The sequence below is a fragment of the Oreochromis aureus genome, linkage group 6, assembly GCF_013358895.1.
Source record: "Oreochromis aureus strain Israel breed Guangdong linkage group 6, ZZ_aureus, whole genome shotgun sequence".
In the NCBI taxonomy this organism is placed as follows: Eukaryota; Metazoa; Chordata; class Actinopteri; order Cichliformes; family Cichlidae; genus Oreochromis; species Oreochromis aureus.
The window spans coordinates 36,965,448-37,037,536 of record NC_052947.1 but is presented as its reverse complement, the minus strand read 5'-3'; the positions used below and the strand labels follow the sequence as shown (position 1 = coordinate 37,037,536).

Sequence of the window (72,089 nt, the reverse complement as noted above, 5' to 3'; positions counted from 1 at the left end):
ACAAAAGTTGCTTGCTATAACAAGTTGAGAGAGAAAAGCTTTTTGATCCATTTTACAGCCATGAGGCCAGTTTTTATTGTCATTAACTTCATTCATATAAAACATATGGAAAGGTTAAGAGTTATGCATGCATTATGCATAAGGTAAGCCCATTAAAAACAGCAGTACAGCACATGTATTAAACTTTATGGAAATGGTAGTATTTGATGCTTGATGCTATTCATTTAAATAAATCAAATCATGCCATCTATTACAAACAGATATGCATGATTAGACAGCATCTTCTGTGCAGATAAAAAGTTAGCACACTCTTACTCATATCATGTGTGCACTCAGGAAAAAGTGAAAAGTCACTGACGCCAATATGAAGTTAAAAAACACCGCTCGCTGTTAACAGAATGAGATGAAAATGAGGATTTGTGTAAAAGAGAGGGAGACGGAAAGCTAGCAGCAGAAGAGGTGTGACGTTTGAGTCATGTACTTGGATCTCTTTTCAGCGAGAACATTTGGAAGGCTTAAGTGTGCAAGCACACACACACGTGCGAATGCACCCCCGTTGGCAGCATTTGGCGTTGCTAGTACGCCTTAAGAGAGACCCACTGGGAGACAGACGTTTCTCATCGCATCACACAAGCGGGATCCACGCACATACATGCCCACACACACACATGCATACTACACACTGACACCTACATGCAGACTCACCCTGTTTTCTCAACCAGGTGGCCCCAAAATAATCTTTCCATGGCATAAACATTTGCATTTCTGTGTGTATTTTGGTGTTTCTGAGGTGACAAGTACGTCAGGAACTCTGCTGCCATCTTGATCCTCCTGAAAATGTTGAATTTAAACAAAAATCTGCCTGTTCACAAAAATGTTTATGTATACATTGAAAAAGAGTCCATGCAGAGTGCTGAGTATATACCAAATAAGCAAAGAAGAAGAAGCTAAAACACACAGGAAACAGATGGACGAAATCACATACAGATGTCCCAGATGATTCTAACATCATCTGTCTGTTCGTCACTTAAAGTGAGATGAAAGAGCGAGACGAGGAGGTGGGAAAGAAAGGGAGAGAAAAAACAATGGACTGAAAATAGAATATGACAGGAGAAACAAGTGCACGGAGAGATGAGGGGGATAAAGGTGAAACAGAAAGAAGATATATGTTTACTATATCATGTCCTCTGACATGTTTATCTAACCTTTCCTACTTGTTTTACTTTGCCACTGTAAAGTTCTCCCTGTCATTATCACCCAATGCTGAACCCGGTGAACTCGGCGACTGTGATAAATTCTGACTCAATCAAATTATGCCATCTGTTACAAACAGACATGCACGATTACGTCAGAGAATATAGACCCAGGAATCTATTTCGTGTCCTAGGATGCCAAACTCACCCAGACCCAGAAAACGTAACGTCTGAGTTACAACAGTTACTTTAAAGGTTGCTGTAAGTGCTTATTCTGTCTTTAGCAGTATTTTCCTGAGGCCTAGATGCAGTTTTATGAATGTTTTTTCTTCCAAATATGGTAAATGACATTATTTATCGTGTAATTCACATTATTTGTAAAAAGAACAAACTTTGAAATATTGCATAAAGATCCTGGTTTGGCTTCTTTCTTGACAATTTCTTTAAAAATCCTATTTTATAGCAAAATATTAATAAAATATAGGCAAACTACAGTAGTACTACTGCTGATGTGTTAACGGTAAATGCATCCTACATGTAACATGTCACTCCATACAATATAATATTAAAATCAACTGTAAAGATGACATTTTTTAATATCTAACAGCAGAAACTACAACAAAAGCTAATAGTTGATATCATAATTTTTAAATCTGTGATTAAAAAGAAGATTAGGATGATTAACCAATAAGGGAAATTTTTATAGGTTCCATGGAAGGAATATGAGCCTTAATACCATTGGTCACATTATTACCTATACTACACCTTAGACTCTATTGTACCTCAGGGTCATAGCCGAGGTCAGCTGTCAATCCTCAGCTGCTCCAGTCTGGATGTTGAAGTTTCACTGGGCTCAATGTTGAGCCCTAAAACTAACCCTGATGTGTTAATAGAGAATGTAGCTTGCATTGTAGTGTGCTTTGAGTGGTTGAAAAGACAGGAAAGAGACTTATTAATGCAGTCCATTTACCACTCACTCAGCTGTTGATAAAACTTGACTGAAGCATGCATGCTAAATGGCTGTGCCCCATTTTAAACCACAGAGGAGAGCACAGATTTAAATACTACAAAAGTCTCTAATGTGAGATTTAATTTTTGCAAAATGTAGGAAGGTACTGGGGGAAGGATGAGCAGGCTGCTTGCTTATAAAATGAGATAAGAGACAACTCCTCTTTAGAAATGGTTAATTGATTCAACATTTCCTCCCAAAGTGGGTTTGCAACTGTACTCCACATATGCAACTATTTCATAGCCGTGGTTTGCCCCAGAGGAAAATCTTTTGGCCAGTGTTAATAAACAGGCTCAAAAAGGCTCAGAGAATATTTCCGGAAAGTAGGGGGTGGCCATGTCTGATCTCTCTATCGCACAGAATCATGATACAGCACCAATAAATTAGTCCTCCTACCCACAGTTTCCACTTCTCCGTGTCCTAATTCTCCACTGTGCTTCACCAATTATAACTGTCGCAGAATAACAACATCACATGTTTTAACCAACCCTTGCTTCGTGTTTTTCCTCTAGTCCACGTTTTCTGGACTCACATGGAGCTTCACGTTTGCATCCTGGAGCACCAAATAAAACTTTGTGTTCATTTCAACATCTTCCCACCTCGTTGCCTTTCTCTTGCCAACTCCTCCCTCCTCTTTTCTTCTCCTCTGTCATCCACCAGTACGTTCTGTTCTGTTCTACCGCCGATGACTTGCTGTGTCACTGAGGTGTTGCCTCAGTCAGCAGTCATTTGTAGTCATCTTTCTTGCACTGTAATTGTGTTTAAAGACACTTCAAACTTGAAAGTGGGTTGTAAACATATTTTTCAGCCTGAATATTGACAACGTGAAGTCATCCAGTTATTTCCAGCACACAGAATTCTATTATGCAAATTTGTTCATGCTTTACAAAACCTGTGTAGTAAACACTGAAAACATCCAGGGTATCCACAATTTGTGAAAAGTTAGAAAGTACTGGTTAGTTTAATATAATATGTATAAACAAATCTTTACATACAATTCTGGAAGGGCAGCTTCCAGGTGCCATGGCAGTAACATGTTGTAAATAAGTTTGTATTATTTTATTCTTTAGTCTGTGCTTATGTATCACTAATTTGAGGTTACTGGTAGGACTGGTGGATTTAGAGGACATGTAGTGGACTACTGACCAGTAATTCATCTTCAAATAACTCTGGCTTCTTACACTCTCAATCAGGCATTTCTTAGTGATCACTTTGTTTCTTTATTTCACCATCCTTCCATCAGTTTCTCAGTTTCTATCACTTAGGGGCATCCCCACAGCATGATGCTGCCGCCATCATGCTTTACTATTGGGACTGTATTAGTAGGCGATGAGCAATGCTTGGATTTGCCAACCATTTGCAGTCTTTGGAGTTCTGCCCAAAGAGAAAATTTTTGTCTCAATACACCAGATAATCATTTCTTAGGCCTTTAGATGCAATTTGGAAACCACCAAGTGGGCTGTCATAAGCATTGTTCTCAGAGTGGTTTCAGTCTACTACTCTGCCACAAAGGCCTGATTCACGAGTGCAGCTCAGATGGTCATCCATCTGGCAGGTTACTTCATCTCTGCAGAGGACTTGTGAAGCTCTTTTAAACAAACTGTCTTTTTCACATCTTTGACCAGGAACGTCTCACTCATTTACATAGATTTGCTCATATTTTTGCTTTATTGATCTTAAATAGCACTTTTCTATTCTACTTTAACACTCAAAGTCCTTGTACAGCACACTCCATTCACACACATTTATACAAACAGGCCTAAGTGCTTTTATCGAACATTCACACACATTCACATCCTGAGGGATGCATAGAAGAGCAACTTTGGGTTCAGTATCTTGCCCAAGCATACCTTGGCATACAGACTGGAGCAGCCAGGAATGGAACCACCAACCGTCTGATTCATAGATGACCTGCTCTATCAGCTTTCTAAACTACCAAACCTTTAAAAAAAAAAAAAAAAACGTCTCCCAACCGGTCACAGCAGATGGCCGCCCCGCCCAGCAGATGGCTCTGCTGGAGTTTTTCCCTCCCACTATCGCCAAAGTGTCTGGTAATGTGGTGTTGTATGGTTGTTGGGGTTTCTCTGTATTATTGAAGGGTCTTTACCGTACAATATAAAGTGCCTTGAGGCGACTGTTGTTGTGATTTTGTGCTAAACAAATAAAATGAATTTAACTGAATTTAAATTGTAGTCAATCTTTAGTATTACTGTTTCTTCATGACACAACACAACACCTTGATCTGAACTTAAGTATATTTAGGAAAGTTTTTTTTTGAATTGAGGTTTAACTACAATATAATATAATGCTAAAAACACACAGGAGACGGTGCCGGGTTGTGGAAGGTGACATGTTGTCCGGGTATCTTGAATACATTGGCTGAGATGGACATTGTATTCTGCCTAATTATGTTTTATGTATCTAACTAGAGACTGGACACAAACATAAAACACCTTATTAGTTACTTTTAATTTAAAAATCATAAATTTCTCTTTGAAACGATATATGACCATTTAAAATTTGTCCATGTATATTTTCATCATCCCTTTCTCATTACGCCTTTCTTCTCCTCCTCTTAATTTGCCTTCTCACTCCTCCTTCATTTCCAACTCATCCTCTTCCTCCTCACTTCAAGCCTCATCTCCTGAACTGAAGTTCACAAAAACATGCGCAAACATGTTTCAGCAGAGTAGATATGTGACCATACTGTCTTTGGACAGCTGACAGTTTGCTGGCTAGACAACAACTGATTATAAGCTAACATTATGCCAGCTAATGTTAGGCTCGAGTGCCCTTAAAAAAAAAAGAAAAGAAAGAAAGACAAAAAACAGGTTCATTACATTTTGACATCAAATGTGACTTTTGTCCGAGTCCAACAATGTTAGAGTGACTTCAAAGAAAGTTGCAATAATGCCAACCAACAGTGCCCAAAACAACCACGCTTACTGACAGAAAAGTTCTTCAACAGCTCAAATCAGCTGACCCCCATTAGACTCCTTTCACCAGGGTTTACAGCCTCCTCCAGAAAATAGACAGGGACAAGTAGCATACTGGCGACTGAGTTGCCAGCATGTAGTGTGTGTTTGTGGATTGACAAACACACAGATAAACAACTACCAGAGTTTTTGAGGTGACTTAGGAGCAAAATACTACAAAATATTAAATTGTTTTGTTAATTGTTTAATCCTTTTTTATTCTTGATTTATTGCTAAGTGTAAGTATAAAAGTATAGTGTGTACAAAAATGTTTTTCTAAGTGAACATGGTCTGATTTACATTTTACGTTTTTGATCTCTTGGCTGACTTAAACCTATTTGTTGTACAGTAGCCAACGTAGCTAGGCACTTGAATTGGGAGAGGTAAGAAAATAGAATTCAGCTGGAATTAATTGACATCTAGCAGTGAGATTTTTCACATTGTATCTTAAAATATTGTCCTTGTAGATGTTTTCTGATTTTTAAATTGTTACATAATGAGGAAGGGTGAAATATTATAAACAGACAAGAAGACATAAGCTTATAATTTGTTATTTTATTCATTATTTTTTTTTTAAAAACCACTTTGCTGTGATACAGTGAATACTTAACATAACAGTTCACTTTGACCTTAAGGATTTTGAAGAAAAAAATCTGCATTGTTATGTCATTTAAAATCAAGTATATAAATTATTGATATAATAGTTTGCAGAAAAAAAAGGATCTTAGCACTTTGTAAAGACACCACCTGCTCTTTGCGTAAGAGAGCTAGTATGCTTCTTAAGTAGTTCTTGTTGTATCATCAGTTGACTTTGAAAACCTCCTGATTGCACTTTGTTATTTGTGGATTTAAACAATGTGGCATCTCCCCTGACTTTATGATGGCTCTCTTTTCAAGATACCCTTTTAGTGGGGAGACAGTTCAGAAAAAATGATCAGATGATGAAACTAAAGTACATCTCATCCAAATTCAAGTCACCCTACATGAGCTGCATTCGGTTTTGAATGCAAATAGCCCCCCGAAACCTAAGATTCAAATCTGTCAGCCATTACTGGGCCACAGCACAGCAACACTCTGTTTGTGGATCCAAACAGCACAACGTTAAAGAAGCTCCTGGAACAGAAGACACTGTACTATTTTACTGTAATTCAGCATGCTGAATTTAAAAGAATGAAATCATTTCACTTAATCTCTTTTTTCTCACTGCTCTGTAGACTGATCGAGGGTGACTAATGCTCTCCAGGAATCAGGAGAAGCAGCAGCAAACACAAATTGACTGCAGGCATGGTGGGGGAACGAGAAAATGACGGACCAGGACAGAGGCCTCCAAGATTTAGCCCACACAGCACAAACTGAACAGCTTGATTTAACTCAGGGCATCACCCACTAACAAACATAACAAGGACATTTGTTTCCCTGCAGTTCAAGTGAGAAAACTGCTGCCCTTCTCAAGAAGCGGTGTTCCCGGCCCTTGAGTTTATACACTTTTTGACACTTTCCTCACTATGCTCTTTCTCAGGTGTGGGCTTGCTTAGTCAGATTTTGCCCATTTAAATTAGGGAAGTATTTACATCCTCTGTGGGATGGTTTTAAGGCAATACTCATTTGGCGAGGTCCAACATTTTTCAGCATAAACAAAATGTGTGTCCTATAATGGCTTTAGCAGTGGGTGTCTTTTGATTTGACTGAGTCACAAGCTAAATTATCCTAAAAATGAGCTATCACATATGTCACCACAACACCAGGATAAACAAACAAGAAAAAAAAAAAAAAAAAAATATGTCTCAGGGGATCACCAGATATGGTTGATCAAAGTGTGGCAAATCAATCATAGGCTTATATGACATTATAGCTGACAGGAAACTCTCTCAGCTCTGAGAAATCTTCAGTCAGTCTGGCCCAGAAATCAATACACACAGATGATCAAAAGCAGCAAATATTCTTCTGGCACGCACCAAAAGATGATGCATGAATAACTGACAGGAAACTCTGAGTATAGCATAGCACTTATGTCAGTTAAAGTTTACTTTGAAATATTATGGTTGCATCTTGGACCAGCGCATCAGGAGAAAGGCTCCAATGACCTCATCTATTAAATGGACTAGTACTAATATAGCACCTTTCTGCTCAATTTTGAGCACTCAGAGCACTTTCTACTACAAATCTCATTCACCTAATTATGCACATACATACAGTGCTTTTATCTATACATAAGCACTTTTCTCCACCATTCACACGCACTTTAGTGAATGCATCTAGGGCAACTTGTGGTTCAGTACCCTGCCCAAGGATGACACTATAGACTGAAGCAGCCACCATAAATGCACTGAACCTGCCTGAACCTTAGCCACCACCGTTTATAGGATTTATAGGATATGCTCCTGTATCCAACTATAAAAGCACTGAATGTGGAAAAGTGGAGTAATCATACAGTCTGTGTTACCATTTAGTTTGATCTGATTAGCAACAATGGTGGAATTTTGGACATTGACGAGTTTATGCCCTCCTTAAATTTTTATTCAGGCTGCAACCAGTTTTTCTTTTTCTGCTCAGACCTTTTAACACCATCAGTGGTGGAGCAATAAGATTAATGGTAAATTTGTTTTAAGCACCATAGGAATGTATCTAGAAGAATCCATCTAGCAAGCAATACATAAACAGGCAACAATGCATTGCCTTAGTCAGACGCGTACATGCCGTAATGATGACCCTGAGATTGATGGATGTCAATACCATCATTAACTTACTAACTTTTTTCCAGCTTTCATTCTTATCTTTAAATGCACTGTAGCTCCTTTTTAGATTTACTGACCACTGAGAAGGCTTTTTACTATAAGCCACACTGATGTATTCAGACAAACACGCACATACACACTCATGGGACTCTTATGCTATACAAAATATCATAATTTGCTTTTTATTTGTAAAAGTTGCTTGGTAAATTTATCCATGTTTGTTTGGCTACAGTTTGTTTTGGGCAGCACGGTGGTTAGCACTGTTGCCTCACAGCAAGAAGGCCCACCATCAGGCCGGGGGTCTTTTTCTGAATGTTTTGTGTATGTTCTCCCCGTGTTTGTGTGTTTCCGGGGTACTCCGGCTGTCACGGCTGAGCAGCCAGTGTGTTTGAGGAACGGACCCAAAAGCAGACACGGGAGAAACGAACTATGGTTTAACAAAAAGCGAGCTGTTTATTTAGGCTGATGAAAAAAAACAGAAAAGCAAGGCGAGTTGAAACTAAAATGAAACCTATAACTATGGCTACCTATGGAAACAATGAAAAGAGACTAGAACATAAAACTGAACAGGAACATGCGATAATGAAACTATGAAATAAAAACCTAACATGAACCTGAAGAGTAGGAGCAAAAACTCTGTGACGTGACGTGAGGCGGAAACAAACAAACGACCCAACACTGAACAGTAAGAGACAGAGGAGGGAGGGTAATGAGGGAAGTGGAAACACCTGGAGACACAGCTGACACAAATGAACATAATGGTGCCACAGGGGAAAAGTAAAACTAAGCACATTGTACCCTGCCTCTCTCCCTAAGACAGCTGGGATAGGCTCCACCCCCCGACCCTGAAAAGGATAAGTGGAACAGAATGGATAGTTGTTTTGGTCACATGTTTATAGACACATCTTCATTTTTGTAACAACATCTCCTAGTTTGGGAAACCCTGGGCTGACCTATGAAATTAATATCTACATTTGTGTCATTGACTATTCTGATATTAGGGTAAGTGAAGCCAGAAACAGAAACAAACCCACCAGACACTTTATTAGTTACACCTACTATACTTCACCTTTAATATAATATATATCCTATATTACGCAAATACCTAATCAGCCAGTCACATGCCAAGTTTAGACTGAAATAATAGGGCTGCATCTTGAAACAACACATTAGGAGAAAGGCTGCAATGACCTCATCTATTAAATGGACTAGTACTAATATAGCACCTTTCTGCTCAATTTTGAGCACTCAGAGCACTTTCTACTACAAATCTCATTCACCCAACCACGTACATACGTACAATGCTTTTATCTATACCTAAGCACTTTTCTCCAACATTCACGTGCACATTAGTGAATGCATCTGGGGCAATTTGTGGTTCAGTACCCTGCCGAAGGATATTCTGACACATAGACTGATAATTGGAGTAATCATACAGTCAATGTTACCATTTGCCTTTCACTGATTTGGACATTGATGAGTTTATCCCCTCCTTAAAGTTTTGTGCAGGCTGCAGGTGATTTTTCTTTCCCTGACAGAGCCTTTAACATCATCAGTGGTGGAGCAAAAAGATGAAGGTTAAATGTGTGTTAAACACCATAAAGATACATCTGGAAGAATCCATCCAATCCCACACTAGCAATTCAGTCCATTTAGACAAACAGATATGGTTGACCTATTCAAGTTCAAATGGAGCTTCACAATCAGGACGAATGGTTTAAGTGACTATAGAGGTGATGTGACTGGTCAGGGTGTGTCAGAAAGTAATATACTGTGATTTTCCTTTACAAAGATCTCCAAAAAGTAGGAGTTTTTTGAGTGAAGATGTTGAAGTCAGAAAAGAATGGTTTTAAGCTGATAAGGCACCAGGAACTTAAGTAGCCACTCATTACAAAAGCACAAAACATTGAATCTTTAAGCAGATGAGCTACAGCAGCTAAGACCACACTGGTTGCCTGTCAGCAAAGACAATCTCCATCCAGCAAGTCTTCATTTCTGCTGCCAGAATTTGGAATAACACGGATCCATCCTGCTTTCTATTAGTGGTTTAGGCTGGTGGTGGGGCTGTAAAGGTTTGAGGGACATTTTCTTGGCACAATTTGGGCCCCTTAGTACTAAATGAGCATCATTTAATGCCATGGTCTAACTACGTGTTGCTGCAGACCATGTCAGTCCAACACAGTGTGCCAATTCTCTAATAGCTGCTTCTACCAGGATAATATGACATGTCACAAACCTCAAATCACCTCAGACTGCTTTCTTAAACATGGTAATGAGTTCACTGTACTCAAATGGCTTCCATAATCACCAGATCTCAATCCAACAGAGCAGCTTTGGGATATGGTGGAACAAGAGATTCACATCATGGATGCACAGCAGACAAATCAGCAGCAATTGCATCAAACAGCTACATGATTATATACTGAAACCTCTGAGGAGTATTTCCAGCACCTTATTAAATATATGCCATAAAGAATTAAGGTGGTTCTACAGGCAAAAAGTGGTCAGAACTGACAGTACCAAGGTGTACCTAATTGAGGATATTTTGCAAGTTAGTACTAACCAAAATACATTAAGTTCAACAGCTTGCAGACACTGAGTGTTCTTCATGATAGGTGAGGTTCATTTGTGGAGAAGAGGGATGCTGAAATATGTCTGCCTGCTCGAGGATGATGGCTTGTGGCTTTGACTTGTCATACAGTACACAATGATGACACCTAGGCAGCTTGCTTTGGTGGCTCATTTGAATGCACAAGGTAACCTGTCAGGACTGAATCAACATCTGAAACAGTTCTCATTGTAACTGTGGTAACTGCTGCAGACGGGAAAGGTTTGTTTTCCAGCATATGGTGATAGGGTGTTTTTTTTTTGTTGTTGTTGTTTTTTTACTGAAAACATGATCTTTTTCTAAAGATATTCAAGTTGTTCTGGGGCCTAAAACAGGCCAAAATGCCTGGAGGTCTGATTCCTCATCAAATTTGTATGTGGGGAACAACTGAATGAATATTTTAACAGTTTTTATTTATTTATTTTTAAAGCATATTACCTCTGAATTTGAACACAGAGCTCCACAGTCAGAAGTTTGAAGTCCATGTTTTACAATGTTAAACAATCTGAACAACATGCCATGATTGATAAAAGTAACTGAAAAATCAAGTGAAGAATTTGACTGGAGATTTCATCTCTTCTCTGTTGTAGTCCTTTAAAAATGACTTGACTTAGTGTTTTCCAGGACAGGTGGTTCTCTACATGGACTAAGTAACAAGTAAATTTTATCCGTAATATTTCTAAATGTGTAGGATGTAATATTTAGCTATTAACATGATGGAGCATGTCATCATATTATATTGTCCAAAACTACAGCAACTGGGGGAAAGTAGGGTTTATCTGTAGCTTAGTTTGTAGATTTGTCATCGTATCAGCCTGGATTTTGTAGCTGGCTTGAGGTCCTAAAACTCAAAGTACAACAAAATACTGAGGTTAGGGTTTTTCATCAGAAAATGTATTTTATTCTACATAAACTTTTGGAGGAAAGATCGAAGGGACTGATGCAATGGATCTACAAACAGCAGCTGAGATAATTCTTTAGTATTTTCATGAAATAGGACATAGCAGTTGGTGGCTTCCAGCTGCAATGTCCTGTTATGTACCTGTTGACTTATTGTAGAGCTCAACATTCCCCATGTCTGTGCTCGTGGCTCACTTCAGGTAACCATGGATGACACATCTACTGTAGAAGTGCACACCACAGGAGTTGTAATACCCATCAACATTCGGTGATGACACGAGATATAACTGCCAGAGGAAAGATTTACTGTGATACTTAAATGTTAAGCAATCATAAAGTTCTTCAGCGTGACAAGGAAACACTCAAAATAAAGTTTTAGGATGTGGTGGAAGATGAGATTCATGTCATGAACAGGCAGCTGATAAATCTGCGGAAGTTGTGTGATGCCATCATATCAGTGTTTCCAGCATTTTGTTGAATCTATGCCATGAAGAATTAGGGCAATGCTGAAGGCAAAAAATGTTTCCAACCCAGCAATAGTAAGGTGTACTGAGTATGTTGAACTTACTTCTCAGTACATCTCAAAACCACTGCAAAAACAACCCACTGTGATTTCATGCTTTCAAACAGAGCCACACCTGCTGCAAACCAACAACTCTTCCAACTCCTTCCACTTCAATGATCCAGCATCAAATGAAGGGAAACCTCCAGCTTAAATAGCAGCCTGATCAGTCACAGATTACCAACACGTGAGTTCATCAGTTCAGGTGTGTCAACAGCTGAGGTGGGAACAGAGGGAAAGCACGGTCCTGCAACAGAAAGTGTGGTTATTGCATACACACACAGAAGAAGAGACGGATAGAAATATGTGAGATGCACAGGAGACTGGGGAACCATGACAGTTTTTAAACTAGGCTTAAGCTAAGTTAACAGCCTATTTACTCCACAACACTATACTTAGAAAAGAGAATTCTTTCAATTCTCTCATTTTCCTCTGCAATGAATGAAAATTTCAGCTATCGAACACAGCTAATATACAAGTTATATTTTGTTAAAATGAAAAGAGAAGCATTTTTACTGTAGTAAGCACAATAACAACAGAGTTTTAATGTGTTGCATTTATGCAATAGTGCTGCAGAATAAAGAGTTAAGAGGGTTAAATAGAGCTAGACAAAGAGGATAGTATTGATTTCAGAAGAAAGTGAGTACTTGAGAGTGGGAGGCAACGTGCTCATAGTATATATACTGAAAAACCAAAGAGGATAAAAATGTAGCTTAGTAACATAGAATTACAAATACAAATACACCCCCACACACACTGTGTTCTTACTGAATTGAAATTTGACATTACTGAGCTGTTTGTTCAGTGTATCTCCTTCCTAGACTGAAGCAGTCATGATATTACTGCTTCACCTGTGTATGAACGATGCGGTGAGGCATTTTTTTCCAAGCAGACAGCATTGCTGCTCATTTGCATCTAAAAAAGACAGAATAGTGTCTGCAAACTTTTCTGCGATGAGCTTATCTGAAGGATAGTTTCGCGCTGTGATCCAAGCACAGTTCTTCCATTTGCTTGCCTCCTGCCCTTGTTGTGGTTTTCCATTCAAGCCTTGAATGGATCAGTATCATTTTGTATGCATCACAACTGAAAAACGTCATCACTGTTAAATATAGCATCCAACTGATCCGACCCTCATGTCACATTTGGCATGTTTAGTCCTTTCGGATGTACGATGATTCTTTTTAATCTCAACAGATCTTTCTAGAATTTTCGGACTAGTGAGTCACTCCGCACCAGCTTCCCTGCTTCCTCTCAGCCTCTTGCCTTCTGCTGCCACCGTCGTATTCTATTTTAATACAGCGGAACATTTCTTAAAGTGATTACACTACATTAGTGACATCCTTTGTAGTGCTCATGAATAAGCAGGGTATTTTGTGGCTCATGTTTAAGCCTTAAGCCAACATAGAAACAGTTGGGGATTGTGTATATTCTTTATTGTGCTCAAATAATTTTAATCCTGTTGCAATCATTTGCTTTGTAATTTTGAGCAATTTGCTTTTCAGGTTTGAGATTTTATGCACAGTGAATAAGTGAGTTGTTGGAACTGTGCACAAAAGGTAATTCATTTCTTGCCAGATAACTTAGAATTTAAATGACATAGTTTCGTTTAAAACCATGTTGGTTTTCCATTTCCTGGCCATTCTACCTGTCACAGCTCCAGTCTTTTACTTACCACAGACACATGCATTGCTCCCCTATTTTACAGTGAGCGCACCTGTTTCTACTCCCCTCCATATATAATAGCTATCCAGGTTCAGTGGGTGCAGTATTTTTCTTACTGCTGGGGTACACGGTGTTACAAAGTGATGACCAAGTCATTTAAAGGCACCTATTTAAAGTGAGACTTCAGCAATCAAACAAACATTTTCACGACATTGTCATGCACAGGTGCAGTGGCAGGCAGGAAGATGACCCAAACACAAAGGGTTAAACTGAAGGAGGTAGCTTTATTGCACTGTAGCAAGATTACTAAATACAAAAGTAAGAAACCAGGAGCGCACGAAACACAACAATGTGGGACGACGCGACAATGGCAGAGGAAAACACAGGGCTTAAATACACAAAACATAACAAGGGAATTAGACACAGGAGGGAAACACAGGTGGGACTAATCTGACAAAATGAGACAGGGAGGAAGCAAAAGTGAATACACTAAACACAGGACGCGGGACTGTCAAAGGAAAACAGGAAACACATGGAGACAAGGAGAAGGACATGCAAGCCTAATGCTTGAAACAGACATGGGGACATAACTGACTTACTTAATCACACAAGCCAAGATGTGAAAACGGGTGTAGGTCACAATCAGCCAAGGTTTCGGGTGAGCTCATTGTGAAACCTAGCCCCACCCTATCATGTGATTTCTTGAGGTCAAATGGCCCAGGATGTGATTTAAGGTGTCTAGGAAGAGATCTCAAAACTGGATTATAGATGGCAGACAGTTGGTGTCGTAAACCACCACCTCTGTTCAAAAATGGTCGCCCACAGTGGACATAGATGGCTTCTTTCACTACTCTTTCAAACCATCTGTCTTCTCTGTCCAAAATGTGAACATCGGCATTCTCAAAAGAGTGACCTTTGTCCTTTAGATGCAGGTGGCTTTTCTATGTTGTGCCATGCGTTTATGAAGTGGCTGTTTGGTCTCTCCAATGTAGAGGTCTGAGCATTCCTCGCTGCACTGTACAGCATACACTACATTGTTAAGTTTGTGTTTAGGAGTTTTGTCTTTGGGATGAACCAGCTTTTGTCTGAGTGTGTTGCTGGGTCTGAAGTAAACTGGGATGTCGTGGTTGGAGACAACTCTCCTGAGTTTTTCCGATACACCAGCTACATAGGGGATGACAATGTCGTTGCTTTTGTCTTTCTGATCCTCCCTAGTTGGTGTTTCATCTTTTTTTCTGTGGGTCTTTGTTGACTTGATGAAAGCCCAATTAGGATAACCGCATGTTTTAAGAGCTTCCTTTGCTTGTGTGTGTTCCCTCTTTTCCCCTTCAGGCTTAGAGTTAATAGGAACTACAAGAAAAACAGTTCTTTACAAGAACCAGTTCTTGATTTTAATCTCTAATTACCATATTTATTTAGTGGGGGAGGAGGAGTTCTCGGAAATAGGTGTGACAGAATTCAATTCAATTCAATTTTTCAATTCAATTCAATTTTATTTATATAGCGCCAAATCACAACAAAAGTCGCCTCAAGGCGCTTTATATTGTACAGTAGATAGCACAATAATAAATACAGAGAAAAACCCAACAATCATATGACCCCCTATGAGCAAGCACTTTGGCGACAGTGGGAAGGAAAAACTCCCTTTAACAGGAAGAAACCTCCGGCAGAACCAGGCTCAGGGAGGGCGGGGCCATCTGCTGCGACCGGTTGGGGTGAAAGAAGGAAAACAGGATGAAAGACATGCTGTGGAAGAGAGACAGAGATTAATAACAGATATGATTCGATGCAGAGAGGTCTATTAGCACATAGTGAGTGAGAAAGGTGACTGGAAGGAAAAACTCAATGCATCATGGGAATCCCCAGCAGCCTACGTCTATTGCAGCATAACTAAGGGAGGATTCAGGGTCACCTGGTCCAGCCCTAACTATATGCTTTAGCAAAAAGAAAGTTTTAAGCCTAATCTTGAAAGTAGAGATAGTGTCTGTCTCCCGAATCCAAACTGGAAGTTGGTTCCACAGAAGAGGGGCCTGAAAACTGAAGGCTCTGCCTCCCATTCTACTTTTAAATACTCTAGGAACAACAAGTAGGCCTGCAGTGCAAGAGCGAAGTGCTCTAATAGGGTGATATGGCACTACAAGGTCATTAAGATAAGATGGGGCCTGATTATTTAAGACCTTGTATGTGAGGAGCAGGATTTTGAATTCAATTCTGGATTTAACAGGAAGCCAATGAAGGAAGCCAAAACAGGAGAAATATGCTCTCTTTTCTAGTCCCTGTCAGGACTCTTGCTGCAGCATTTTGGATTAGCTGAAGGCTTTTCAGCGAGTTTTAGGACATCCTGATAATAGTGAATTACAGTAGTCCAGCCTGGAAGTAATAAATGCATGAACTAGTTTTTCAGCATCACTCTGAGACAGGATATTTCTAATTTTAGAGATGTTGCGCAAATGGAAGAAAGCAGTCTTACATATTTGTTTAATATGTGCGTTGAAGGACATGTCCTGGTCAAAGATGACTCAAGGTTTCTCACAGTGTTACTGGAGGCCAAGGTAATGCCATCCAGAGTAAGAATCTGCTTAGATACCATATTTCTAAGATTTTCAGGGCCGAGTACAATAACCTCAGTTTTATCTGAATTAAGAAGCAGAAAGTTAGCGGCCATCCAGGTCTTTATGTCTTTAAGGCATTCCTGCAGTTTAACTAATTGGTGTGTGTTACCTGGCTTCATGGATAGATAGAGCTGCGTGTCATCTGCATAGCAGTGAAAATTTATGCTATGTCTTCTAATGATGTTGCCTAGGGAAGCATGTATAATGTAAATAGAATTTGGTCCTAGCACTGAACCCTGTGGAACACCATAATTGACCTTAGTGTCTGAAGAGGACTCTCCATTTACATGTACAAATTGGAGTCTATTAGATAGATATGATACAAACCACTGCAGTGCAGTACCTGTAATACCTACAGCATGTTCTAATCGCTCTAATAGGATATTATGGTCAACAGTATCGAACGCAGCACTGAGGTCTAGCAGGACAAGCACAGAGATGAGTCCACTGTCAGAGGCCATAAGAAGATCATTTGTAACCTTCACTAAAGCTGTTTCTGTGCTGTGATGAGCTCTGAAACCTGACTGAAACGCTTCAAATAAGCCATTCCTCTGCAGATGATCTGTTAGCTGTTTGACAACTACTCTTTCAAGGATTTTTGATATGAAAGGAAGGTTGGAGATTGGCCTATAATTAGCTAAGACAGCTGGGTCTAGAGATGGCTTTTTAAGTAAAGGTTTAACTACAGCCACCTTGAAGGCCTGTGGTACATAGCCGATTATTAGAGATAGGTTGATCATATTTAAGATTGAGACAGAAGACCCAAGTTGACTAACTCTACCTGTTACACAGAAAAACACCACATGAGGAAACACTGTTGCTGAAAGAAGGTCTTCCTGTTGGCCCTCAGCTTCTTATTTTACACACTCAGATTCTCTGCTGGCGTCATCAAGTGTGATATGGAGAAAAAAGCACTAAAAAAGTACGACAAAAAACAAAGCAATGGACTGAAAGAGCAAAATGAATACATTCCATTAGTACGCAAATTTGAACCAGATGACAATCTGGTAGTGCAGCAAATTTTTTATGAAGGGCTGATGGAGATGGTGCCAGACACTGCCTTCAGAGGATTAAGACATCACCCTGAAAGTCTCTGGCTTTATGCTGCTATGACAGGTAAGATCACCTATCTAATGTCTGAAACAAACATTCTTTTAAGGTAAATTGTTCTCTATATTTCTGTTTATGTAATTTGAAAATTTTGTAAGATTCTAACTCCAGATACACCAAGAAGCTCCGTGCCTGCACAAAGACCAACCACCTGTTCTGTAAAAGCTACTTGTCTGCTACTAAAACCTTTTGTTCTTTTAGTTCTGCTTGAATCAGTTTTAATGTCCGAATGTCTGAATGAATTGAAATTTGTGCTTTTTGTGTTGTTCTTTATGAACTTTATAATTTATTTACATTTAAGCATCACGGTATATCTTTCCTCTGGCAGTTATATCTCTTGTCATCACCAAATGTTGGTGGGTGATAGGAGTCCTCCCAGCAAGTGTGATGTGTTTGCGCTACTTCTACAGCAGACGTGTCATCCATGGTTACCTCAGGCGAGCCATGAACACAGACATGGGGAACATTGAGAAGTTCTACATGAAGCCACCAGGTACATAACATTTACGTGGAAACCACAAACTGCCACGTTCTGTTTTGCCATAATACAAAAGACTCAGTTTCTGTTTGTAATGCATGGTCCCTTGCTTGAAGTGGTTTGAAACACACATTTAGAAATATTACAGATACAATTTTGGTGTTACTTACGTCCACATAGATGACCTCCTGTCCCGGAAAACACAAAATTAAAGCTGTTGCTCATCAGTTCCTTTTATCAGTGGTGCCATGTTTTTTTTCTTTTTCTGACTGTTCTCATGACTGCAGAGTCATCAGCTTAGAACTTTTTCAGATTCATTGTGAAGCGTCACAATGTGGTAACAGGGAACTATTATCATATTTATTTCCTGGAGAGTTTCTTGGAAAGAGGTGTAAGAGGGGTAAATTGACTCTACCAGTTTGTGTTTAGACCTTATATAGACACAAACACACCACACAAGGAAACACTGTTGCTGAAATCTTAGAGATGGCTGTGCGATCAGGTTCTGAAGTATTACAACCAGTTTGTCTGGTACTGCATTCTCTGCTCCATTTTAATGTTCAGTTTCAATTTCAGGACGTTGCTTTGGACTGCACTGAGTTGCTTCTGTGTAATTGGCTGATTTGAACAGGTGCACCTAATGTATACACAACTATTTTTCTCTTAACTTCTGAGAGAGCCCTTTTAACCTTCATGTTGTCAGCATTCAATATTATACCAAATTTTTTTTTCCAATATTTGAAGCAATAGGCTGAGTTCTGTTTATTGTCTGCTTGCCCCAGGCTCCTGTTTTTGGGTAGCAGTGCTCGAAGGCAAAGTGGTGGGCACTGTAGCAGCAGTTGGCCAGCAAGAGGAATCAGGAGGTGCTGTTGTCCTGCAGAGAATGTCTGTTGACCAGAGATATCGGAAATGCGGGGTTGGTGTTGCGCTGGGAAGGAAAGTTCTGGAGTTTGCTGCTCATTATGGATATTCTTCAGTTATCCTTGGGACCACAGCATATGCACCGGCAGCGCACCGCCTCTACCAGCGCCTGGGTTTCTGCTGTGTGGGGGTCACCAACGGGTATGCCACACCAGGAGGACGACAGTCTTTACTTGAACAAATTTTCTACAGAGTACGCCATCATCACTATAGCATTGATGTGCAAAATATCTCAAATGGACACCAACTCCAGTGATTGTGCAGGTGACTAAAAATGAAGGAAATGTTTGAGAATGATGGGAAAGTGAACTTGCATAGTCACCATATTTGCCAGCTTTCCTTTCTGCCTTAAAATGGGCTAAACTTTATTAATATAATAAATCTTTTCTGGTCTTACTGACGAAGGTAAAGTGCAAACATTCACACAGCAAACTACTGTACACAGTTTTCCCTCCCACACACATACTTGACTAATTTGTCTATAGCAGCTGTGTTGTTTTTAGTCTATATTTAATCTCTACATATTTTTCTAATATTATAGTTTTACCTTTGGAAAATCAGCTGCTCTGCTGCCAGTGAACTTATTCATACTTGTGACTGGTGAGGCACTGGCAATGTCACCCCTTTCATGTGAATACGCTTGTAGCTCGCTTGGAAAAATGCTAGGCTTTATTAATGAGTTGATGAACAGCTTCATCTTACCACTTAGCCTGATTGATAACAGAACAATGCCCCGAGTATTGTAAACTAATTTTGTAGTACAGGGCCCAAAAAGTAAAAGTACAAGAGATAAAAAGAAAATTAATTTCTAAAAAAAAAGAGAAATAATGAAGAGAAATTTGTAAAGACAGAATGAGACAGAATGAACACAGACAAGGAAGCGGCAGGGAAACTAAAGTAAAGAGTAAAGTAAAACTCAGAAATATAAACAAACCTGAGACTGTGATAGACGCACTTTTATCAGAGAGCCATTCCTATTTCAGTTCATTTTTATGGGTGTCCTTTTGTTGCTTTTCTCTCTACTTTCTTCTTCATGTGTTAAACTGTGTTATTTTTTTTTATTGTACTGGATTTTGTGACGGACCAATTTGTGCCTTGTTGTAAAGAACTCAATAAAGATTATTATTATTGTCATAGTGTTTGCTGACTTAGTACTATATGGCTGCTATTACCTCCCCATGTCTTTGTTGTTGCTTATTTGTCTGTTGTCAGGGTAACATCAAAAACAGCTTTCCTGAAACTGAAAGTTCTTTATCGGTTTGAAATTCATTATATTTTATTTGTACATTTATCACAATATGTGTGTTAATGTAACGGCACCGCAGCACTCCAATTCAAACCACACTCTTTGTGCATACTCTGTGGGTTGGCTATGTTCTATTATACTCTGTGGCTATTTTTGACATTGTAACTGACTGTGAACGTCATCTGCTGGATGTATAACATCTGCTTGGCTGAGATAATAAAAGGGTTTATCTGTCAAACCCACACTTTCTGCACTCTTGCTTTTCTCACATTTTTTTTTATCACTTTACTTGCTCAGCAGAAACTCGTTGCCCCTGCAGTAAAGTTAGATGAACTGGAGAACAGCAGGGTCCACCTAAGTGCAAAGGCTGGAGTATCACTTCTTCATGAACAGTCAAAGATGGGAACAATAGTTAGAGAACCGCTGATCATAAAACGATTAAAATCAGTGATTTTACTTTGAAAGATGCATAATTTTTGGCTTCACATTGTATTACAAAATGAGCAGACCTAAGAAAGGGATAGACAATAATCATACACAACACAGCCTTTCAGCGGCAGGTATTCTTCATAGCATCACACAGGTATCTAACAGTTAATCTGTTATCTCAGTAAAATGCAGCTCTATGGCATTTTCCTTTCTTCTGTTGACTATTTCATTGCACAACTCAGTATTCAGTATGCAGTATGGTGGTAAAATAGCCCTACTGCCTTAGAGCCACATGGTTCTGGGTTTGAACCTCATGGTTATCTGGAGCCTCTGTGTTCTCTGCCTTCATTTCATATGTCAAAATACACACATTTTGGACCTCGTCTCTCAACCTGCAACCTGTGGGGTCGGCTCCAGTGGCCCAACAACCCCACATGGAAAAGTGGTTAAGAGAATGAATCGACAAAGTAGATTAGAAGGTTAAGAAGTTGGCACGTATTTAGCCTACTTGTTTTTTTTTCTACAAAGAGATCTTAGAACAAAACTTTAATAATATATCTGACTTGGACTTTTTGCATAATACCTTCACATTGAAACTTCAATCTCAGCATTTTTAAGTTTTTGTGAAATCTACGGTTCCGCATATCTATTCATGAAAGCAGGCGGTTCATGTTGCGAAATTCCAACTCAGACAGCCAGGATCAAAACTTTTCTATGGTGGCAAATATTTGGCGAGTTTATTGGTGGGTATTAAATCAGAAACACTATAATATTAAGTTTATCATAATTGCTTTGTGTTCTGTTCTGTTCAATGCACTGTTAAAATTCATCACAGATTTTTAGATTATCTTTTGATTTCCCATCATCTCTAGCTGACTCACTCAGGAAAGAGGTATGCTCTTGCTCCACCTCCTAAAATACCCCCCAAAGTTTGCCCTATAAGCAAAAAGAAAGGAAGTAGATTAGATTTTAAACTCTTCAAACTGAAATCGCACATCATTCTATTTCCAGCTCGTCCATTGTTTTTGTTAGATCTGCAAGGGGAGGTAAGGATTATTTCAATTATATTTTGCATTCATTAAAGTTTAGGCATATACATTTGATCATTGATCATTAACCTTATTTTAAAATTATTAAAATATTAAATTAAAATATTAAATTTCAGTGTAAATAGTTTGAAAGGGAGGGGATTTATTATAGTGAAAACTATTTCACATAAAATATTTTTGATTTCACAGATTGGACTCCAGCTTATAAGGCACATGCAAGGATGAGTGTCGAGTACCATGCATCCACACATGGCATTGAGGAGAGTAAAATTGCCTACAAGCAGTTTTTTGAAGAAGGCAGCAAATTTCACTCTGCAGGTAATGAACCTTGATTTGAAATTTCCTGTCTTTTTTTTTCAAAGGAAATCACAATAACATGACATTGCTCTGCTCTCAACTTCTATGCTTGGCTCCGATGGCAAATTTTGATCTAAATGGAGCAATGAGGAAATGGTAACCTTCCTGTAGTTGAAGGTGTGCTTTTAGTGCTAAGCAGTAGTTTTATAGAAAATCAACAATTTGTCTAGTACCTGCACAAAATCACCATGCACTCTCATCTCTTTATTATTTCCACAATGCAATGGAACCAAAATGCACCAAGATGAATATTTAACTTATATATGCCCTTTCATCAAAATCACACCGTTATATGACCACAAAAAGCTTCATGTGAATATATTGTATTTAAAGTCAAACAGAACACTTTTTAGGGTGCAGTGAACGTAGTATTATTTATTCCATTAATAGTCATTGTATATAGCACATATGGTTGAAGTTGCTTTATTAAAAATATTTGAATTATGTACATTTTGAAAGAGGAATTAACCATCTTTATGCAAGATGAATGTTTTTTAAGTGTAATTTTGCAATACCACCATCTAAAACCACAAGTTCCTTAGCACACTTCACCAACTTGTAGTTTCTCCTTCTCTTTTGCCATCCGTCATTCAGTTTATACAGTGAGAACCAGCCCTTTCAAGCTTGCCACAGTGTGCCTGGGGTTGCTGTGTTTACTCCTCTTGGCTGGTGTCATAGGTCAAACGATCCACTGTGAGTCTACCTTTTTGTTCTGTCTGTCAAGTATTAACATTTCCTTATACCAAGGTGAAATAAATTGATTGTCCTCACCTCTGTCTGTCTGACTCTTCTTCAACAGATCAAAATGTGGAACGAGACTATCAGAACAGCTCAAAAGCCATGAGTATGGAGAATCAGAACCTGCAGCAAAACATAAAAACTGTGCAAAAAGAGAAACGGGATACGCAGATAACCTATGATCGCTTACAGGAAAAGTACAACTACTTATCTAACAGCAGAGAACGGTTGCAGACCAATTACAATTCACTGATGAAGGAAAAACAACAGCTTACAGAAAGCCAAGCCCAGTTAAAGGACAATAACACTGCTTTAAACCAAGATTTAAAAAAGCTAACAACTCTTAAAAACCAGCTGCAGTTGAGCAATGATGCCTTGACTACAGGCAAAGACTTGCTACAAAAAAATTATGATTCAGTCCTCAAGCAAAGAAATGACTTGCAGACCAGTTATGACTCTGTGACCAAAGAGAGGAACAACTTACAGAACAAATTCAACAATGTAACCAGATCAAGAGAGCAGCTGCAGAATAGTTACAACGACTTGATTAAGACAGTGGAAAATCTGCAAGATAGCTACAACTTCTCTACAAGTGAGAAGGACAAGTTAGCAAAAGGTCACCAAAATCTGACTGTACAACTTGAGCGTCTTCAGTCTACCTACAATGTAATCAAAAAAGCAGAAAATGTCCTGCGGGCTAATTATGACTCATTGGTTAAGGAAAAAAATGCTCTTCAAAGCAATTTTCAGAATGTAACATCAGAAAGAGACCTGCTGAAGGTGAATAATGAAAACCTGACTGCTGAGAGAGTAAAGCTGTTGGAGGAAATTAACAGACTGAATGCAACAATGCAAGGTAAGCAAAAAGAAGACTGCTATCAAACATCTCTTTTTTCCCCACCAGAGTTTTTGTTATTGATCAACAAAAATTGTAAATTACAGAGAAGATATGCCCCACTGGCTGGAAGAAGTTTGAGCACAGCTGCTACTTCACTTCAGTTAGCAAAAAAACGTGGGAAGGGAGCAGAGCTGACTGCCAGAACAGAGGAGCAGACCTGGCAATAATAAAAAGCCAAGAGGAAATGGTTTGTTTACATTTGTCTTCTCTCCATATATAGTATTTGAAGTCATTTTCTTTTCTTAAAGTTGAACTAAGCTTTTTTTCCTCCCCATTTTCACCAGTACATCAACTGACAACACATGCTATGAATTTCAGCTGCTGAAAGTTTTTTTTTTATTCAGTCACTTTTTGATTTAGGAAGTTTGAAATAAAATGATTTTCATAAAACTAACATATTGACATACCGTAATCATTATGAGATAAATGGCAAAGGCTGCCCCTCACTGTTAAAAGGGAGTTTTTCCTTCCTGCTGTCGCCGGGGTGCTTGCTCATAGGGGGGTCATGTGATTGTTGGGTTTTTCTCTGTATTTATTACTGTAGGGTCTAACTTAGAATTTAAAGTGCCTTGATTGTTGTGATTTGGTGCTGTATAAATACAACTGAATTGATCCTTTTTTATGACAAACATTTGCTGTAACTTGCATGTCTCTTTCTTAATAGACCTTCATCAATGGCTTGTATAGCAGTGACAAAGAAGTCTGGATTGGACTGACTGATGAAGGAGTAGAGGGCCAGTGGAAATGGGTGGATGGAACTCCAGTGACCTTAACGTAGGAAATTTAATCTATATGTTTTTTTGTTTTTTTTAAAGTTCTGCTTATCCAAGGACATTTTTATTCTCACTTTGATATTTCCCCATCTCCTGTAGGTTTTGGGGTAAAGGCCAGCCCAACAGCTATGATGGGAGAAACCAAGACTGTGTGGAGTTTTGGCACCGCACATCAGGCATCGGTGATTGGAATGATGAGAACTGTAATGTTGAACAAAACTGGATCTGTGAGATGTAGTTTTTCCAGAATGCGTTAGGTGATACTTACTGTTACCAATGAACATCATGTAATGTAAGAATAGAAACATATAAAGGATTATAATAGTATGTTTTACAACTCACCAATTTATTCAAACGTCATCTGTTGGAGCAAATACAGATTGATGTAGCTTGTTGAATGAGTGACCCAAAAGGGACTCCAAAAATATCTGCGTATACTGTTTATCATCTTATTCCTGACTCTGATGGGGACACAGTATCTGTCACTTGCCAACAGATATTTTTGAAGGTACAATTAATTTGAAACATGTAACTTGCCCATATGCTAGTTTGCATGAAATCATTTTACTGTCATGACCATTTAGTACATTGATTAATGAATGCCTTTACAAAGACTTGTACTGTTATAATCAGTTATATTATTATCATTTAATTATGCTGTACTTGCTTATCAGTGATTTTTTGTGACTGGGAAATGGTACCAAATTAAATGCTGTGTAATTATGGATATATTAATTTACCACCATTCAGTTCTTGCTTTCATTATTACAATTAAATAAAATGTGATTTTCATCTTGCTCTTTCATTTAGATATTAATCCAAGCAAATTAAATAACACAGCCTGCACTACTTTTTACAGAAATTATATTCAAAGACTTGTTATGACCTTGTAGTTTTTGACATCAGGCTGTGTTTTTACATACAACTCCCTGTTTCATTTGTTAGCAAGAGTATAGTCAAGGGTGACATGTGCTGAAACCTCTGTGGTCACGGTGGTTTCCTGTTTCACCGATGTAGTGGAATTGGCAGAATCAAGCTATAAACATTCAATAAAATTTGAATTTGAATTTGAATTTGAACATTAGGGTAGGATAACAGTCAGTTTGAGGAATGAATGTGTTAAAGTAGGGAAAAAAGGGAAGCGGTGGTGTGACAGCTCAGACTATTTCAGTGTTTAACAATAACGGTCCACTAGAGGGAGGTACAGCCAACACATTCCCATCAGCTTTGTCTGCTTTGCATTTTTCATTCTGAAAACTTTTAGTAGAATTAACTTTTGCAACCATATTAGCCTGTGTTGGTTTAAGTACCTTCGCCCTCATTTTTTTCCATGTCAACAGTCCTTTCTGGCACTAGTGAATGCTAATACATGTGCTCCACAAAATTTTTGTTCTTTGAGCCCATCAGAGGATACGCTTCTACATCACTAAGAAATAAAACGGTGTTACAAGAGGATGGGTCTGTTACATTTCTGCCTGAATCGCTTCTACCATTTGGCCTTGCAGTCCCACACAAGAGATCCTACTCATTTCTCTCCAGGCTACTTTTTACATATGCAGGAGTTGTCTCTCAGTCTTGTATATAGTGTAGATATAGCTTATCTTTACTCTTTAACTACTTTTAAAAATGATTTATCTATCTATCCATTCTCTTCTGGTTATCTTCAGGATTGCGGGGGGTGGGGGGGGGGGGGGCTGGAGGCCATCCCAGCTACAGGGCGAGAGGCCGGGTTTACCCTGGACAGGTCGCCAGTCTGTTGCAGGGCTAACAGAGAGACAGACACTATTCACAGACACCTATGGACAATTTAGAATCACAAATTAACCTATTCCCACTAACTGCATGTCTTTGGACTGTTGGAGGAACGCGGAGTACCTAGAGAGAACCCACACAAACACAAGCAGAACATGCAAACACACTAAAAGGCCTGGTGAACTCAGGATCTTTTTGCTGTGAGGCAACAGTACTAACCACTACTCCACCGTTCGACTGGTTTATTTATAATTATTTATCATTTTTCCGCTCATGATGCATTTCATTTACAGTGCCATGTTTATGCTTTTTACCATATTGCTGGGGAAGATTTCACACACTAGATAACAGAAGTCTGTAGATTTCACTGTAAAGAATCCTGCATGCCTGTGATTGTTAAAAAGACCACACAGTGTACAGCCAACATATGAGACAAAATTGTAATACACTTAAGAGGTTGTTGACTAAGTTTACACATACGGATCAGTTTACTTGTCACAGAGTGTTACAGACCTGGTTTTCAGGAACTCCTAAAGGAGCATTTTAAAGTTTGACCAAATAAATTCTCAACCTGCTGCTTTGATTTGGTCTATTTTGAATCTGCTAGTTTTACAGCTGAGTTCAGTTACAGTGTCTGTAAATGTTCAGTTCAATTTAGGCCAAATCACAACAACAGTTGCCTCAAAGGACTTTATACTGCAAGGTAAAGACCCGACAATATCCTGGAGAAAACCCCAGCAATCACACTTAAACTCACACTTACACAGCCTCAAAAACATAACCTTGTCTGTTGCTTTTCCCACTATCTTGTTAGTTGGCATTTATTCAGTTTTTTTTCCATCCTACATGTGGCTGTGCTCCTCAACAGTTGAGCTCCATCTGTTCTGTGACTAAATTTCTGACAATTATTCTGGGGTTGACAGGCAGGCTGTCTGTGTAACAGGGAAATTCTTACATTTTTAAACAGCATATCTATCGATGCATGTCGTGCTATAGACATTTGTTCAAATACCATATACAAAACAATGCAGAGTGTAGTTATAATTTTAACAATGTAAATTTATATAAAATTGTGACATGTGCATGACTTCTTTGGTTGTTATTTTCCTAAAAAGTGTTCTCTTGACATACCCCAAGTTGGACCGGATGCTTGTCCAACATGGGTTTGAAGGACCCCATTAGGATTTTTTATTATGCACAGTAAAAGTGTGAGACACACACAGTCTCTCTATGTATGTCTGTTTCATCCATCTGTCTGTCTATCTCTACTTCTCCACCCACTCATACAAGTAGGTGGTGAGTTCTTAGTTTGGCCATACTGCTGTGTGGGAGCAGCTCTGTGTAGACTGACACCAACCCTCCCAGAGCTCCAATACAAAGTCTCCACCTCACACTCATTTACTGCACTTCTTTATAATACTATAAGACACATAATATCATTGGTATTCTGTGTTATAACCTCTGTAATACACTCAGAAAGCCTCATTGTAATATCATTTAAGTGTAATACCTGCCATGTTTGTATGTAAACCTGGAAATAATCAAACAATTTGAGGATTTAGACACATTTTCAAACACACATCAAATGTAGAATAAAGGAAATATGCAGTGTTTTACATCCAGCAGACTACAGGTCTGATTTCCTTGACTTCTGTTCCTTCATTAAAACTCAGGTGACACTCAGGTAGATTTGATCATAATCTCTGAAGCTTGTCCAAATATAAAATCTTGCAGCCAGCTATTACAAATACAGCTGCCCATCAAGTTTCCGGAACTTTGATTACTATGAAACACTGTGACAGTGGGAAACATTGACACTGAATTAAAGTGTCAAAGTCAAAATGCTATACAAAGACAAGAGGCTCTTTCAGTGTCAAGTCATGGCTATGCTAAAGGTTACTAACAGGGCTGAACATGGACCTCTAAACAATCTGTGGAAACGGAATTAGGTTGCACATAAAGCACAGTCAGACTGACCAAAAGTGACCACACCATCAGAAGAGCAACACATCATGCTTGGCTGACTGAGCTAAAAGCAACATCAGTCACAATGTAGCTCTGTGGAGTGTGCATTAATGGACCCATAATGCAGGAGGCAGGAAATTTCAAACAAAACGTAAAGTTTTTAATAGGGAATAATAGCTGGAATAATAGCTTGAACCCCAGACCACCTGTTTTGAATGTCAACACCCCTGTGAATAGCCTTTATCAGTTATTATCAGTCTTATGCATATGAACATGCGTGGGACTGATTATAAGTTCACCGTTAGTGGATAGTCAAAGTTTAATTTAATCCCAGTGTTTCCCACCTTTTTAAAAGGACATGATGGGAGGACAAGCAGAATGTTCACATAATAAAGGAATAACTTAGCTGCTATCATACAAGCTCCTGGTGATCTCAGTCATGATGGGATAGTAAGTAAGTAAGTAAGTAAAATTTATTTATATAGCACTTTTTAAGACAAACGCTGTTACAAAGTGCTTCACATGGGAATGAAGGCATGTCAAACAGACAAACAATATAGCAATATAAAGGAAGTATAAAAGCATATCAAACAAAGCAATAGTACAGTATAAATATAGAATAAAACAACATATTACACACTAACATTACCCAAATGCCTGTCTAAACAGATGTGTTTTAAGCTGTTTTTTAAAAGAAGCCACAGTGTCGATGGTGCGTAGTGGGGAGGGTAAACCGTTCCACAGTATTGGAGCCAGGGTTTGAAAAGCGTGATCCCCCTTTGTTTTCAAACGAGTCCGTGGAATAGATAGAAGACCACTATCAGTGGATCTAAGAGTCCGCTTTGGAGAATAGGGTTGGAGAAGCTCCGAGATATAGGTGGGGCCTCACCTTGTAGAGACATAAACGTAAAGGTGAGGATTTTAAACTTATATCTATACCCAACCGGAAGCCAGTGCAAGGATTTTAGTATAGGAGTGATATGGGAAAATTTATTGCTGTGGGTTAAAAGCCTTGCTGCAGCAAGTGAGGCCTTAGATACACAGGAGAAGAGTGCATTACAATAGTCTAGCCGGGAGGAAATGAAGGTGTGGACAAGCATCTCCAGTTCGGTTGTGGAGACAATAGTCCTGAGTTTGGCAATATTTCTTAAATGAAAAAAGCAGGAGCGGGTCACGGATTTAATATGAGCGTCAAAGGACAAAGATTGATCGAAAATTATCCCAAGATTCCGAGCAGTGGCTTTTATCGATGATGAAAAGGCACCCAGATGTTGACTAATTTGGGGCTTGATATTCTCTGGGGCAAGGATTAAGCACTCGGTCTTGTCTGTGTTCAGCTGCAGAAAATTGTTTGTCATCCAAAGCTTAATTTCCTTAAGACAGTCCATAAGAGTGGATAGCTTGTCTAATTCCCAAGGTTTAAAAGAGATGTATAATTGGATGTCGTCTGCATACAAATGGTAGGAAATATTTTTGAAACCGCTAATGATCCGGCCTAAGGGAAGAATATATAGTGAAAATAACAGGGGGCTTAAAACCGAACCTTGTGGGACTCCACATAGAAACTTAGCCACGTCTGATCGGAAGTTTCCCACTGAAACTAAAAGCGTCCTATCTTCCAGAAATGAGGTGAACCACTTTAGGACAGATCCAGATATCCCTACCATGAGATTTAAGCGATGGATTAAGATCTGATGGTCAATGGTATCAAAGGCTGAGCTAAGGTCCAGAAGAACTAGGACTGAGCAATCACCCCTGTCTGTAGCCATCAAGAGGTCATTTGTGACTTTCAGGAGAGCTGTTTCTGTGGAGTGTAACTTTCTAAAACTCGATTGAAATTTATCAAGAATATTATGCTTCTCCAGCGCTTTCTTTACTTGTAGCCAAATGACTTTTTCTAAGATTTTAGAGATAAAAGGAAGTTTTGAGATGGGCCTGAAGCTTGACTGAAGTGTTGGATCCAGGTTAGGCTTTTTCAGCAAAGGTTGAATAACCCCCTGTTTAAAGCACCTGGGGACAGAGCCAGATATCAATGAATGGTTTATCAGCGTGACCACAGAGGGCCCGATGGTCTCAAAAACTTTACAAAATAGATGAGTAGGTAAGACATCAGCTGAACTCGTTGAAGGTTTCAATTGAGTCAGTATTTCCAATAGATCCTTTAAAGAAACTGGGAGGAAAGATTCCATAGTTATGGAGTGTGGAAGATCATGGTGAGTGGGGTTACCTGAGGGAGTTATGTTACCTCTTAGGCAACTAATCTTATCTTGAAAAAATTTTAAAAATTCACTACAGTCCTTATCTGAAAAGACAGGTGTACATGGCGTTGGGGGGGAGACGATGCTACTCACTGTATCAAAGACAACTTTCGGATTGCTTTTTCCTACTGCAAGTAGTTGAGAGAAATAAGTGGCTCTTGAGTCTGTCACCATGTCATTAAAGGTAGATAATCGTTCTTTTAAGTGGAGCTTATGAACCTCAAGTTTTGTGATTTTCCACAGGCGCTCAGTTTTACGGCACATTCGCCTAAAGCTGCGGATAGCTTCTGTAAACCAGGGCGGGCATTTAACAGTGCTGCCTTTCCTGATTTTAAGAGGAGCCACTTTATCTAGAATTTTTTGACATTGCGAGTTGAAGGAGGCCACCTGCTGATCTATATCATCTGTTTCAGATAAATTCTTCTACCGCTGAGTCGTTAGCATACGATAGCATACGTTATCAGGTTCTACAAAAACTTACATCTGCAGTGTATGCTGTTATTAAATAGGGGACAAAATGGGACAACAGAGAATGAGACATTCATAAATTGATATACAATTCTTTGAGAAATTAAACTTTTCACTAAAATTGTTAAGAGTGTACTATTAATTGTAATTAAGTGCTTCACACATATTGCATAACACAAGTATCTTCATTAGTGGTCTCAGATAATAAAATTGTAGTTTAAATATGCATACATTAATTAAATAAAAAAGGCTCAAAGCACTGTTGCCTCATAGCAAGAATGTCCTGAGTTCAATTCCACCATCAGGCCGGGGTCTTTCTGTCTCTGTGGACTCAACATGTTCTCCCTGTATTTGTGTGGGTTCTCTCTGGGTACTCCGGCTTCCTTCCACTGTTCAAAGACATGCAGTTAGTGGGGATAGATTAACTGGAAACTCTAAATTGGCCATAGGTGTGAATGCAGGTGTGAATGTTTGTCTGCGTCCATGTGTTAGCCCTGCGAAAGACTGGTGCCCTGTCCAGGGTGTACCTGTTGCTTCTAATTATTGCCAGGTGCAATGATTCACAGTTTTTTTTTTTATCAGCAAGAGTGATTTGGATGAGTAATTACTGAATGAATGTTTTTGATACTACCATATCTATTTATTACATTTGCATGCGCAAAAGAAAAGAATGCCCTCGCTCTCATTATTATTTTCACTGTGGCTTGTGAAGAATAATATCCAGTTATTATATATAATAATATATTATAAGATATTATATTATTACTATCCAATTATTTAAACAATTTAAACACTGAAATCAAAAGTGTAATCAAATGAATATTATATATAGATATATAAATAATATGTAAATATATTATTCGAATGATTGAATGACTGTCACATAGATGAAAGAAAGTGGGAAAAACAAAAATTGGTGGGTGAGCTCCATTCACTCATATGAGGAGAGGGAGAGCAACATGCTGTGCTGTAAATTAAAATATCTCAATAAAAAGCTCCTCTATGCATTCATTGAGAAAATATAACATGGGGAGTTTTTAGCTCTGACTCCTTCTGGTTTCTAGTTTTTTCTAGAGATGGCACGATACCACTTTTTTATGTCCGATACCGATACCGATATCATAAATTTGGATATCTGCCGATACCGATATGAATCCGATATTGTGTGTTTTTTAATCAATAAAACTGTTTTTTTTTAATATCTTGCTGCATTTTGTATAAGTTCATACTCAAGTTTAAATAAACAACAACACTAAAGCTATTCTGTTATACCTGTGTGTAAAAAATACACTGCACCCAAAATATTTCATAGTTCAGCAACACTGATCAATCTAATAAACCTTACCTAACTTAAAACCTAACTTAAACCTACTCCATCCTCCCTATTCTGGTATTTTAAAGAGTACTTAGCAGAAATATTAAGCAACCTAACTAATAGGGTTGCAAACTCCCAGCAAAAAAAAAAAAAAATAGGAACCACCCCCACCCTCCACCTCATGATGCTTAATCGATGTAATCAACTTTAATTTGATGCAGGGTGAAAAAAATGCACAGAAACAAATTATTTTTCAAGAATAATTAAATAGATTCAACATCTTTCTTCAACAGAATTGCAGAATTCACAGATGGTACCTTCCCAAAGGAAAAAGTACTATAGCTTACTAGGGTATTTAGACTTAAGAGTTACTATATATAGTAATGGACTTCTATACATTTTACATCAGATTAAAACTTTGGGAGTAAGATTCAGATAATTATTAATTAAAAGCTAGACATTTTAAATGAGAATAAGAAAGAAAAGTATGTCTTTGTGCCCCTTTTCCCTCTTCATGCCCTATCGGCCCCTGGCTAAACTTTGCTAGATCCGCCCCTGCACCGTTACCAGCCGTCAGCTACGTGAAAAGGATCCTGGTGTAGAAAGTAATATTAAATAAATTCTAACAACAGCTTATCAAGGTTAAACGTGCTGCTGTTGTTCAGCCGCTGGTTTCCTCTTTCTGGTGCAAAGTGGGCCAAAAACAAATAAGAGAGACGGACTAGCGACAGAAAAGCCGATCAGCTGATCGTTAAGCAGTTTCACGATTGAAGTAGCGGCAGGAAGGTGAGGGAGAGAGAGAGGCAGTCACTCCATATATCTGTTAAGCTTAACGTGGGAATGCTTTACAATTACATACAATACATTCAGAGATGAACTTACACACTTGCTTTACTTCTCTCTGGGATAACTTCCTCGGAGATGAAATGCTGGTTTGGTAGAGGCTACAAATACACACAGCCGCTCTATCACCTGAGGCATACTGCTGCAACGTGCTACGGTTATGAGCCGAGTTACGCCGTGTTGCAAGTTTTGTGCGATGCTTTTTTGATATTTAATGGATCGGATTACATTTTTTATTTTTCGCCGATATCCGATCCAGTAATTTAGGTCAGTATCGGACCGATACCGATACGTAATATCGGATCGGTCCATCTCTAGTTTTTTCTGCTTTCAACAAAAAACTGTTATTTGCTGCATCAGCTGACGTCATTCTCACTATAACCTGTTATTCACATTAGGTGTTGCCATAAAGAATATGTCAGAAAAACATATTCATGAATTACAGGCGAACAAGTATCATGTCAAATAACTTTTTTCTGTTCCTTTTCTATTCCTCCTGACACCTCTGGTGTGAATATCTCATAAACAGGAGGCTTGCAGGTTCATGCCAGTGCTACAAGATACAGCATCCACAGCAGTGTAAAGTTAATGAAAGTTTTGTCATGGTTCAGAGATCATTCAGCAGAGGATGATTCAGAAATGTACTGGGGAACGTGCGTGACATGGACTGTTACAATTGGTCAGAGATGGCACGTGAAAATATAATAAATGTCACCCTTTTTTATAAGGAGAACAACACACATTTAATCTTTTTTATTAAATATATATTTTAAATTAATTAGAATTAAAACCTAATGCTTCTAGCGTTAATGTCAATATTTTTCTTGTCTTGTTTATGCAAAGATTTCTCCAAACCATGTGTTTATCATCATTATTGACAGTCTGGTGTAATAAGTAGTTTTGTTTGGAACTGTGCAGGACATGTCTGCATCACTGTTAAACAGCCTTATCAAGATGTGACGATATCAAGACCTGGCCAGCAGGTGTCACTGTGGAGATGGGCTTCAGATTGCTTCGAAACCTTGATACAATTCACACACACAAATGCTTCGAATGTTTCAGTGCCTCGCTTTGCCCATCACTAGCTAGAACCAATATGGATCAAAGTGGAGTGTGAAGCATCTTATACATGGAACATGGACTCACGTTTATGTGATGGACACCAGTCATAACAAACACGTGATGGGCTACTCCCTTCAGTTCCCAGCAACCCTCTCATATCCTCAGCCAAGGAGCAAAGTCAGGCCGAGCTCAGGAGCCACTCCCATGACTGCACAAAGGCTGCTGGACACTGTAGTCCATTACTAAATAAAGCCTCCTGGGTAATGTAGTTCATACTAACAGGGACTTGATGAACGTAAATACATTCACCAAGTCCCTGTTATCTTGCAGAAATTCAGTGGGTATCTTGCAGAAATTCAGTTTTTTGACTCATTGTCTTGAGCTGTCAAAAAACTTGTGGGCCTAACTGAATATTTACATTGGATGGGAACAACTGCTTCAGAGCAAGGAGTCGAGGGATGTGATTGACTGAGAGAGTTATTAGTAACGCCACCTCTCCCTGTGATATGTGCTCCATCCTGTTCTCTGTGCCTCCTTGTACAGGATCATTCACCTAATGAATCCTTGAACCTGGCTGTAATCTGTGTTTTTAAGACCTTAGTTGTGGTTGGATTACTAAAATAAAACTTTTATGAGCCCGTTTAATTTATTTTTTTCCTTCAAAGTCTGTTGAAATGCAGTTTGCAAGAGGGCACATTCACAAAAGTATGAATACGTTTTTTTTGACACAAGGTCTTAACTAATCATAAATCCAAACCATATAGCATGCTAGCATGTGAACAGGTTAATTATTAAATATATGAGAATGAGAGTCCAGTAACTTTGTCAGTCATTTTATACTGTCATATTATGTAAGTCATATTGTGCAATTCAGTCTCCTCCCTTTTAACTCTCTCACCTCCCGCTCACTACAGTGGACTCTGGGTTTTGTCTGAGAATTGGATCTCCAGGAGACTCTTTCAGGTAAGTAATTTTACTTCCACATACAAGTCAAAAAAGGTCCAAAACACTTTAGAGTAGGTTTACCATTGTCTAAGTGGACAGTTGATGAGGAATGTAAATACAGATGGGTTTCAGGTATATAATTTTTATTCTACATCAAATTTCTCTTGTTTTGAAATAATAGTCTGATAGTGCAGGCGACATTCAAAAAAGTTCTACGATGGCAGATTTCCTGACCTTCAAAAGTTTCCTGACCTGAAAGGACTGTCCAAGTAGCTACACATACTATCATGTAATATTTAACTTCTGCCTTTCGTGATATATAGATTTTCTGTGAGCCTTTATAAGTAGAAATTTAAAAATTTACTCGAGTGCAAGGATTCTCAAAGTGCTGTTGAGAGAGTGCCTAATTAAGATTCCAGCAAATCATCAAACACAAGTATAATGTTTCTAATGTTTTTATTGAGAGAATGGTGTTTTTTGTTGGTAACTGCCACTTCGGTACGCTTGCTAGTTTAGTTTTTGACAAATTAGTGACGTACCATTAACTGAAACTCTATATTTGCTAAGTTCAGGAAAGTTTGGCCAGCTATGGTGACCTGAAAAATAAAGTTTGGTCATAATTATGTGCTGATTTTTACTGTATCATCTGTCCTTCATGGGTCACACAAATTATTATCAAGGTGTTCCTTTTGTCCTGCTTTTTTTTTTTTTTTTTTTTTTTTTTTTTTTACCTTGAATCCATCGCTCTTTGCATACCTACCAAACCCTTCTTCTCCAAAATTGTAACTCTTTCTAACCCTCTAAAGCTGAAATCATCACACTTGATGATGCTTTATTTCTAAGAAAGGCAGACTGACTTTTCTGGTTTAAAATAGTTAATAGTTTTTGATGCCTGTCAGTTAGACTAATAATTTTATTTGCTCCCTGATTGTTAAGACTTAAGAGAATAAGTTAATAAAAACAGAAGTGATATATTATCATAGGGCTTCAGTTAGGATTAGGGCTGGTCCTGTTACTGATGACACGTAGACCTCAGAGGGTTAATATTTTCTTTCTTTCTTTTATAGTGAGTCCAGATTTTAGGTTTTTGTATTATACCATTACCTATTTTTCCTCTGACTTTGAAAGTGACAGTAGTTATTAGAATTAACATTTTAAAAAACTTTGTAAAACTTTGTGTAAAATCAGTACTTTATTATTATAATGAGAAATTATTATGTCTTATAAATTAAACAGAATCAGAATCTGAATAATTTATTAATCCCTAAGGAAATTATGTGGTTACAGTTGTGCCAAGAAAATAACAGTAATAGTTATTATATATTACAAAGTTTACAAAATACAAGAAATAGCTTTAATTTTGCTCTAATTTTGCAATCACATTAAACTTTAAAGTTAAAGGCATTGTGGGCAACATAATTTACAGCTGTTTACAGTTTTTTCAGTTTTTATAACCTCTGAAATTGTGAAATTTACCCCAGTGTGTCTAACATTATGCACTGAAATCAGAATACAACCATATGTTTATTAGATCACTCAGTATCACTTTAGGATTTGATACTTGATATGTGGTTTTTAATTACATCTGCAGGTTGGTACTCATCGTCTATGGCCCAGTAGTAGCAGTATTGTCCAAAAGAGGATGGTGTAAGATTTAATCAGAAAATCAGAAAAACATATGGAGTCTTCGGAGAACGATGATGCAAGGTAGGGATCCTTTTTTGTACTTTTTGTTCTCAAAATCTAGTAAGCAAGATTTGCTCTTCAAGGACAAAGAATGAAGCAGATTTACAGAATACTGTTTTGACACGTTTAAGGGTCAGAGTGAAGAGCCTTGTGTCTAAATTCAGTGATGAAGAATTGACAGGAATATCGTCTGGCTGTAGCAACAAGAGCAAAAGGTGAGAAGATCTTCCAAATGACAGTGCTACTGAAAAAATATAGAGATATGTCAATTACATGGTGACTTACTGGAAGAGGCTGCAAGTTGTTAGTTGTATTTAACCATCTGTTTCAAACCTTAGTAACCCATTACATGCCTTAAGTCTGTGCTTGCTACTCCCATGATTATGCTTCAGATGAATGGTCAATAGAAAGTTTGATTATTTTGACACCTCAAGGTAGTGAATGAGTGCACATAAAATCTTTTCAGGTGTCCTCCAGCCCAGCATAACGGCAAAGTGGTTTAATAAACCCATCCAGGCATGAAAACACAGGTATTGTCTGAGAAATGCAGTAGCGGTTTTAGATACGGGCGACACGGGCGGTTGCCCGGGGCGGCATCGTGATGGGGGGCGGCATCACGGGCATCGGCAAAAAAAAAAAAAAAAAAAATGCTCGTACTCATGCTGCCCCGACGGCAGCCAGCGCATATTGGGAATGTCATAGGCACCGATCGGTTTTCTATCGCCCATTGCTGGGAGTAAGGGCGCCCTCCGTTTGCAAGGTGCGCCTGCTGCTTGCGGCACAGGGAGGAGAGGGCGGGGCGGCGGGGGATTCTCTGGCTGGCTGGAGCAGCATCTAATAACCAACTCGCAAAATAAAACAAAATAAAAACAGAACAACAAACACGAAAACACCGGACATTATGATACAGACTTATAATTTGCACCGATGTTTTTTCGAAATTCTATACACGAAAACTGAGCGCGAGAGCCCTCGGTGCGCCTGCTCGCTGCTGAAGTCAAAGTAAACTTTATTGTCATACAGTCCAGTATATAGAGAGACGAGACGACGAGGCTCCAGTTACAGCAGTGCAAATAAACGAACAATAAATATAGTAGAGTAAGAAAATAAATATACACTTTAGGACTCGGGGTAAAGGGATCAATAATTTAAAATTTATAATTTACAGTTTGATGATTTAAAGTCTCACACATAACCCGTCGAAAGGGAGGAGACCTGCTGCTTCCAAATAGAGCACATTTCATTCATAATGTTGTAAATCCAAGCCCATTATGTATTCCTGATTTGAATCCTGGGTTGTGTGAAATCCCAGAAATAAACCCTAGACAAAGTTAATCTGTGAACTAAGGTGTAGGTCTATTAGGTTATGTTGTGGTGATCCTCTGGTTGAGGGATGGGTGTTCATACTGGAGTGCAAAATTAAAACCAATGGAAGATGGACAAGAAAAGTTCAAAGCCATCAGGTGCTCAGTTTAGAAAAAAGAGAAAAGAAGAGGAGGAGAAACGAACAAATGATACAGGTAAACAGATGTGTCATTGGATAATGGCAGGTCATCCTGAAACAATCAGAATCAGAATACTTTATTAATCCCTAAGGAAATAATGTGGGTTACAGTTGCCCCAAGAAGAAATGGTAAAAATAGTAACAGTAACAGACGAAACTCCAAACAATACATTATGTTACAGATTTTAATATTAATTAGTCATTGTCAATTGTTGATTTGTCCTGTTCTCATTGTATGACGAATTATGATGGCTGTTTGGTAGCCGTTTGCATACTATGCATACTCTCTCTCTCTCTCTTAATATATGTGTGTGTGGACAACAGTTTTATGTTAAATCCTTAACATGTTTTGTGTGTGTGTGTGTGTGTGTGGGGGGGGGGGCGCCAGAGGGAGTGTTCGCCCAGGGCGCCAAACAGGCTAGGACCTCCACTGGAGAAATGTAATGCAAAACATCATCTTCTGATGCCCAAAATATCCAAGTGCATAAACCCAAACAGAAACTAAAAATTAAAAAATTGAAAGTGAATGCAGAATGAAAAACCCCCAAAACAAAACCAAAAGAAAAAGAAGATGAAAAAACACAAAACGAGTCTACATTCGATTATAAAGCCAAGTCTCCTGTGTGAAAGTCCAGCAAATGATTTATGCTATGACTGACAAATCTCTACTCTTCTGCTATTTCAGTTTTCTGGCTACATTCACACTGACATGGTTTGATTTAAAAATGAAAATGATCTCTTTACAGAATCATTTTCAATCCATACAATTCGCCCGTGAAGGAACACACTAGTCATGCCTCCTGTACATGAACATGATAAAATAGAGACATTAACTCCAGAAAAAACTCCAGAAAGAAATTCTATCATAGACCTTAAGTCAGGTTACATCTGTTATATAATTTCCAGTCAAGACTAATATCTTTGTTTCCTTACAGGAAAAGATTCATGTGATAGAGTTGTGGCAAAGGATGGGCAGAGACTGATAAGACCCAGTCAGGCAGTGAAAATAACTGGACACCAGGCATAAACCTTGCAAATGTATTTTGAAACAAAACATGCTCCATGAAATGCTGCTATCAGGATTTATGGCCTACTTAGTGAACCAGAAGGCGCAGGAAGGGCCAACTATAGTAGTACAGTAATATTGCTGGCACTGATAACAATGTTGGAGGACACTCAACCTGATAACATTCAAAATAGCTGCAGTGTGTGAAAAAGAAGCCAAGGTTTCATAAACTCAGACTGAAGACACCGAGGCTAAAGTCCTGTGAATGTTTTGGTGCAGAGTTTCAAAATTAAACAGTAACATGCTCACTTACACATTAAAAAAACTATTAAGGGATATTTTCATATGTAAACACCATTTTATTTTCTTGCTTTTTTGACAATGCTAAGGTGAAAAGATTGCTAGCCTCGTGCGAAATGTGACAGCCATTTAGCTTATCTTAGCAAAAAAGACTCAAAATAGTAGGTAGACACATCCTGCCTACCAATATGCATTCCTCAGGCTTCAGTAAGATCTCAGCATCTCATTTAAGCATGATGCAGTTTAAGGAACTGTACTCTGCTTTGTCAGTTCAACTCAGAGCCTTGATAAAGACTCATTAACTTCCATTTACATGTAATACACATATCAAGTAAGCCCATGCGTGGAGAGATTTGTGTATTATCATATCATGGAATCATTAATTAAATTTTTACATTCATGGATTTTGTGATGTTTTCTCAGTGGGAAAACACCGAAGCCTGCACACTCTGTCTGTGCGTCACAGAGTTCCTCCAAAGACGTACCTCTCCATTTCAGGAAACATCTGTAAGATCTACCTTTGAGCACCCTACTGTAGCAAGCCTTCCCATTCTTTAAAAATACACATTTCAAAGGATGTTTTTTTTTTTCACTAAATCCTTCTTTCTACACAGTAAAAAGACACAGTGGTCTAAAAATGAACACCAATCTGACTGTCAGTCAGTGAGCTCTTCCAAAGATGTACCTCTCCATTTCAAGAAACATCTGTAAGATTTATTTTATTATTTTTTCATCTTTGATGGTGAATTTTCTCTTTCTTCTTCTTCTGCTTTTTATTATTATTATTATTATAACTAGTAGTACTAGTATGACTTAATTATTCTATTTATATTGATTTTTTAGCATTGATAGTGGATTTAGACTGGCATGCCTGATATTTTAAAGGATGCCTTATGTAACTTTGAATGTAAACTCAGTGATGTTGTTAGTTTTGTTAGAGATTCAAAAATGGTATCATCTTCCCTTAGACGTCTCAGCTGTTTAAAAGACATACAATTTATTGTTACTTTTTTCTCAGTGAGAAAACACCAGGGTCTGCACACTCTGTCTGTCCGTCAGAGAGTTCCTCCAAAGACGTACCTCTCCATTTCAGGAAACATCTGTAAGATCTACCTTTGAGCACCCTACTGTGGCAAACCTTACTATTCTTCAGAAATACACATTTTAAAAGTTGTTTTGGTTTCTCACTAAATCCTTCTTTCTACACAGTGAAAAGACACAATGGTCTAAAAATGAACACCAATCTGACTGTCAGTCAATGAGCTCCTCCAAAGATGTACCTCTCCATTTCAAGAAACATCTGTAAGACAGATTTTATTATTTTTTCATCTTTGATGGTTAATTTTCTCTCTTATTTATTATTTTATGGTGGTGATGATGATGATTAGTATTAGTTGTAATATTAGTTGTAGTATTTATTAATTTATTACTGGTGGATTTTAGACTGGTTAGCATAATATTTTAAAGGATGCCTGATGTAACTTTAGATGCAAACTCAGTGATGTTGTTAGTTTTGCTGGATTTTTAAAAAAATGGATGAAATCTGCTGACTGAGTATTTTTAATTTTTTGTCATCTGTTTAAGAGAAATGCAATTTATTTATCTTTTTCTCAGTGAGGAAACACCGGGGTCTGTCTGTGCTTCAGATAGTTCTTCCAAAGACGTACCTCTCCATTTTAGGAAAGATCAGTAAGGCCGATTTATTCACAATTCTTCTATTGTTTTTTCATCTTTGATGGTGGATTTTAGACTCAAATGTCTGACATTATGGTTCCCATAGCTGCAAGATTCTAGTTCTTTTTTAACTTTTTTTTATTATTTGCAGTACAGAAGCCCTATAGAAAGCTTGTTGAATTTGTTTTACAGTAAAACAGTAATATATATCAGATTTTTATAAAATTTCTTTCTGTGGTTAAACCTTCATAAGTTACAATTTTATTAAAATTAACTGTGTCTAGCTGGAATGGGTGAAATGTAAGCTTTTATCCTTATAGTTTTGCTAATAAAAGGGCCAAATAAAGCTTCAATGTCCTAGTCTTGTTGGTGTCTTTCAGAAAAGTATATGGGATGCCAAAATATTGGGGTGGACATATGACTGGTGTTGCGAGTCTTCCCAAGTATGTTTTAAACATTAAAATATATTAGACAGCATGCCACACATCTGTTTATTAACTAAATGCATGCATAACATTTGCTCTTTGCAATGATTTTTCAGGTTAAACTTAATGGGGCCTACAGCTGCTGTATATCCAGTGCAGACTTTTAATATCATTGAGGAGGCTAAATATTCTCCATGTTTGCCGAAGAGGACTTTCATTGATGACCAACCCCAAAACCAGTAAGACAGTCAAATCTGGCTAGTTTTATTTGAAGCTTTTTAAACTTTTTAAAGCAGGTTGTTGTTAAAATCAGGTTTGAGTAGCCACCAAAATGTTAACTGAAACTTCCATCCATTTAAGAACAACTGACACATACGTTTGCTAAAGCTAGGAGTACCCAGCTCAATCTGCTCATGTGTAAATTCAATTTTGACAGTGGAAAGCATAAAAAAGATCCAACCCTCAAAGTTGTTGAGTAAAGCCATCTTGGTAACCAAGTCCCTCCAACTTGGTACTTAAATGTGTTCAAGCTTGAAAATCTTGCCTACTTTGTTCATAATTGTGAAGCCATGACAAGAAGTAGCTTAACAAATGATGTCATTATTCTTTCAGATTGCAGAATCCAGACTGGGACTATTTTGAACAAGAGACAGAATCAACTTCTGAGGACAACAAAACGTACGCCAGACTTTATCCCCAGCAGTTTAAATATGATTTGCTTATACTGCTTACAGATTTCTTTATTGCTGACCTTTAAGAAATGTGTCTGGGATGCCCCCAAACTAGTGAACACATGTGAATAGAGCGCCTTCCCTGTTTTCTCCAGATTAGCTACAAACACAGTATATAAACTGTAGAAAGTAGATCCAGTGCATTCATTGCATTGTCACGCAGACCTAAAGTCAGAGACTTTAGATGGTAATGCAACATACCTCCACTGACTTCTTCCTGCTCATATTACAAAATTTTGAGATGGCTGGAATAAACCCCCTCCCCCCTTTGCCTTTCAGTCTCCACCAGGATGATCTAGAGAGAGCAGAATCCACAAAGTCGTCTACATCGGGTTACTCATCATCTAAAACAAGTGGATCAAGGGATTTCGACTCTGACGTTGAGACTATTATATACGATAATATGTAAGATAACTGCTGAATTTCAGTTCATTGATAAAGAAGGCAATGTCAATACTAATAAACCTTTTACTTTTCTGTTTGAAAACAGACAGGTGATCTGTGACATTTGTCGCAAAACTGCTGCTGTGAAGACCTGCCTGACCTGCAGCGTTTCCTTCTGTGAGAAGGATGGCCGGCAACACTACAAAGTGGATGCCCTGATTAGACATAAGTTCATAGATGTGTGCAGTGAAGTCGAGAGAAAACGGTGTCTTCATTATGAAAAGCCTCTGGATTTCTTCTGCAGGACTGATCAGATGTCTATTTGCAGCATTTGTGCAGAGGGGAAACACAGGGGACATGACATCACTGAGCACAGGGCATGGAGGACACAACAGGCCGTGAGTCATGTGAAAAGGTGATATCGAAATAATCGCTGATGTGCTGCATTTTGCTTACAATCACTATTTAATTACAGTTGTCTGATGATGAAGAACCCGAGGACTATGAAATGCCACACAAAGGTGACTGACACTATATAATGATTCACTAAGGCATCTAAGTAACAATGATCTGTGGTTACAATAAGAAATCAATGGAGAGATTCACCATTTAATGATGTTTTGACACTTTCTTCTTTTCATATAATTTAAAAAAAAATTATATGAAATTAATACAGGGAAGAAAGACTATCAAATTTTGTTTGGAAAGTTCAGTTTCAAAGCAGAAAACAGAAAGTAATGACATTCATTGATGAAAATAATTTTTAATATATATGGATTGATTGCTGACAGCTTATAGCTGAAATGCAGTTATGTCACCATCTGTAAATAATCACACGTATAATCACCAGTGTGTGCCATTACCTTAGATTCGAAGTTGAGCGCAGTCAAAGGAGTTTGCAAAGAAAAGCGTCTGGACTTCTTTGAGTTGCTTGAAGATGTTTCACCTCTCATCCGAGAAGCTTCTTCAGTTCTAAGGTCAAATGGCCGAGAGTCCCAGATTTAAACCCAGTGGGAGTATCCCCCCAAGGAGGGACAAAGGACCCCCTGGTGATCCTCTAATCACATGTGCCAAGGTGTGAAAGTGGGTGTGGGACCTAATCAGCCAGGGTTTCGGGTGAGCTCATTGTGAAACCTGGCCCCACCCTATCATGTGATTTCCTGAGGTCAGGAAAGACAAAACTCCAAAACACAGACTGAACAACGTGGTGTATGCTGTACAGTGCAGCGAGGAATGCCCAGACCTCTACATTGGAGAGACCAAACAGCCACTTCACAAGCGCATGGCACAACATAGAAGAGCCACCTCCACAGGACAAGACTCAGCAGTCCACCTGCATCTTAAGGATAAAGGTCACTCTTTCGAGGATGCCAATGTTCACATATTGGACAGAGAGGACAGATGGTTTGAAAGAGGAGTGAAAGAGGCCATCTATGTCCACTGTGAGCGACCATCTTTGAACAGAGGCGGTGGTTTATGACACCAACTGTCTGCCATCTATAATCCAGTTTTGAGTTCCCTCCCCAGACGCCTTAACGCCCACTCACATCCTGGGCCATCTGACCTCAGGAAATCACATGATAGGGTGGGGCTAGGTTTCACAATGAGCTCACCCGAAACCCTGGCTGATTAGGTCCCACACCCACTTTCACACCTTGGCACATGTGATTAGAGGATCACCAGGGGGTCCTTTGTCCCTCCTTGGGGGGATACTCCCACTGGGTTTAAATCTGGGACTCTCGGCCATTTGACCTTAGAACTGAAGAAGCTTCTCAGATGAGAGGTGAAACGTCTTCACGCAACTCAAAGAAGTCCAGACGCTTTTCTTTGCAAACTCCTTTGACTACGATGACCTGGATAACTGAGAACCTTCACAGACGAAGTTGAGCGCACTGCTACCATGTCACAGCAGACCAATAAAGAAATAGAAACATCTAAAATGGTTTTATGAAAGTGTTTGGACTTTACTCTAAAGTCAAAGGTCAAAAGCTAAAAGTGTGCCGCGGTGTGCTGTTGGCACTATCTTCAGAGATTTATGGCTCTCCAAAGCCAATTAATTAGACAGACTTTGAAGTGCAAAACATTTTTTTCAGGTATTAACAAATGCATTATCAATTATAACTTATAATGACTAAATTATTGAGTCATTCTGTGGTTTTAAGACAAGAAATGCTTTTTTTTTTTAACCATATTTAAAAATTTTGTTTTGCTAATAATCATAATAATGTTGGAATCAAAGGAATTCAAATATGTACCTTTTTTATTGTTAGGTAAATGAGTACAGTGGAAAGAAAATGTTTTCTTGTTTTACATGACATTTTCCAGTGGTGCCCCCTCCTGGTAGGATTCAGTTCCCTTCAGTGAAGCCAAACTCTGTGGTCCTCAGCTGGGGAAGCCCAGAGGGACTAGAAGGACCCAGAAGCTTCAGGATCATGTGGAGCTCTTCGCAGAAGGTGGAAGGTCGCTTAGTCATCAAAAATTTTCATAAAATAGAAATAAGCAACCTTGAACTTGGACAAGAGTATTTCTTCAGCGTGGCCACAGAAGATGAAGATGGCAAATTAAGCGAATGGGTCACTGCAACTGTCTTCACGGGTAAATGTGAAAATCCACATCATTTTTAGATTTGCTTCGCTGTTCATATTTTAATTGGATTAAACATAATCACTGCTCTCTTGCAGTTGTGCCACCCCCTCGGCATTTAACAAAAGAGCACTCCGATGCCACATCTCTGTCCTTAAAATGGATGGATGGAGAAAAAATGGAGGGAATTCCTCAACAATTTCTTATAGCTGTTGAAAGTCCAGGAAGAGAGCCTCTGGTGATACACACCAATGATTACTGCAAGAAAGTCTCTGATTTAGAACCAGACACAAAGTACACCATCTCTGTCTCAACAGTGGTGAATGATAGGTGCAGCGAGCCAATTTCTATCTGCACACGCACAGGTGAGATGATGCTAAATGAATTGCCTTTTAATTATTTTTTTTAATGTCAACTATATAGACATATTTGATATATTTGAAGAATTACAACTGCTAGCATTTATTTTCTCACATTACATGTACAAATGTACTTGACTGATACCAATTTTCAAGAACAAAGGTGCATTTACTACAGAAGAATAAAGGTGATGAGTGATACCATGAATCTATGGGAAAGAGCTGCTAAAGCTAGATTAAGAAAAGAGGTGACGATCAGTGAGCGGCAGTGTGGCTTCATGCCGAGAAGGAGCACTACAGATGCTGTTTGTGTTGATGGAGAAGTATAGAGAAGGTTGGAAGGAGCTTCACTGTGTCTTTGTGGATCTAGAGAAAGTATATGACAGGTTGTCAAGAGAGGAACTATGTGTACGTGAGGGTGGTGAAGGAGATGCATGAGGACAGCAGAGACAGTGGTGAGGTGTGCTGTAAGAGTGAGAGATGAGTTAAAAGCAGTGTTGGGAAGGTTACTTTTAAAATGTATTCCACTACAGATTACAGAATACATGGCCCAAAATATATTTTGTAACATATTCCTTTACGTTACTCAATGAGAGTAACATATTCTGAATACTTTGGATTACTTAATATATTATCATGCTTTTTACAACTACATGAATGTACTATTGCTGTATGATTTATTACTATTACTGCAGGTTACTCGCCATATCAATACCAACTAGATTTTTAAATCTTAATATAAAATGAGTAACAGTAGGGTGGACATTAGGTAAGGCTGCACTTTTTGCAGTGATCTCGTATAGAAAACTATTCCGCGCATTTATAAAACAGGTCTGCGGCTCCAAACCGTAGTAAAGGGACCTCTGGATAAACGTTCCGTGTCGGGCTCGTAGCTGAAAAATAGCTTTACTTTGTTGTTTGTGTCAACTTTGCTACCGAGAGACAGAGAGAGGCGTTGAAAGGCTGCTCGAACGGAACTTATTGTTTCGGCATTAAACACAAACACAGTGTACAGTCGAGTCTTAATAGCTTACTTACAACTGGGCTACACTGCCCATAAGGCTACATTCTTAGGGCTATGCCTGTAATACTGTGCCTGTTGCCTTCATATTAAACAATTTTTTGAACAATAATAATAATAATAAAACTTTCTTCACATCATTATGCGGCCGCAAGTAGTGGTAACATGGGCCGTGAGATTGAGACACAGGCATTAGAGCCTCTTAATGCGTGTTTTGTTTGGGTTTGTGTGGAATTACCAAAAATAGAGAGGGAGAGCTTAACATATGAAACAGGAAAAGATCTGCTGTGTACTCCATTTATTTCAACAAAGTAACTGTATTCTGAATACCACCTTTTTAAACGGTAACTGTAACGGAATACAGTTACTCATATTTTGTATTTTAAATATGTAATGCCGGTACATGTATTGTATTCCGTTTCTCCCCAACACTGGTTAAAAGTGGTGCTGCGATTGGTGTTTCCAGTGGTGATGGACAGACTGATAGATGAGGTCAGGCAGGGGTCTCTGTGGACTACGATGTTTGCAGACAACAGTGTGGTCTGTAGTGAGACAAGGGAGCAGGTGAAGAGAACCTGGAGAGGTGAAGGTATGCACTCGAGAAAGGGAAATGAACATTAGCAGAAGGAAGAAAGAATATGTGAGGGAGGCAGATGGCCTTAGACTGTCATGTTTTGTTATTAAGGCTTTCTGCTTCACTAGTTTTAATTTTACATAAATGCCATTAAATTGCCAGGTTTTAGTTTGACTTGAGGTTGAGGTAAGGCAGTTATGAATTATATATATTTTGTGTTGGTTACCAGTCCTTCACACTAAAGCTTTACCATGATCCCCTCACTATCTTAGTATGTTATCATGCGTCCTCTGTGAATAAATTAGTGCTGTCAGCGTTAATCTCATTAAAATGGCGTTAATGCCATAACCACATTAACGCAGGGTTAATGAGCTAACTGCGCTAACACGTTGACGCCATGCAGCCCCACGCACGGGGCGATCCGCGATAACTCGCTAATGGAGATTTGCCGTGTTAATGCGGTTATGGCGTTAACGTCATTTTAACGAGATTAACGCTGACAGCACTAGAATAAATGCACCATAATCAGTAAAAATGCCCTAGTACACTTATTGGTTTCTTTTGTTAATTCACAGAGCCAAGTCTAAGGCAGATGCTGTCAAAGATTGGACTGGAAGACCAGTATGACACCAAGCTCACACTTAGCACCGTCCTGGAGATTAATCAGTATGATCGATCACAGAGGAAACCAAAATCTGCAACGGCAGTTCCTGAGGCCTTTTTAAAGCAACTCATGTCACTGAATACAAATGCTAGAAGTGCCACATGTGTGTCTCAAGATGAGGACAAGTGCAATGCTATCAGTCTTTTGGACTTGGTAACTGCACTGTTTCTTTGTTCAGACAGTGCTCTTCAGCAGGACTTAGTCCTGAAAATGTCACTCTGTCAGTTTGCTGTCCCGCTCTTGCTTCCAAACTCTGAAACAAGAGAAATCACAATGATGCTGTGGTCTATGCGCGACATTGTCCGAACTTTCAGACCCTCTCAGCAGGCGTTCCTAAAGTCATACTGTGATGAAAGACTTGTGCTGTCTGATATTCCTTTGGTATCGTTTGTCAGGCTGGGGAAAACATCTCTGTCCAAATCTCAGATGTTGAACAAGTTGCTGAGCAACAATCAGCAGATTCATCACACATTTTGTAACCGTAGCATGGCATGTTGTGATGTCCCCAGAAGAATTTCAGATGGACTGGTGGAAATCAGCTGGTACCTCCCGTGTGGGAACAGGAAGATAGATAAATTCACAGAACCATTGGCTTTTACCAATCTGAGAGGAGATATCAAGGCTTCTGAAAGACAATTTGCATTCCTCTGTCAGACATCTGCAGCTGTTTACATCTACTGTGATGAATCAGAAACTAATTACTTCAAGCATCTGGAAGGAAAACATCTGGAAGCAAATATCTTTTTGATAAGCAGCACACAGGGGAAAAGCTATAGACTCAAACAACTGACTGTGAACCCAAGTTTAAAGATGACTGATATTAGTCAGATTAAAAAGACTGATACAGAACTACTAAAGGCACTCCAGGAATCAGTCTCTAAAATGCTAGAAAGCCCCCAAACCAAAAAAGTGTCATTGGCAGATTTGGCTGACACAGCTCACTGTTGTCAGATTCTCACTGATGAGGATAGGGATGAATGCCAGAGTGCTTGGGAGAATGTGAGTAAAATCACTGCAAAGGTAATTAACATCTCTGAATTCAAAGACAAGCAACTGCCTTATCAGGGAAACATCTGGAAAGCAATTTCATGGGTGGAAATTGAGTGCTGGAGGCTGCGTAAAGTTGGAAACAATAACCCTGACAATTACTGCAAGTCCATAAAACAAAAAGAGAAAGAGCTAAGGAACAAACAGCGAAGTTTTGAGATGACAACTGCAATCGAACGATTCCACCATGGGATGACATCCTCAGAGGTTCAACGCTACCATTTTCTCAAATTGCTGGAAATGGAACTGGATAACCTGTCCAGGCATCAACTGTCAGCTCTCCAGGATCGATACAAAGAGCTTAGGCAGAAATCTCTCAAGGAAACAAAAGAAATTGTGGAAACTGACAACCAAATCTCAGGTTGCTCTTTAAGAGTAGACCACTTTTTTAGAGAGTGTGGGCAGCTGTATAATAATGTGACTTGCCTACCAGAATACAGTCGTCAGAGAAAAAACATCGAACAGCTTCCTGGACAGTGCGCTCAGATGATGCTTGATGGTTTCCCTCTTGAGCTTGTTGATGGAGATGCAGCAAACATCCCAATAAAATGGATCAGCCAGGTACTTATTGAATTGCACAACATCATGAATTCCAGTAGCAAGCTTAAGGTCATCACAGTCATTGGAGCTGAAAATTCAGGTAAATCAACTTTGCTCAACACCATGTTTGGGGTCAGGTTTGCTGTCAACAAGGGTACATGTACCAGAGGGGCATTCATACAGCTGATCAGTGTCAGTAAAGATATCAGGAAAGAGCTGGGATGTGACTGCATCATGCTCATTGATACAGAGGGCCTGAAGCCACATCGGATGGTTCGTGATGATCACAGCCATGAACGTGACAAAGAAGTTGCGAGCCTTGCAGTGGCACTCAGTGATGTTGTAGTTGTCAGTATTTCAAATGACAGCTCCAGAGAGAAAGACCTCCTGGAAATGGTGCTTCATGCTTTTGCAAGGCTGAAGGGTGTTAGCAAGAAGAAGCCAGTGTGCCATTTTGTACATACAAACATGTATGACATGTCTGCGCTGGAGCAGCTGAAGAGAAGTAAAGAGCTGATGGAACAGCTCAATGAAATGATTGGAAAAGATGTTAAAATGAAGAAGGCCAACATCAATAAGCTCTCGGATGTGATCAAGTTTGATCTAAACAATTGGAGCTGGTACATTCCTCCAGTGTGGGATGGGACTCCACCAATGGCTCCTGTCAATGTTGGCTACAGTGCAACTGTCTGTACTTTGAAAAAGGTTCTAATAAGTGACCTCCAAAAGTGCCCGGGACGAGGGGATCTAATTCAGTTCATTGGGAAGGTAGAGCAATTCTGGAAGGCTGTGTAAAGAAAATACATGAAACTGATATGGACTTAGTATATGGCCATAAGTTATCTGACCACAAAAAGTGTTTATTTTCAATATTTTTCACTCATTTTTGTTATTTACAATGTGTTTTCTGAGTCATTAAACGCTGTACAAATGAAACACCAAAGAGGTATATATGCATACTGTGTATGCTTACATAAAATAACCATGTACTATGAGGCAGGTTGTCAGTTAAATTTCACCAAGAGGAAAAATGGTGCAAGGATATGAAACTGATATTTACTGTGCGGTAGACACAAATCACTAATAATTGTTCTGAAACAGGTATCAAAAAGATATTAAAAATATTGTTTCAGATGCTACTCTGTATAATAAATATGTAACTCATAACAAAGCATTCATGTTTTCTATGTGTATTAGATATTTCACAGTTAACACATTCAAGTTTAAGATGAAGATTCTATAAGTGGCATTAAAATATTGAAATTCAGAAAATACATTTTTACATTCATATTAATGTTTCAACAAACTTGTAGATACTAAACTGCATAGTTAATGACCAATTCACCCAAATTACAAATACAATAAAGAAACAGAAAATGCATCTTATAATTAAAATTTCACAGTATCTAGTCAATGCAAACAGGATCTTATTTTTTCAGGCTTTTACATGCAATTCTTCTGCAAATTCATATGAATATAATCTTTTAAAGACACCATAGGTTTGGTCTATTCCCGCTGAAATATCACTCTGTCATCTCTGATTACACACATAAAACATATTAGATTTATACAACAGTAACACATTTAAGGGATTTTTATAAGCCAGAGGTTTTGCACGTAACTGAAAAAACACCAAGAGGTCTTTGTACATGTGAGAAAAACAGTAACAGTCCGTAGTCTTGCCAGTGTTGTGTTTAGTGCATAAGTGTGAGGTTTACTGAAGAATCAACGAGACATCATTCTTACAAACTCTGTGGAAAGAGAGAATATATTTTATTGTTTGTTAGGAAAAGGGCAAAAGGGCACTACCATCTTTACAAGTCCCCCACCACCACCACACACACACACACACACACACACACCACCACCACCACCAACACCGATCTTAACTAAAGGATAAATTGTATCACCTTCAAAGTCCACCTGTCCATCCCCATTGAGGTCAACATCTCGCAAGATCTCATCAATCTCGCGGTGGTTGAGCTGCTCACCCATTAGCTTCTTCATGGCTTCCCTCAGCTCTCCAAGGCTAATCTGACCATCGCCATCAGAGTCAAACTAGAAAGCAGAATGGACAGATTATAAAAGGAAAATAAGCATTTAAAAAACCCCAAAACAAAACATTTTGGAGTGTCAGTTTGAGGAAAGGCCTACAGAGGTTAAGCTGGGCATACACTGTGCGATTTTTGGCCCATTTTGAGCAAATTTTTCAGTCGTCCGACCGTTTTGGGGATCGGCCCAAATTTCGCAAAGCGTGTGTCGTGCATCGTGTAGTATACATGGGGTAACGAGAAGCAATTAACACCTCACAACCAGCTCCCGATCATCAATCGTATGGTCGTAAAAAAATCAAACCTGTTTGAAATCCTGTCGGCCCCCGTGAGGGTGTCAACGCAGCCTCTCACACTGCGCATGCTCAAACAGAAATGGAGTAGCATGGCAGTGCAGCGTGTAGAATCATCCGAGCCTTTTCGATGTGGCCTCACAAAATTATCACGACCGGACCAACCGTGAAAAGAGTTGGATGGACATTGCTGCTGAATTGCAGCCGCCTGGTCAATGTTTTTCATTAGCAATTTAACAAAGTTGATGGTGGTGGTGTGCGTGTCTGTGTCAGTTAAAGACAGAGAGAGAGACAGATTTTGTGTTATAAGCTTCATGTTATGGACGCACAGTGTGAGCACTCAGGTCGCATTGGGCCGTATAGTGTGAGACCCTGCATCGTGACCTACAACCTTCTAACCCCTGTGATTCAATCGTACAGTTTGAGCAGGAGTTGAATAACGGGACTGAAAAAATCGCACAGTGTATGCCCAGCTTTAGCATGACTGAGGTGTGGACCTCAGTCATTTGTTGCACCTTAAATAGCATACATTAGGAGAAAAAACTCTGGACCGCATTCATTTCTAAACCCTAGTTTAGGCCTTGATATGGTTTTCTGTTTTGCTAAAATAAAATTGCAGACCTCTTTGAAGGCGTCCCGTAACTCTTTAACCCCAATCATGTCTGCAGTCTCTGCAAGCATTTTGGGGCCCATCAGTTCCACAAAATCTTCAAAATCCACTCTGCCACCACCTAGAAGAAAGATAAATATGCATGCATAGTATATACAAGTATATAACAACTTGGATTATTTAGTGAAGATCCAGTTGTACTGAGTTAATTGTGGATGCATATAAGACAGAGCTTAGCAGACCCACGTCAATATGTTATAGACAGAAGTCATAATAAGAGCATATTTGTAGTGATGTGAAAATATCCAATGAAAACTGTCCACTGCAGCCATTAGCTGTGTTGTTCATGCATATTCTTTCCTTCCTGTTTGTGAAGAACTCCGCCATTGTTTGTTTTCCTGTTCAAGCCAGTTTTTTTAACCAGTCAGGTTTCTAAGTACACATATCATTATTGTTGCAGGGCTTTGACCTGGAGTGTTGAAGGCCTGCAGTCTGAGAGAAAAGTGCTCTGTTAGGATAATACAGCACTATAAGGTCTTTAAAATATGATGATGCCTTATTATTTAAGATGTATATGTGATTATATGTAAAGAAGAATTTTAAATTCCATTTTGAATTTAACAGGAAGGCAATGAAGAAATATGATCTGACTTTCTAGTCCCAGTTAGTACTCTTGCTGCAATATTCTGGATCAACTGAATGTTGATTGACTCAGGTAGGTTTTAGAGTCACCTGACAATAATGAATTACAGAAGTCCAGCCAAGAAGAAACAGATGCATGAAGTAGTTTTTCAGCATCACTCTGAGACAGAGGATGTTTCTAATTGTAATAATGTTGTACAAATGAATAATAGCAGTGCTATATATGTGTTTAATGTGCACATTGAAGGATGTGTCTTGATCCTAGATTCATTGCAGTGTTGCTGGAGGCCAAGGTAATGCCACCATGTTTCTATGAGTTTTGGGACCAGGTCTGCAACCCTAAATTGGGTAAGCACAAGAAGATGTATGTATGTATCTATAGATGGTACAATTACCTCAGTTTTGTCTGAATTTAAACATAGGGAATTAAAGGTTATCCAGGCATTTATCTGTTTAAGACATGTCTTTAATTTAACTAGTTTATTTGTATCATCTGGCTTTATGGTTAATTAAAACTGGGTATCATCTGCATAGGAATGAAAATGGAGTGTTTTACAATAATACTGTAAGGGAAGCATCTATAATGTAAAAAGTTATGATCCTAGCACAGGACCCTTTGGAACTCTGCAGTACTGCAGTGATTCAAACCACTGCAGGACAGTTCCTAAGAAGATGATTCATCATTCATATAATTCACTACACTATTTCTGTGCTATGATGCACTCTAAATCCTGACTGTCTTCAAAGAAACCTTTTCAAAAGCTCATTTAACTACTTGACAACTTTCAAGAATTTTGGAAATAAAAAAGGTTAGAAATAAGAAATGATTTAAAATTTATGGATTAATTCATGGTAAAAATGTCTTTGAGCAGTTTTGTAGGAATAGGGTCTAGAAGACACATTGACACATTGCTGATATGAAGTTAACTCATATCAGCAGTTAACAGAGATGCTGTACTTAATGACAGCACCAGTGAATATTTTTTCTCCAATGGTTAAAATTTTATTTTTAAAGAAATTCATTAAATCATTGCTAGTTAATGTAAGGAAAACATTTTGGCAGTTTCAGAGTTAATAGATTTACAGGTGAAGAAAGGACAAACAGATATTTTGGACATGCTTTATCCTGGGGCTCCTTCACTGGTCTTCCGAGTGAAAGATTTTAGGGAATTACAGAATTATCAGTCTGTGTTCAGGACTCACAGATTTGCTGGCTGAGTTCGATAAGTTCCATCTCTGTTGGCATGTATCCCATAGTCCTCATGCATTCGCCCAGGTCCTTACAGCTGATGAAGCCGTCCTTATCTTTGTCAAATTCTCTGAAGGCCTCACGCAACTCTGCAAGAACATATCATGAACACATCAATACAGATTATGCGAAATATTTGCTGTTGGGCAAAGGTATGACAGTGTGTATTTGCTTTCTTGAGAAAACAGTTTCAGTCTCAGCTGCCCTGGATCAGTGAGTGTACATGGAGATGGAGTATCTGTCTGAAAGTTGCTTTTTTTAATACTTCCAAATTGCTTTAGTTTTATTTGGATTATTTTTGACTTGTTGTTAGTTTGACATAGTAAAAAATAATCATTAGCATTTCATAAGTTTCACAGACTTCTCTGTTCTCTGTGACATGCTGGATACAATCTTTTTACCAAATCTCTGATTTCTGTCTTATCAGTGCTTGAAGCTGATCAGTTTGTTGGCAGTAACACTGTGCACTGTAAATACTCAATACTTTTTGCATAAATATGATATTTTTGCCCCCAATAAAAGTCTTTAAAATACATAAAATACTTATGGTCGTTCATCATTATATCAATAAAAATGTAAAAACAGAAACTGAAGCTGCAAAGATTATGAAACATTATATTTTTAAATTGTACCTGGGACTTTTTATTTCATTTGCAATTTTTTTTTATTTTTGAACCACTTCCTTATGAGGCATTAATGTTTTGAATGAGCTTTTAAACTTTCATCTCATTATTTGCATGGAGCTTTTCTATTTTCTTTCTTCTTCAATCTTCTTACAACATTATAACAATGAGTACTTTGCACTCTTCTGCCTGTTGTTTGTGAATAGTGTGATATGGATGATTGCAGTCCAAATCCAAACTTGTCCAGATAAAATTAACCTGAACCTGAACAGATGGTGACACAGATTCCCCTGTCACAATTAAATCAGTGCAGAAGAAGAGAGTGAAGCTGAAATCAATTTAGAAAATAAGACAAAAGTAAAGCAATTTATTGCAAACTGTGATATTTGCACATGGAGATGTACAAATATCACAGTTATTTTTAGTTATGACCTACTTCGCTCATTTTAACAAAGCATCAAACTGTTTTTTTTTTTGTTGTTTTGAATTTTTTCAGCACATTTTTTTATTGTGCAAATTCAAAAAGCTGATGAAAACAGATTTATTTTGGTCACAGTGAAAAATGCATTTATTTCCAAAAGAGAGTAAATTAAGATGGAAGCATTTCTGAGTGTTGGGTGTTTTTTTTTTTAATATATCAAGTTTCTACTAAAAGCAAAGCCATATAATCTATATTTAAAGTAGAAATGACATTTTCATTGCATGTACGCTGTTAAATTGTGAGCCAGACCTGAGGAATGGAAGCGACGTATGAGTTGAAGTTAAATTGTCAAGGATTATTCCTCCCTGTGAAAGACAATCCTTCACTTTGTTCTTAAACATTTCAATGGAAGAAAGGGAAATTTAAAAAAAAAGTTCACAGTTAAACAGAAGGTTTGAAAGGAAGGTAGTTGAAAAGGAAGAGAGAGGAAGGAATGGACTGAGAGACAAGATTTGGATTAAGAATCTGTACCTTCCATCTCTTCTGGTCGTAGATCTCTGTCCTGCGGTGGTGTGGATAGAAGAAAGGGCATACATAAAGAGAAATGAATCGTCAGACAGGTTATACTTTGAATCTGCTCTATTTCAGTCACAATAAAAAACTGGAAACATTTTCGCTTCTTGTGCTTTTACTCCTCCACTCCTCTCAATCCTGTGAAACAGTTTTTTGTTCTATGTTCATCTGCTCAAGCAGAGATTCTATTAGAGGATTATTTGGTTTTTGATCTGACTGACCCTAATAGCCTTTTTAGTTGAAAACTGCTGCTACAGAGCAGCACTCATGCCCAGTCTCATTCTGCCCCTTCTGTTGGAGAAAGTCTGCTGTGCATATGCTCCACAAAAAGCTTTTGAAATACAATGTACTAATGGCAAACAGCAGATTCATAATGACATAACACCTAAAAGATCTACCTTCCAAACATGCAGCATTCAACAAGTTATAAGGAACAAAGAAAAAATTAATCACATCAAGAAATTAAGTGAAAATGAAATCAGAGAAATAAGAGGGAGTTATGACTTAAACTAAAAATTAATGCGGTAAGAAACACACACATAATTTCTTTAGGGATTAATAAAATATTCTAATTTTGATTCTGATTCACACATAAAACACCATTTATGGTTGATGTTGAATTGACTAAAGGAATGCAAGGTGACACCAGGATAAATTTGTACGTGATGTGTTCTTCGAGATTGTGACATCATCAGCAGGAATAATACAGCCCTGGATTAGAGGATGCAGGGGAGCGAACAGTGGCAGGGAGATTACAGCGGTAAATTGTATTACAAATCATGAAGGCTTATCGGTTTTTCATTTCTCTATCTGCCAGCAATTCCTTTTTCTCATCTGCATCTGCAGTCCAGCTGGCTTTTGATTAAACGAACATTAACACACCTGCACAGGCTGAACAGAAAAACGTGTACCACTTTTTTTTTTTGTGCGTACCTTTTTCCTAAAATTTGTGCCAGATTTATCCACAGACAAAGGGAAACAACGGTTTTCTCCTACCTTTGTTTTTTGTGGCCCATTAGAAGACAGCAGAAACTGAGCAACAATAAAAGTTTATGAAGGAACGCATGTTGCATGACACAATAAGATGAAAATGCCAGGAGACTGAGGTTTAAATCTTATCTAAGTTTTGCTTTCAGTCCTCATTTGTTTAGGTTTAGGCAAAAAAAACAAAAAAAAAAACAAAACTTGAGTGGGGTTCAAATTATTGTTTGGGTTGAAATACACCCATTTACAAGATGTTATAGAACTCAGTTTTATCAGTGTCAGCCCCGCCCCCGTCTAAAGTTAATAACAAGAGAGAATTCACCTGGCCACTTTAAAATATAACTATGATGGTAGTTAAACTTAAAGATACGATTGTTAATACTGCTCAAAATCAAATAATGTGCATAAAAATTAAGACAAAATATGAACCCAGACATGATGGACAAAGTTGATTTGATTATGGAAACACAGACACTGTACACTCTTATGTTAGTGATTTGTCAACCCCAAGACAGGCCTGCCCTAAAACACACCCCGCTTATTTGTGTATTATACCTTAATTAGGACTAAAATGTATAACATGAACATCGTGTTGCAATTGTAGCTGTGCAATTGAGAAAATGAACTACAGAAAGCGTTTAAGAGGTCACAGATCAAGTGTGTAACACAGTGACTGTAATGGACTTCAGTATTAACAAACTACCCTGTGCTACTCAGCATGTGAAAGAATGCAGGTTTAATAGACTAACACATTTGCTTCCCTTTTTAGACTAGTCTATCTTTTATGTAGTCTTTACTCAAAAAGACAACATTCTGATTCTTGATTAATTTAAGATTTGCTGAAGTTGGATGGAAAATAAGTTTGGATGTATTAACACAAGATTTTCAAAAGTATCAAAATTTATCAGAATTATTTGCCTGTTTACACATTCGGCAGATTCAAAGCAACATTTTTTTTTTATCAGACAGTATGGAGTAATGTTTCTGAAAGACTAATGTCTCTCTTCTTTTAGCTTGTTTTTTGGTGTCTGACTGAAATATCAAGCTGTTTGTCTGCTGAATGCTCCACTACATGCACTTGATGGTTGCCTGCTGTGGCTGAAAATGTGACATATGAAATGAGTGAGGCTGAATCAAGACATAGTCCAAACTCCTGAGGAAAATTACTTAGCTTTTTAGCTGCTAAATGGCCCACTATAGTCATAAATCAGTTCCTCATTGGAGCTGTGAAAGTGATGTACAGAAGGTTTATCAGTGTATTTCCTCTTGAAACAGCTGTCCACTGTAGCTGGTGAAACTTGCGTGTCATAAAAGCAAAGCAATCAGCTAAAACGTCTTATAAATCTTAAGCGAACTGCAGAGAGTGAGTGTGGAACTGCAAGGGACCACTTTCACATTAGACATAGCCATTTGTTCAATTGTTATCATATGCTGCTTGCTGTGAAAGACATGTTAATGTAAACTGCAAATTTAAACTGCGGTTGTCAATCAGTTGATAAACGAGACAGTGACTCTGAAAGGCTGTAGTTAAATATATCAACAGACTATTTCAAATCACACGCCCAAAAAGATTTTTTAGGGTGAGAGGAGGGGTACACCCCGGTCAGTTATACGGCTAACACAGAGAGACAGATTTTAACATTCTCACAGAAACTCGCATTCACCTTACGACCAATACAGCAAAGAAAATAGTATTTACATAACCACATTCTGAATACTCTTTTTTTTATACTTTTATCGTACACTTCTCGCCTATTTTCCCTTCACAGGCATCCAGTATCACCTCTGAACTACCACTGTCCTAGGAACACTTTTAAATGAGTTCCTTGTCTGTGTCATTTCCACTTTCCCCACGTAGGACATTAATTTGTAACAAGAGGTGCGCATAAAAGACTCCAAGACTATAACGGAACCTGAATCTGGACAAATTGTTGTGTCAGTTATCGGGTCTCATTATCATTATCCTTCTTTTATAGCTGTGAAAAAATGTAGTTTTATATGTTTCAACAGTTTTTATTTCTTATTTCATTTTAATTATTTGCTGATTTTTGTTTTTTTGTTTTTCGTTAGTTTCAGTTGGAGGTTTAGTGATTATTATTTTTTAATTATAATATGGAGTGGTTTTTTTCATGGGGAGTCACAGCCTTTGATGTCTATCTCACTAAGCTCAACTGACATGAGAATGACCAAAACATGTCCTTTCTCACATGTTTTTATTTAATTTAGTTTGGCTATTTGTGTAGAAAGTTTTTTCAGTGTACAATAACTTTTACTCAAAATAGTAGAATACATATAAGTTTGTGAGTAAGAGGCCCTCAGAACATTTTAAAACATTTTTATAGATATGATTGAATGTTAGTACATATAGGGTAGGTAATGCAGTCACAGTTTGTTGTCGTGATTGGTGGAGATGAAGGGCAGAGGAGCCGTGACGATGACCTCAGCTTCACCTTAACCTTCCTTTGGATGGCACTTTGGAAATGGATGGATGAAAGGATTTCTGGGAGATTTTGGCAATGACAGTTCTGGCAGTTCTGTATGTTCGTGTGGTGTGTGTTTGTAGTGTGGGTAAATACATACAAGCTGACTTTGGGCGAAGCCCTGTCTGAGGAAGATACATGCAGGCCCCACTATGTTGTGCAGCATGTTGCAGTTCTTAACCAGAGCGCACAGGGGTTCATCAAACTCACGCTCGTTCCCTCCTTCCTCCTCATCCTCTGTGTCCATCTCCCCTGCACCACCCAGTCCCCCCAGCATGGCAGCAGCCAATGGGGCACCACTTTGTTCTATGGGTGACATTACCTTAGAGGAGAGGAACCAATCGGATTATAAAACACATAAAGCTATTACCTAAATTTTGGCTAATTTGCCCATTTTTGTACTGTTACAGACTTTTTCAATAGATTTATTTATTTTGTATATTGCAAATAAAAGCACATTTGAAACGTGTCTTGTGTCAAGTAGAAAGGAAATTGCTATGAAATCCTAGTTTTAGTTATCCAAGCACAACAAAATGTTTCCTTACCTTCTTCTTTTTACTGTTCTTTTTAGAAGTCTGGTTGGTGTTTCCCATCACCCTGCCCTCTTCTTCCTGTCTTCCCCCCCGCCCTTCCCTCCTTGCTGGTCCTCACACTTCTCCAAAGTTTATCCTCCTCTTTTCCTCTTTCTCACCCTTCTCTGTTCAAACGTCACATGAAACTCCAAAATCCATACTAGATCCACTGCATCCTAGGTGGGAACGCCTTGGAAGGAGGAGGGCAAATGTTTCCACTTGCACCTCTACTACAAAAAGCGACTCCTCTCAGTGCATGTGCTTCGGTCCCAGATCCTATTGGTCCAGTGGTGTGTATATGATGCCACATTCAGTCCTAAACTCCTATGGGTTGTTGGCAGCTGCCATGATGAGATTTGAAATGTTTACGGTGATATTATGGAATCGGGGCAGGGTGATGGAGATTGACGGGTTGGGGTGGGAGAGTTGGGTCATATCTGGGCTGAAACAACCTGCTGCTGCCAGACTCTGGCTCTGATTGCATGACTCGACCATTTTCTCTCTCCCTTTCTATCCCTCTCTGTCTCTCTCTCTCTTACACACAGACACGGGCATGCGCTCTATTTTTCCCTTTATCTGTAACCCCCTCTTGCTACAAGTGATCCCTTGAATTTGGACCAACTTAATCTAATCCATCCCACCCACCTACCCCTCTCTCTCAAACAAACATCGTGCTTATGGTTTCCAAATGACCAGTCTGGCAAAGCTTTTTGTGTGTGTGTGTGTATGTCTCTAAGTCAGAAAGAGAGAGAGACAGAGAGAGAGGGAGGGAGAGGGTGGTAGAATTATGGATGAAGAGTTGGCTGTCTGTTTAATCCCCAGCAGTTCAGATTAGAAGGAAAGAACTATGCTGACAGGCTATGAGAGCATGGGGCTGCAAGTAGAAGAAATAGAAGCGTAATATTTATTTTAGACAACTAGTCACTATGAGACCAAAAAAAAGGGATTAAAAAAAATTAAAACATGGGGACAGACGAGAGTGAAAAGAGAAGCATATAGCAGTGCATGCGAAAACATTTTAGAACATAAAACAGCAGGGGTGTATAATAAAAGCAATTGTGAGTAATTTGTATGATGTATGATGTAAACTACTACTAGTACTACTACAAATAATTATAGCTTCATGAAATTGCTGATTATACTGATAATCATAAATGTGTTGCTTGTGGGGCGGTGGGAGCATCGATGTGGTGCAGATTCAATTTTATTTATGAACCTCACCTGCAGCATCTGTCTCTGAATGTAAGTCTTCACCATCACCTGCCTTCTACTAGTTTGCATATTTTTATGTATTACAAGCAAACTTTTAACTTTCACATCTGCTCATTGGTGTCTGTGATTTTGCTGCTTGTCTGGTTTTATTCTTGACTCTGATCTCAGCCCTGATTAAGTAGAAGTTATATAAATAAAGTTCTGTAAAGCCACCAGATGGCACCAAAGAAGGGGCCAGTGTTATTAATCTTGATGGAGTCTCTCTCCAGACTTGTGCCACAATTGAAAGGCTTTTTTTTTTTTTTTTTTTTTGGTATGAGGAATATTTTTAAGAAACTCTCTTGTTATATCTGTGCTTTAAAAGATGATTTTCTTCCCCACAGCTTTTGAATCGTTTCCCTTACAATTGCCCACCATCTTGTCCTTAAAACCATCAAAGCTTATTCCTTTCCCTCTAGAAATAAAAACACTGGTACCTGTTTTCTTAGGATCATTGTTTGATTCTTTTGTCCAGTCCAATTCATCTACTGTTCTTTGTTGAAAATGAATTCCAGATGTGAAGCACTGTATTTGTTATATATACTGCATTTGTTATATACATGTGTATTGGATGTTGTATGTGTGTCAGAGATTTACGCAGTTTGACGAAGGCTCATCACTTGCAGCCTTAATCCTCTGTGATCAGTTCAGGAGAACCGACACATTTTTTGTGTCTATCTACTTTCCCATGTATCTGGTCATTAGACCACCCATTTTCTTCCATCTGTTTCCTGAGTTTAACCTAGTTATATTTTTCTCAAAAACCCATGTTTTTGATGCTGGTAATCTCTTCTGGGTTCACAAATTACTCTACAGTTACTTATTATAAAGCAGTTTGTAAACAGTTTTTTTAACAAGACATAGTTCCAGCAATTTTTAATATGGCTAATATGTAAAATGTATTTCTAGGCAACACTCTGCATTGCCTCAGTATTCCCAGCAGATTGCAGCAAAGCTTAGGTTGTTGAAAATAGTGGGATTACACACTTCACGGTAATACATATGCACTACCACTAGATGCCAGTGTCATCCCTAACTATGGAGTACCCAAATCCATCATATGATTAAAAGAAAAAAAAAAAAAGCTACATTGTATCAAAAAGAAGCAGTGGGATAGTGAGCATAGAGAGTCAAGCTTCTCCTCCTGACACTGCACTCAGACCTTTGAACTTTGGAAAGTTTTTAAGTAGAGAGGACATGAATGAGATGATTTGCAAACAGTATCTTAGTTTTATAATCTAAGGCATATTATATATGCCTTAGATCACTGATCAGGCTGGATACCCAACAGATTAGCAAATGGAAGCCTCAGTGCTGTAATGGGCTTTTCCTGAGGATGCACCTGCCCAGTACGTTTATCCATGGCACTAAACCAAAATTACATAATTTGAGTGTCAACACCCAAAGGTAATAGGTAACAAAAATTACCATTTTGAAACAGAGTAGTGTGATCACAATTGAAGTTACAAGTTTTATGGTAAATATATTTTATGTGTTTTTATCTCCTCCTCCAATCGCTTCTGTGGGAACTTCATCTTCCTAGCCTACTACATATGCTCGAGCTGAGTATCAAATGTTAGAAGAGTTCAAAAATGCAGAAATTACAATCAGATCTGTAGACACGGGAGGGGGGATTGTGATCATAGGTTCAAACAATTATTGGACTAAGGTGCTCTTGCATGTGGAGGACTCAGAGTGCTATAAAGAGCTAAAAAATAATCCAGTGAATGAAATCAAAAGTGAAATTAAAAGTCTCTTCATGCATGCTAGCGTAGCTCTCACGAGCAACATGAGAGATTGAATTCCTCTCAGTGCAATACACCCAAACTGCAATAGTACAATTTCTAATCAAGAACTATTGTCTTTGGTATAAAATCTATTACTGAACCTCTACTGAAGTTTTTTCTAAAACATGTTATAGCATCAACACCTCATTTCTTTAAAGAAACAACGGATGCACTAAAATGCTTGGAAAATCATACAAAATCAACACTGACACTGAGAGCCTTTTTGCTTGCAGTCCAAATGTAACTGTTTTAATTTCAATCTTCAAATGTTTCCTCCCAATAATTCAAAAGCATGGCAAATGACATGAAATCAAGATTTAATGAAATAATGTATCATACCTCAATAATCAGCACCACCTACAATAATGCTTTAAAATCTGAACTGCTTATACCTAAAATATCAACTGGAAAGAATAATTTTCACCACTGAATTTAACCACTGTCACAAGAAACTCAGAGACATTACTAACACTGACACATCTTAAAATCTGAGCGATGACTAAGTGGAATCACTGTGATTTTGAAGTGCTTGAACAATCAGAGATAATTGTAAACACACTTTTCAGCCTATCAAACCAAATCATACACAAAAGAAAACTTCAGATGTGGAAAATGCAGTGAGTGTAACAACATTTTAGATGTGAAGTGGAATATTCAAACAAGAGTTACAGAACTGGGCACATAGAGTCTGTCTTAGCCAAACACAACTACGAAGGCAATCATGGCTCTCCTGCTGCTCCTCCTGCTGTTCACTGGACTTGAACATGTACTTCTTTCTGCTATTTCTGCCAGGGAATTTTATCAAATAAATAGATGTTGGATCTCATTACTAAGCACAATGACACCTGCTGGGCTGAATCATTTCTCTGAATAAGTATATGTGAAATGTAATAGTAGAGAAAACTTTAACCTCGGCTGGATTCACTCTGTTCTGTTTTAAAATATCTGACTGTTGTTGCATGAGATCAGAAACACTGTCAGATTGCTCTAAATGTTACAACCTTCAGTTTTGTTTCATGCTCTGATGAAGGCCATGAGGGAGAAATGCTAGCTTGTTTGTTGGCATGGCAAAAAAATTGGTGAAATTGAGATTTTCCTGCTATTTCTTTGAAACTTTGTGCTTGTGCTGCCTTTTAGGTAGTCATGCACAGATGACTTTAGATGAACTGGACCAATGAGTTCAAGTGGTATTGAATAGGGGTCTTGTATTAATGCTGATGTGCATCTCTTGAAGAGCACATGCACCCAGAATACAGAACAGAGATTCTTTTGCTCTCCAAACAACAACAAAAAAAAGAAGCGCTTCCACCATGCCTCCATCAGCAGCTTGGTGTGAGCACAAAGCCTTTCAGCCACAAAACCCCAAACAAAGCAGCTGGGTGAGAATTCATGTGGCATCCCTCGACAACTGCAAGCATACCAGATGCCAGAAAGACAAGGATGGAAGGCAGGCCAACTGAAAATCCAGTGCTGGGGCTGTAAACAACATAATGGACAGATTCCAAACCCAGGATTTTGCATGCTATGCAAACAGCTTTAGGGTGGGTCAGGTCAAACATTTTGCCATTTGAGATGGGGGATGTCTATGTGTATTTGCATGCCTACTTTTTGCACAATGGCACACAATCAAAAAAATGATCTCATAGTAAGATCAGATGAGCAAAAAAGGGTGCTTTCCAATTTAAAATGTGCAGACACACAAGTTTATCACAAAACAAACAAACAAACAAACAAATAAAAAGCTAAAGAAAAATTGCTAAAGCAGTTTTGAAGTCTTTCTTATATAAATCAGCTGCAGCCTGAACAACATCGGTGTCATCAACCCATTTTAGCATTCTGCACTTCTTACAAGTTCCTCACTGTATTAAAGACCAGGAATATGTATAGTAAACTAACATTAAGAGTTCTTTTCTTCATTGGTTTTTTTTCTATTCATCTATTTCTGTTTCTGTTCATACCTTTGACCTTCAACGTGCGATAATCTCTTGAGTTGTGGCTGAAGTTAAGCTAAATTAAGCTTAACCCTGTTGAACAGAGATAAGACTGAGCTGTAACACAAACATAGCTCACCGCAAACATTAATGCGTAAAAATATATATCTGCGACAACACAACAACGGAGACAATGACTAAACTAGATGAACTCACGCACCGTTTTGAGTATTGGAACTTCCCATTCTATTACATTTCAAAGCATAATTGTAGAGACAAATACCATTATGCACTGAGGTATCCAAACCGTGTTCTCTGTGTATAAAATAATACTTATGAAGACAACTTTTCTTAAATAACTGAATCAGTTTACTTTAAATTAAGTGTTGCTGCAACAAATTGTGAGCCTTTTTGTCTCCATCTTATTTTATTGGTTTTACAAGCCACATTTTTACTTATAATTCGCTCTAGACTTCCTGCTTACCACTAAAAGTCAGTCACAAACCCAGTAACTGACTATAAAACATACACTGCGACTAGCAGACACTAGCTTGGGAACATAGTGGAGAAAAAAAAGTAGAACGAGACACATGTGGCTCCATGGGCCTGACCTCTGAAAGTGATTTATCATTTTACTCAGATCAATCTGTAGACGATTTCCTGAATATGTCAGTTCTTCAGACCAGATTTTGGATTAGTTATCACAGCAACTTGAGCATAAAGTTCCATCGTCTCTGAGTCTTGTCTGTTTAAACAAGATTAAGTGACAGAAAAAATGTTTGTGGAAGGAAATGGTTGCGACTTGTGCACTGATAAAAATAGGAACATTTCAAGTGGAGAGACTAGTGCATGATCATCATGTTTCTTTAGTGTATAGTCTCTTATTAGTGCTTCAGTCAGCAATAGATAGAATAATTCTATCTAATATGTCATATATTAGCAAAACACATGGGGAGGTAAAAGTATGATTTACTGCTTAAATAAGAATACAACCTGTGATATGACACAAGTATCACAATTAACTCGTTTTACCTGATGTATGCTGCCTGTGTCTTAGAGGGCAAATTCTACCTTTATCACCCTTAAAGTGGTGCAATAATAGTAGCATTAGTTAGATTTGTCCCAGCTGTGTTCTCACCTGTTTCCAGTCATTATCATTATCCAGTCTATTTAAACCCTCAGTTTCTCTCAGTTCCTTGTCTTGTTGTTGTCAACTCCTTGTGTGTGTTCAGTGTTCAGTTCACCTGTCTCTATAATAAATCCATGAGTCATGCATTTGGGTCCTCTCTCCATTTTTCCACACACTAATGAGACAGTTATAGCAGATGGCTGCCACTCCCTAAGCCTTGTTCTGCAGGAGGTTTGCTCCTGTTAAAAGGGAGTTTTACCTTCCAACTGTCACCAAGTGCTTGATTATAGGGTCCATCTGATTATTGGGTTATTTTATGCATTTTGGTACATTATTATTTATTATTTACCTTACAATATAAAGTCATCCTTAGGCAAGTGTTGTTGGAATCTGGCGCTACACAAATAAAACTGAATTGAATTTAACTGAGAGCAAAAAATCAGTAACAGTAAAACAGAGAGATTGCTGCAGGCTGCTACAACTGAAAAGAACATATATTACCTGTTTTTTATTGCTACCCACTGTTGTAATTTTATTTTTCTGCTTTGTTTCTTTTGAGTTTTTTTTTGTCCTTCACTTTGATTTTTATGACATTATACTTAGATTATTTCATGTAAAAATTGTAACAGTGCTTTGTTTCTTTTTCTTCTTTTTTCTTTTTGCCATTACTCCTGTGGCTTTGAAGAATTGAATATGCAGGAATAACTAAATGATGATCACCACATGAGCCTGGATCTTTAATGGAATGTACGGTGAATTGGCCCCGTGCTTACTGATGCCTAAGCACAAATTCATCAAAATCTTGTTCTTTCGATTTGAAAGGTTGATAGACATGCTAATCAAACCCGAACTCAGTCCAAAATTCCAGCAGCACTGTGCTGACAGGAGGAATATAATGTGCTGGTGTAGTCAGTAAAGGATTCCCACTTAACCTGACATCATTTTACAGGCTGCGACCACATATGGCTGACTGGATTGTCCCACATTCTGTGCTCTCATTCTCGCCCACTTACCCACTCCCAAAAGGAGGATAATGCCTTTTGCACCTGTCCAGATATTATTTCTGCATTTTCATGTGACCTAAAAGTTAAATGTGGCTTTCCTGTTAAATTAAATCAAAGATTTCTCTTTCAAACAAAAATAAGGGACAGAAAGTCACAGTAATGTCGGAATATGTGTTTGTTTGATTGTTTTTGTTTTTTGAACAGGGAACAACTGTTGCTGCTTTGCCCCAGTGGAAATAGAACAACAGTTAACCCACTTATAAAGCAGTTTGCTAAAGCTGTGCTTGTTATTATACCAATGTCCTCGTTGCTTTGTTAAAAATGTTGACGAGTACGGAAAACTGAATCTGTTTTTTTTTTAACGTATGTCAGAAATAAAGGTGTATTTTTTACTGTTGTGTGACATTATGATGTAAAACTGCAGCTGTAGCTCATTTCATCTTTCAAATATAGCAAATGTGTTTGATCAATCAGAAGTGAGATAATACAATATTTTTCAAAGCCAATGAATACTAAGTTACTAATACTAATTACCAGAAACATGTGGAGTGGTGCAAATTAGACCCTGTAAAACCAGCTATTCACTCATACTAGGTAAACAATGGGATGTAATCTTATTCAGTGTTTCCTTGCTGTTCAGTTATGCCTTCATGCAAGTGAGGTGTGGAATCTTGTTCGCTAGAATATATTAGTTTAAAAAGAAGGCCAGTAAATCACTGGCATCTGCTAACATTTCAGTTAGAGGATAAATTTTAGGATTTATTCAAATAAAGTTTTTCTTTCTATGGTTTCATGTGGTGGATGTGTGTGTGACATGTGCATGATATATGGATTTTGCCTACATATGAAATAAGTTGTTGATTTACTTGTTTCAATTCCTCACTCAAATAAAGCTCTCAATATAATTATAATAATTCGCTGTTTTTCTGTAATTTCTGTAATTCTGTTAATTACACCTTATACAGTTAAAAAAAAAACATTTAAAAGCATTTACAAACAGAAGTAAATAAATAATCCCTGAATATGTGCACAATGTATCTCCTCAGCCAGTGTCAGGTCTGTGTCTGTGTGATTCCTGGTTCTTAGGTTTTGTTCCCTGGCCTTCTGTGTAAGTGTGTCGTGTCTCTAGTATAGTTTTGTTCTGTCTCTTTGTTTAGTCATCTGTCTTCTCGGTCTGCGTTTCCATGCCTGTCCTGGGTTTCCTGTTTTATTTTGATAGTGCTTGTTCTATGTCAGTGTTTTCTGCTTTGCTTCCTCTTTCTCATCCTGTCTGATTACTCTCAGCTGTCTTCACCTCCTGTTTCCCATTCCCTCATTACCCTCTGTGTGTATATACAGTTTGCGTTTCTCTCGGTTCCTGGTCGGTCTGTCTGTCAGTCATCCTCCATATTGTCTCTGCAACATCTGTCTCTTGGTTTCTTGTTCCTTGTCTCTGCTCTCCATCCTCAGGTCATTTGTTATTCTTAGCTTTTCCCAGTTTCCTTTTTTTTGTTAGTTTCTCTGTACCTCCAGTTGCCTTCTTGTTTCTTTGTATTTTTTCACAGCAAAACTAAAGGCTCGCTTTTTGTTATTATTCGCCCTTGCCACCGTGCCTACATTTGGGTCCACAATCTCCTCACGCCACGCTGTCTGCTTCACTAGGCGTGACATTTTCAGCACTGATGTTGGACTAAACCACATCTGTCTGCTCAAAGTTTAGTTCCTTCCTTCTAGCTCTAATCTCACTTTATGTTGCAATCGGTCTCTTCTTTCTTCCTTTATTACATTCAACTATCCTTCACTCTCTAGCCTTTATCCCAGACCCAGACATCCAGTGATTCATTATTCAGTCAATCTGTTGCTCAGTGTATGGATGACTCATCTGAACAATGAGAACTGGAGATTAAACTAAGAAAAAAAGGGAAATACAAAAACATGTCAAAACCCAGCCTCGTTTTCTTTTCAGCTGGCTTTAAAGAACATTTAATGATTGTCAGTGTATGACTCTAAACCCAGGTGACCTTTTTTGACCACTGATCAAAACTGTGTTGCAATTGGTATTGCTATTTCTGCCATTCTCTTTTTCTAATTAAAAGGCCAGATTTACCACTCAACATTCCCATAATAAACCCAAAACATTGCTATTTAATAAAGAAAGTCACAAAGCAGGAAATATCATTTGTGCCTCAGAACTGTTATTTTGTTTAAATTTAAACACATTTGATTGCTTGAACTACCGTAAAGTAGTGTTTGCCTTTCATGTTAAAGGGGTACAGGGTACACAAGGGTACAGTTAGTCATCATCAGGGATTCATTTTGTAAGGTAAAAAAATTCCTGTGATGCTTTTACATTTCTGCCATATACAACAAAAAAGCAAAACTGTTGTCAGGACACCTCTAAACAAGGTCAGCTCTAATCTTTCCATTATGTATTTTTAATCCATGGAGGTTTTCTGAAACCTGCCCAGGAAGTGTATTATTATTATTATTATTATTATTATTATTATTAAGCATGGGAAAAGTGGCTCCATATGCACTGGTTCCAGCTGTTTCTGCCAAATAGTTTAGGTGTCTAAACCAAGCTATGCAGTCAAAAGAAACATTTTATATATATGATTATGGGAATAGAAATAGCAAGCTTTCGTCTTTTCTTCAGTAACACCACAAACATAAACAGGAAGTGGATGAAACTGGAAGCCATGACTGACAAAAAACTATGCTGAAGTTTTGCTATTGCGACACATTAAAATACACCAAAAATATCTGGATCAAACCAGTGAGAAAAGAAAAAAAGCACATGGCCAGAAACGATACATGGAACTGAAGTCTCAGGCTTATACACACAGAAATCTTTACTATTGGACAGCCTACTAACTACACTGACTACTTATTAAAGACTGCAAAATAAGTCCACAAGGCTGCCACTGACAAATACACACTTTTTAGGTACATTTTTATCTTTTTCATCTGTTTCACACTATGTCTGAATTAAAGCTGTAGAGCAATCAAATGTTCTGGTAGACAAAAGCTATTTGCAGTATGTCCTAATATCTAGGTGCTCAGATTGTGAAGTCAGTACGAAGTTCTGATTTCAAGTTTGTTTCAGCAAAACTGAAGCCGAGTGTTTGAAAGCACTGGAGTAACCAAAAACATATTTTACACCTACAAAACTAATAAAATAAATAAATAAAAACAGAAGATTTTGGTATATGTGTTCTACTGTTCCACTAAAGCCACTTTCGATTGCTCCCTTAGTCACAAGGGCTCACCATTGCAGGTACCTCCACATAGTTGCCTTGGCAGATTTATTACCCTTCCAACCGTCAAGGAATTTGTGTTTCCTCCAAGTGTTCTACTGATCTAAATTTAAATAATCCTTCTTTAATAATACAGGCTGGTTCTTACTAATGTGTCACCAGTCAAAATATACTCTGTTGCAAAAACGTTATGCGCACAATTTTCACTACTGCAAACAAACACCTCTCACTACTGCACAACAGATCTAAACATAATCTAAATAGTTAAAGAGATATGGATATATAATGTTTTAACACTATATTTGTGAGCCATTATTCAAAAAGGGTGCTACTATATATAATTTATACATATAGCAATATGATATTGTAACATTCCATGCCTCATAAGGAAAGGCACACCCTTTAAAAAAAAAAAAAAAAAAAAAAAAAAAAACCTGTAAAAACGACAGTCTAATTGTATATCTTGGCTTTACATAGTTCCCAGTTCAGTCACCTACCTGTCCAAAGACAGAGTCAACAATAGGGCGTAGCTTCCTCTTGTCACCTTCTTCCAGCCAGATGTCATCTGGGTCTCCCACGGGGGAGGACAGACTCAAAGTCTTGGTCTTGGGCTTTGGTGGTCTCTTGATGCTAGCTGAACTCCATCTCCTGAATGATTCAATTTTCTTCTTGATTGAACCCTGGAGAAGAGAGCATGAACAAATCATAAACGTTCAATGCAAAGTTTATGATGTACCAGCTCAGAAAAGTTGGCTCTAACCAACACAATAAAAATGTAGCTGTTGATCATTGATGGTTTAGTTTCTGACAAATATAAGCTTGGTCTGTGATGATGTTGTGTTTAAGTGCATAAAACTCCATTTGGTTTGTAACATTATGAGCCTTAAGCATTGTGGCATTAACTTAAAAAATTAACCTCAGACGTTAAACCATGTGGGATGTTTAAGAACATCATTAGCAGGAGTTTGCATATATTGTCATCTACATGCACTGACCTTCTTCATTAACTTCCCCTCTGGCATCTCCACAGATGATGCATTTTTCACATCAGTCATCTTTACAGTCCTGATTCAAAGAGACGTCCTCTTTCTCTCTGTGTCACGCTCCTCCTCTTTATCTGTCCCCAGAGCATCTGACACCGGTTGATAATCTGAGGCATATCTCCTACTGCTATCGCTCCTCCTTCTCTCATCCCTCAGTTTTACTCTCTCTATCTTTCACTCCTCCTGTACAGTATCTACATCCCTCACTCACTTTTCAATCTGTGTGTTTGTACTATCCTTTGCTCTTAGTTGTTCCCCTTGTGGGAATAAAGAAAATATTTTACTGCTACATATAGCCTTCATCATTAGCATTGCATTAATATGTTTATTAACACCACTGGCATTAGGTTAAAACTTTTATTAAAGGTGCAGCTATCATTTTATACATATTGCAAATTGTGCTCATGAAGAGTTGATGCTCAGTCTATTGAAGGTCTTAAGCTTCGTTTGGCACGACGTCCTGACGATTTATTGCGTAAGTGACTTGGAGCAGTAGAAGGTAAATGCATGCACGCTTACAAAGACAGAGGATTATAGAAGATAGTTAGGCCAAAGGCCTGGAATTCTTTTAGCTTCTAACTGCAGTGACAGAAGAAGAATCAAGAAAATTGTAAGTCAACAGGGACCATCTGGAGGGTGAAAAGAGGAACTTCTCTGTCTGTTTTTAGCTTGTTTACTGAAGCATTAATTGTAATTGATGCATGAAGGGGCGGAACCCTGATATATTAAAAGCACTCTGAAGTGTATGTTTGGGTGGAGACTTATGCTGACTGGGTTGCAGTATACATCTCCCCGCGCGTGTGTTCAATAAAATCATCGTTTGACCAAACTCTTCTGGACTATTGTTGT

At 38.3% G+C, this 72,089-nt stretch overlaps 4 protein-coding genes across 4 annotated transcripts; 3 read left to right on the top strand and 1 right to left on the bottom strand.

Moving 5' to 3' along the window:
• Window positions 1-17,230: 17,230 nt before the first annotated feature.
• LOC116333149 (N-acetylaspartate synthetase-like) lies at window positions 17,231-19,117 on the top strand (the record flags this gene model as incomplete). Its single annotated transcript, XM_039613520.1, has 3 exons — window positions 17,231-17,372; window positions 17,695-17,859; window positions 18,627-19,117. Coding segments are annotated over 3 exons (702 nt in total), but the record flags the coding sequence as incomplete, so codon positions are not given.
• Window positions 19,118-21,368: 2,251 nt separating this feature from the next.
• Window positions 21,369-25,047, top strand: LOC116333257 (CD209 antigen-like). The gene is made up of 7 exons (XM_031756452.2): window positions 21,369-21,486; window positions 21,679-21,807; window positions 22,441-22,539; window positions 22,646-23,440; window positions 23,527-23,669; window positions 24,147-24,256; window positions 24,355-25,047. The coding sequence occupies exons 2-7, from the start codon at window positions 21,711-21,713 to the stop codon at window positions 24,491-24,493; spliced, it is 1,383 nt and encodes a 460-aa protein (XP_031612312.1). The 5' UTR covers window positions 21,369-21,486; window positions 21,679-21,710; the 3' UTR covers window positions 24,494-25,047.
• Window positions 25,048-34,844: 9,797 nt separating this feature from the next.
• LOC120440492 (up-regulator of cell proliferation-like) lies at window positions 34,845-50,179 on the top strand. The gene is made up of 17 exons (XM_039613133.1): window positions 34,845-34,881; window positions 36,455-36,570; window positions 36,681-36,764; window positions 39,783-39,866; window positions 39,974-40,066; window positions 40,378-40,461; window positions 40,569-40,661; window positions 40,974-41,048; window positions 41,414-41,476; window positions 41,575-41,697; window positions 42,071-42,136; window positions 42,469-42,594; window positions 42,680-42,971; window positions 43,049-43,094; window positions 44,899-45,168; window positions 45,255-45,521; window positions 47,686-50,179. The coding sequence occupies exons 2-17, from the start codon at window positions 36,542-36,544 to the stop codon at window positions 50,154-50,156; spliced, it is 4,266 nt and encodes a 1,421-aa protein (XP_039469067.1). The 5' UTR covers window positions 34,845-34,881; window positions 36,455-36,541; the 3' UTR covers window positions 50,157-50,179.
• On the bottom strand, window positions 50,178-71,313 carry cabp2a (calcium binding protein 2a). Its single transcript, XM_039613134.1, has 7 exons — window positions 71,193-71,313; window positions 70,695-70,877; window positions 55,782-55,812; window positions 54,161-54,295; window positions 52,327-52,436; window positions 51,272-51,419; window positions 50,178-51,112 (listed from the first exon to the last, which is right to left on the bottom strand). The coding sequence occupies exons 1-7, from the start codon at window positions 71,250-71,252 to the stop codon at window positions 51,087-51,089; spliced, it is 693 nt and encodes a 230-aa protein (XP_039469068.1). The 5' UTR covers window positions 71,253-71,313; the 3' UTR covers window positions 50,178-51,086.
• Between the last annotated feature and the right edge of the window lie 776 nt (window positions 71,314-72,089).

Bases quoted from the DNA above. Each gene is read 5' to 3' on its own strand.
- LOC116333257 (XM_031756452.2), top strand. From the start codon at position 21,711: ATGAGTGTCGAGTACCATGCATCCACACATGGCATTGAGGAGAGTAAA. The intron at 22,540-22,645 runs GTGAGTCTACCT...CTTCTTCAACAG, and splicing joins CATAGGTCAAACGATCCACT to ATCAAAATGTGGAACGAGAC. The intron at 24,257-24,354 runs GTAGGAAATTTA...CATCTCCTGTAG, and splicing joins GGAACTCCAGTGACCTTAAC to GTTTTGGGGTAAAGGCCAGC.
- LOC120440492 (XM_039613133.1), top strand. From the start codon at position 36,542: ATGGAGTCTTCGGAGAACGATGATGCAAG. The intron at 40,462-40,568 runs GTAAGATCTACC...CTTTCTACACAG, and splicing joins CTCCATTTCAGGAAACATCT to TGAAAAGACACAATGGTCTA. The intron at 41,698-42,070 runs GTAAGACAGTCA...TTATTCTTTCAG, and splicing joins GATGACCAACCCCAAAACCA to ATTGCAGAATCCAGACTGGG.
- cabp2a (XM_039613134.1), bottom strand. From the start codon at position 71,252: ATGACTGATGTGAAAAATGCATCATCTGTGGAGATGCCAGAGGGGAAG. The intron at 54,296-55,781 runs GTACAGATTCTT...ATGTTCTTGCAG, and splicing joins ACGACCAGAAGAGATGGAAG to AGTTGCGTGAGGCCTTCAGA. The intron at 52,437-54,160 runs GTGAGTCCTGAA...TCTTTCTTCTAG, and splicing joins CGAACTCAGCCAGCAAATCT to GTGGTGGCAGAGTGGATTTT.